At 40.1% G+C, this 60,948-nt stretch overlaps 3 protein-coding genes across 5 annotated transcripts; all 3 read right to left on the bottom strand.

The window, feature by feature from the left end:
* Positions 1-477: 477 nt before the first annotated feature.
* Positions 478-25,385, bottom strand: mxd1 (MAX dimerization protein 1). Its single transcript, XM_077562045.1, has 6 exons — positions 24,586-25,385; positions 23,870-23,969; positions 12,865-12,894; positions 10,158-10,272; positions 9,762-9,921; positions 478-6,128 (listed from the first exon to the last, which is right to left on the bottom strand). Exons 1-6 carry the CDS (start codon positions 24,650-24,652, stop codon positions 5,932-5,934), a joined length of 669 nt encoding a protein of 222 aa, XP_077418171.1. The 5' UTR covers positions 24,653-25,385; the 3' UTR covers positions 478-5,931.
* Positions 25,386-26,176: 791 nt separating this feature from the next.
* snrnp27 (small nuclear ribonucleoprotein 27 (U4/U6.U5)) lies at positions 26,177-33,221 on the bottom strand. Its single transcript, XM_077560178.1, has 6 exons — positions 33,022-33,221; positions 31,538-31,658; positions 28,679-28,782; positions 27,272-27,351; positions 26,857-26,921; positions 26,177-26,497 (listed from the first exon to the last, which is right to left on the bottom strand). The coding sequence occupies exons 1-6, from the start codon at positions 33,056-33,058 to the stop codon at positions 26,443-26,445; spliced, it is 462 nt and encodes a 153-aa protein (XP_077416304.1). The 5' UTR covers positions 33,059-33,221; the 3' UTR covers positions 26,177-26,442.
* A 523-nt stretch (positions 33,222-33,744) lies between these two features.
* On the bottom strand, positions 33,745-49,764 carry add2 (adducin 2 (beta)). 3 transcript variants are annotated; one of them, XM_077561914.1, is made up of 16 exons: positions 49,406-49,764; positions 46,695-46,885; positions 46,202-46,343; positions 44,766-44,917; positions 44,579-44,659; positions 44,108-44,257; positions 43,192-43,335; positions 42,867-42,965; positions 42,617-42,793; positions 41,019-41,276; positions 39,707-39,823; positions 39,551-39,637; positions 38,934-39,060; positions 37,001-37,078; positions 35,007-35,040; positions 34,724-34,839 (listed from the first exon to the last, which is right to left on the bottom strand). In XM_077561914.1, coding segments are annotated over exons 2-16 (1,794 nt in total). In that variant the 5' UTR covers positions 46,842-46,885; positions 49,406-49,764; the 3' UTR covers positions 34,724-34,838. The 3 variants fall into 3 exon arrangements, with proteins under 3 accessions (XP_077418038.1, XP_077418039.1, XP_077418040.1); XM_077561912.1 differs by lacking the exon at positions 35,007-35,040 and having other exon boundaries at positions 33,745-34,839; XM_077561913.1 differs by lacking the exons at positions 35,007-35,040; positions 37,001-37,078 and having other exon boundaries at positions 33,745-34,839.
* Between the last annotated feature and the right edge of the window lie 11,184 nt (positions 49,765-60,948).

The following is a 60,948-nucleotide window of genomic DNA, read 5'->3' as shown; positions in this document are numbered from 1 at the left end:
TTTATTAAATATTGCACACAAGTAATACTGTACACTTAAAAAAAATGAAAACTATTACTAAAATTAACTAAAACTAATTAAAAAAAAAAAAAAACTAAGAGAACCACGCTGAAAACGAATTGAACCTAACTAAATTTAAAATAATAAAAGTCAAAATGAAATAAAAAGTAACTAAAATGAAAATTCCAAAACTATAAGAACCCTGCTTGCATCTCACTCAACATTTGCATCGCTCCAGAAGGCAAAAAGCATCCTTTCAACACGCCCATCCCCCATCTTCCTTTTCCCTGGCTTTGTGTGTAGTAGTCAGATGGCCGTGATCATATAAACCTTGGATCTGGCTAGTAGATGATTCTGAAAACACTGGTTAGAACCAACCTGCTGTGTCTTTCATGTGTTGTGCGTTGGCATTATTTCCAAGCCCTAAGAAATTATGAAATGATTTTGTGTCATGAGAAAATAAAGACAACATGGAGGTGGTAGGTAGATAACCAAGGGTTTCAAAGTTATTTATTACTTTCACTGGCAAATATAAATTGCTGCCACACATTTGAAGTTCTTTCAGATGTCCGATTCCTAAAAATTAAGTGCACGAAATGTCCACCATTAGGTTGATTTTGAACATACAGAAGAAAGGAGCCGCCTTAGAAGAAAGGCAGCATCAGGTGACAATGATATTCATGGCGCAATGATGATGTTGAGTGTGTTGTGTTAATGCATGACAGCACGCCTCAAAACTATTCACCTTACATTTCAACAGATCATATTCAAACATGTAGTACATTTTTTGTTGGGTTTTTACATTTTAGGTCAGTTTAAGGCAATACTAGCCACAAAGTATGCACAAATCAAAAAAACGTACAAACATGAACACAAGATCCATCAGTGCTGAAAGTTGTAGCTTAACAACTGGTTGTTCTTAGAGACGCAACGTTTGCCTCTTGGCAGACGTTGACAGCACCAGGGTCCGAAACTCTCCATCCACCACATATCTGCCTGGCCTGAACAACAGGCGCCAGTTCAGCACGTGCTGGTGTGTGGGGGTCAGGCTCACACGTGCAGATTGCGGGAGACAAGGCCATGGATGGAGAAACGGAGAAATTAAATGCTAAGGTTGACACGTGTGTTTTTTTTTCAAGCGGACAATTTTCCTTTTTGCATTATACAACAAAACACGAAGGTTATTTATTTGGGGGTTGCTTTTATTATTATTATTATTATTTAAACGGCCGTTACCCTATCCCCGAGATGATTCTCTCTGAAGACAGTGACGATATAATAACACACTTGGCCAGTTGATTACTTTCATCTCAATAAAACGTATGCAGTTCCACTACAGTGCTGTAGTGAAGACCTGAATGTGGGCTCCAGTTTTGAGTTTAATAGTAACTCCTACAAATTAAGAGAGAAAATATTGGGATAAAATATAAAGCTTTGCGATGACCTTTTCAAATCTGGATTTTGAGGGCTTTTTGTCTAGACTAGGGATGAGTACCGATACCAGGTGTTATTTCGAGGTGTCGATACTCGCAATGGCGGCCGATAGATACCAGTAGTAGCCACAGTTGGCCAAGAACAGAAAATTGGTACTAAGGATTCCGACTTTAATCTCAAAATTCTGTCTTTTAAGTGAGAATTCAGACTTTGTGACGTAGAGCTATGAATTGTGGGAGGAAGTCGGAAAGTCCAGATTCTGAGAATAAAGTCAGAATTCTGACTTTATTCTCAGAATTCTCACTTTAAAGCAACACTAAGGAACTTTCAGTTTACATTGATTATGGCGGCGCCATTGTTATGTCTTAAGTTAGGCCACATTTCCTGAGGACAAGCGCATTGCGTCATTTTTTAGCTCACGCCAGCAAGTGAAATCCGGGCCAATGTTGATCCTTGACTGCCCTTTTCATTGGATAGTTTCCCTTTTCCTTTTTTGTCTCCTCAGACTAAACTTTTCAGTTTGAGCAGCCTCTGCCAGGAAAGCAGTAATCGTGCGTCGCCATTCAAGTTGACTTCCATCTTTGTAACGAATAATGGGGTAAGGGGGAAGTGACGTATGCCATAAAACAGTCAACACATTTGTATTTTTTTGTGTGGTAGTGTTCCTACCATCTTCCTCAAAGTTGCTTAGTGTCAGTAAAAAATGATATAGACCCCTTCAGGCCATGGCAAAGGTACCATTCAACTAGTTTTAAGTCCATGTTTCATTAGAAAAGCTATGAAAATATTTTTTATTAAGGTTAAAAAGTTCCTTAGTGCTACTTTAATCTCAGAATCCTGACTTCCACAATTCATAGCTCTATGTCAGAATTCTGACTTTAAAGCCAGAATTGAGATTAAAGTCAGAATTCTCACTTTAAAGTCAGAATTCTGCACACAAAAAAAAGTGAGAATCCTGCCCAAAATTGTTTCTCTCTTCACTGGCTCTAATCCTCTTCCGTATTAAAATGATCTGCCATTAATATTATTATTATTGGTTGGGGTAAAGTACTAGTAGTATCGGTATTTAACTAATCAAGAGTTGAGTACTCATAGTAATGAACATCCCTAGTGGTGACTTTATCGAGATGCACACAATCAATTGTCCAGGTTTGAGACGCACAAACTACATGCACGCGTCAATGAATACCCACTTGAACACATCCCTTCACATCCTTTTCATAAAATCGCTACACGGTTTCTCAACGAGGGTTAAGTTCACAAAAAAGCTGCATTCCACACTCAGAAAACTAAAATCAATTTTTTGTGATTTTGTTATTTTTGTATATATAGATTCATTTTTGTGGACCATCTTCATGCTTGCACTGAGATCTAGGTGAGGTGGCTGTTGGGGAAAGGGGGGGGGGGGCATTGGCACCAAGCGGACTGACCCGCTGGCTGCAGGATGGTGGACATCTACATTCAAAACAAACTGCAATCCTCTCCCAACGCGTCTTCCTGACCAAACAAGGAGAATGAAATATCACAGGATTTTTTCTGTTGCTCCTTGAGGGAGGCCACACTACTTCTATTGCCACAACCTTTTCTGTTTTATAATTTTTCAATTCACTTTTTTTTTTTTTGCCTTGAAGAACGCGAAGCACCATCAACCACGGGGTAATCTAAGAGATCTTTGCCAAACTTCTCAACAGACACAAAGCCTTGAGGCACAAGAGACGTTTCTAAATATTCTATGGATCGATCGACTAGGCTGACTGTGCAAACAAACTACACATGAGAAACTTCACGAGAAGAACAAAGGTTAAGTTGAACTAATTAAATATATATTTATATTCATCTCTAGTTTGATCAGATCTAATAAATACTTCTGATAGACTTCTGTAAACTATTTACATTACAGTAAATGTACATTTTTTTTTCAAAAACAATAAATAGCTGTCAAGGCAAGACAAAAGAGAGGGTCTTTCAGGCATTAGCACAGAATTGAGTCTTCTGTTGGTTGGTACTCACAGCAAAACGTAAAACTGACATTCTGTTTTAGGGTGACTTTCCTTTTGGTAAGTTGATGGGAGGAACAGTTACTAACAAAAGGAAAAGAAAATGCTCTCAACCTTCACTTGCCTATCTCTCTACATAGTGGAATGTTCTTCAGCCTCTCGACTGTTCTCAGTAGGTAGACTTTCCCATTCCAAGTAACACTCGGTCAGGAAGAAGTAGATAATAGTGCACCAGCACCTGCCAACACATTCCGCAAACAGGCCAGGTGGCTGGTCGTTGAAACTGACAGGCAACTACTGTCATTGCCAGGTTCAGACAAACATATGCCGCTTTTCCATGAGCCCGAAACAGTACCACTCTGCACGCCCTCTACTGCTTTCCCATTGCAACAGGCACGAGGCGTTTTTTTGTTTTGGTTTTGCGTTACACATCAACATTGAAGCATATTTACAATTTCATATTAACGTTTACCCCCAGTGCTTTACAGGCCTGCCTGTTTTTTTTGTCACATCCGAAGACAGGGCGGGAAATTCAAACCCGAATCCAATCTGAAAGTATTGGCCAGAGGCTTAGAGGAGTGTCCATTGTGAACAGCTAAGGTGTTAATCTGCCAATTAGAAGATATTTGAGTCATAGATTGGCAAGTAAAAAGGCTATTGTAAAGATATTTTTGGGCAAATTGCTCCATAGAATATCTTTATGTGTTGAGAATGAATTACTCTCTTTGAGGATGCATGTTAATGGCTGAACAACCATGCCATTTTTGGGATCTCTTGAAAAGTAAAAAATTTACCATGGATGAAACGGCGCAAAAATGACTTTGAAATTGACTGGCAATTTTTTTTTACTTTTACCCATCAAAAATTTAGTACATATGAAATTGTAAATATGGTTTAGCGCTGTTGTCAAACACTAATGTTTAGTTTATAAACTGTAATGTTATGACTTTGCAGACAGTCGGCGGACGGTTCCGCCTTGCTCGTCTAAAACTTGAAATGGGCATGTGCAGTGGAGCTCTTTGCTGCATCGCTGTCAGCCAATCATGTCACGGCTCTGCTTGGCCCCAAATGGCTGCCGTTTTAAGGCTTTATAAACCAATCAAACGTCAGCCATTAAGACCGACGCCGACTTGCTTGTCTCATTTCCTTAATTGTCGGCACGTCGCACCGGAAAAATAAATATACACCGCAACGAACCGATCATGACAACCTTCTGGACAATACCCCTTAGGGCCGCCCCCTCATTTGAATAACATTTCATGACGCATTTATTGCTGACAGCGTCTGCGGCATAAAATAAATAAATATGAGAGCAGAGCCTTATTATTTATTGATTGATATTGAAATCTATTTATGTATTCATTTCCACATTTATTTAAATTTTTGGAGTCTTACTTTTGATTTTTGTATTTTTTTTACTTTAATATATATATATATATAAATAATATATGTAAGAGTAAAATTTAAAAAATACAAAAATCAAAAGTAAGACAATTAATTTTTTAATAAATATAAAATGTGTGTGTGTGTTTTTATTTTCACTTTTATTTATTTATTATATCTGTTTTTATTTTCACTTTTATTTATTTATTATATTTTGGCATTTTTGGTCATCCATACCAGACGCTCTAACAACAGCTTGTACATTACAATGGTACTTTCTACACCAATCAGAAAACTCACTTTCGACGTCAGATTGGTGTATAGAGGCCTTAAGAACCACCTCTGAGATGCTACTGACAAGCTGTTCCATGGTAACTGCTCGGGGCCAAGCAAGGCTGTCTCGGTCTAATGGAAAAGCGGCTATAATAGACATACATACACACGTACGCACACATGAAAAACACCACAATCGTCAGAGAGTGGCAGAAAACATCGACCCCAAACCCTCCAGTGTTCAGGTGTGCGCTAAAAATGTCAGGGTGAAGATGCCTCGCTAGTGAAGCTCATATTGCTGTTACGTTCCCTTCAAAACATTTTTAAACATCTTACAGATGACTTTGGAAATACGTGTGGTAAGGGGAGTTCTATTTTCAAGCCATGTCTGGAAAAAGTTGACATGTTTATGTTTACAAAAAACAGATGACTAACTGTGGTGAGCTGGGCGAAACAAAGGGCCGCTTGTTGGGCACACCTTATGGAGCACCGTCTTTGAAAAGCAATGATGGAGTGCGTGCGTGTCTGTGAAATCTCATAAGTGCTTCCCATACCTCTTCAGACATAAAAAAAAGAGGCAGTGGAATATTTTAAAGTAACATTCTCTGGTTGAAAGTTGCATTTGTGATGGACGGAGGAGGGACAAGTAGGGGAGGACCCAACTCGTTTGATTGGTGCAGAGTTGGCAACGCGTCACGAGCGTCAGGTGACGGGTTTTCCGAGGCGCTCTGCAGAGGCCTGGCTGGATGAGTGGCCTCGCAGTTGGGTTAGAAGGTAGGGGCGGGGGTGTTGAGATGGGTATACGAGCGGGGATTCGAGGAGGCGGGATGAGGACCTGTGACGTTTATAGGCCGCAGGCCGGCTGCTTGGCCCTCTCCTGAGTGTCCTGCAGGCGCCGCAGGCTGGCACTGGCATAGCCCTCATCACTGCAGCTGCTGCGCAGGCTGCCCCGCTCGTCCCCTGAGTCACTCACGCTGCTGGTGCTCCACTCCAGATCACCCAGCAGGTAGTCCGTTCCCTCCACGTCCACATCCAGGTCCTCTGTGGGCAACAGGGAACAAAAAGCAGTCAGACCAATGACCGCTAAGAAACTCACAAATAATCTGTCAACAATTCCCCCCCACCTACACTTTTTTATGCATAAAAGTTAAAAACGTCATTTTAAGTTTATTATCTATGTGATTTGTCGACAGTTTGCTGATAAAAGGCTTGCAACAAAACAAGCACATCCGATGTTTTTGTCACCCGTTCATTTTCAAGTATCTGCTGCGCACTTTGTGCTCGCTGCACACCCACACAATTCATGGCTGAATGGGGACAATGCATCTGCGGCTTACGCAAAGCTAAAACTTTGCATCACCTGCCAACGTGGGGGAAGTTAAAGAATGAATGGCTTCAGTTTTGGGGGAGAAATTCCAAAATATTTCAAACCAGAATTGTGCTGTGGTCGGGCACATTTTCCTGGGAGATTAATTTGTAAACGTAAGCTTTCACACATGCTAAAAATACATTTTTGGGTTTGAAGTAGGGATATTCGAAACCGATATCAAAACGAGTTCTCAACCGACCGATACCAAATACAGATACCACTGGATTATTATTTTTTTTTTTACATGACATTTCCCCATTAAAAAAAACAATGACAGGTCATTTTAAATAAACATCTACATATCCCGATATAGCAAATTCCTTAACTCTTTGACTGCCAAAAACGTTAAATAACGTTTAGTAAAATCCTATGGAGGAGTGCCAAAGACGTTAAAAGACGTTTGTTTCAAAACAGAGGTGAAACTAACCATTTTCTATTGTGGATTACTGAAAAACGGAATAAGGTAGAAACAAACTTTCTTTTTCTGATGAAAGATGAGAGTCCAATCTTTTTTTGGTAGTATGTGTGTTTCCATAGTCCAAACATAATTTTCTATGGACCTTGAAAGATCAGTCAAAATGCTTAAAATCGGCTGGCACCCACGGCATCCCTTTTCTGAAAACGTCTGGCAGTCAAAGAGTTAAAACTGCATGAAAATAAGACAGGGCATCGGCCTGACACAGATACCCCATCGATGCCTGACACAGATACCCCATCCCTACTTTGAGGTGAACAAGACACAACTCACCACCACAAAGTCATACAAATACAAAACTAATTATACATCAGTGGCGGCTGCTGGCCATTCAAATGAAGGGAAGCTCTTTTTTTTCTTTTTCGCCTCAGACAGATCATCCAATCATCACGCAGTAGCCGGATGTCTAGGCCGGCCCACTTTCCAATTAACCCCCAGAGACGCTGAGCATCCTATGGGAGGGGAAAAGCCCAGCATTTATCCAATGACCGTCCAGTTTTGCGCAGTGGAACAATGCACTCTACGAAGCAGCGTCTGTAAATAAATAATTAAAAGTGGCATGGAACTGCAGGAATGAACTAGAAGGAAGTTGTGTCCATTTTTTGTTATTAGTAGCAGGTTTTGAACTAAAGATGAAGATATTCTAGCGCATAAATTGTACACACAGCAGTGCATATTTCCTCACCTTATTTTTTCAGGGGGAGGGGCATTTAGGGGCAGCTGAGCTTCCCTTGCAGCCTTACAGAAATCTCCACTGGTATACATATACGTATACAGTGGATCCACTGCAAATATCCATGTGTAATTGACGCTCAATACAATAACATTGAAGAAGAAAAAACAAAAAAACTGAAATTCTTCAATATACAGGGATATACCTCCAATGTTGTTCTAAAAACAACAACAATTTGACTAATTGGGAAAAAAATTTGGAAAAAAATTTGGGAAAAAAATCCACAAATATGTGAGCTTACAGTTGTAAAGCCACAAGTATGCGGCGGTCCCCTGTATTGTGTTTTACAACAATATTTAACTATATTCATAATTTACTATACAATGTGTGCCAAAAGGTGGAATAGCAAAGCTTGTATTCATTATTACCCAAATGCATGCTAGTGTATGTACTGTACTGCAGTGGTCCTCCTCCATCCAACCTGTTTTCCATGTCTCAACACAGGTGGAGATCGCTATCAGGCTTCTGCAGAGCTTGCTGATTAGCTGATGATATGAATCACCGGTGTTGGCTGTGGGAGTGATGGAAAACAAGCTGGATACTGGTCTCCGAGGACCAGGGTTGAGGACCACTGCTGTACTGGTTACATTCAAGTGAGTGGCAACAAGCAAGCCTCAATATATCAGGGTACTGAATCCATTGGAATGGGGTACGCACGAATGCTATTTTTAGACCGCAAGGTCACGTGACTTCAGCAGCTTAACGGGAAGGAGGTCAAAAATGAAGAAAAATGAATGAAAGCCGGCTCGTTGATGACCTATGCTTTTTTTTCTTTTTTTTTTAACCTCTGGATCAGGTTGGCTCTTTTCCCCGTCTTTCAGCCCTCTACACTCAAGCCATCTCTTCAATTGAACATTAGTATGTTCTTCGACATCTATACCAGTGAATTTGGCACCAGGGAAATTATTCTCGGACAGAATTAGTAGATTTAGCCTTTAGACTGTTTACATGCCTCTAGCATGACTGGCCGGCTGAACGAGTCATACGCAGGCAAAAACATAAGCACGTGTTGAATGGAACACATCAATAAAGTGCCAGCCCGCGTTACTGATAATGGAATATGACAGGCAACATGATCGTTATGATCAAGTTCAACTCATTTTTTACAAGAAGAACTTTGATAAACATTAAGCATACATCAATTTATTCACTGCATGTATGGGTAATATACAGGAACTGTCACAAGAGTAAACGTAATAGAAAGTAACTGAGATGTAATTGTTGTTAATTAGTTTACATTTAGGAAGATGGCACTTTGAAAAATATATTAGTAATTTACGAGTGGAGTATTTTATTAGGCAGATGCATAAAACAGCATTTTAAAGGAATGATAGTTACTAATTTGGTCTGTAACATGTCGGAACAGTACAGATGCAAAAATGTTGCTCGCTGCTGCATTTACAAAATAAAAGTAGATTTTTGCTGATGTGTAAATTACAAGATTTTGCTCATTTATTTACAACATATTCAAACCATTAATGAAGTAACAAAATAATTGCAAATTACTTTGACAATTGACTAATTGTTGAGTAATCAAATAATCGTTGCACCACTACACCAAATCGAACCGACTCGAATAGTAATCCTACTGAATCAAACATCGAATCGTAATCCTACTTAATTGAACCGAACCGTTTCATGAAACGTTTTCTTTGTTAAAGATAAATCGGTCCTTCAGCAAGCCAAGGATTTTCCAAACCGTAAATACCGATCGCCACTTACTTCCTCCTTTTGTCCCCGACTCTCTCACACTCTCTCTCTCTCACACCCACTCACTCTTTCTTTCTCCGTAGGAATTGTAATCCCTCGAAATAATCCCCATTTTTAATAAATGCACATGTAATCTGATTACACAGAATTCGGTAAAAAAAATAAAATAATAATAATTGTAATCTGATTACGTAACGGCGGCACATGTATTCCGTTACTCCCACAAGCCTGCTTAAAATGTACAAGAGTTTGCAAACTAAGACCCTGATACAGGTATTGGCACTTGTGACATCAAAATAAGTAGAGGTAACCATCCAAGCAAGCATTTTACACCCTTTGCAGAAAATAAAGAAAGAAATCAATAAAGAAAGGAATTGCATGACTGACCTTGGTCAGAGTCGGACTTGTCAGAGGACACGGTGGAGCCAGTGCTGTCCATGCGGATTCTCTCCACACCGAGCTGCTCCAGACGCCTTCTCAGATGTCTCTGCTCTCTCTGTAACTGTTCTACGGTGTGCTGGGCTCTTCTGTCACTCTCCTCCAACTTCTGCAGAGTGAAAAAGAGGAAATAAGAAAATAGTATCAATGCAACAAGCAGTACTGTATGATATGGTTTGGTACAGTGTACTTCAGGCTTCACATATCAGAACTATACTATGCTAAACTGGACTGTGATAGACTGGAATAATTATATATTTATATAATGATGCCACTTTATGATCCATAAAACACTTGAAGAGCATAATAGCAAGGTTTAGATGAGCCAAACATGACCACGCCCACCTTGATGTGATCTTTGGCCTTCATCAGCAGGCTCAGGGTTGTGTGCCTGTTGGCATCTGGACCCAAAGGAACCAACGATTTCAGTCGCTCTAAACACAGTCGTAGATGTGCCCGTCTGAAAGCAAAAGGGGAAAAAATTGATGATGAAAATGATCAGATTTTGCATGTTAAGAAACTAGCAATAACTATTTCTGCAACTAATGTTTTAGGCTACATTGTAGGCCTATTCGTAAAAATAGTGAATCACTGCTTCTCTAATTCTGATGGAAACCCCATCAGAAAACTTTTTGAACAATTAATTAGAGCAAAGATCTGCCCCATACTTTGGTGCAAACGGCAAATTTATGCTAACTAGACCTTTTTCAAAGTGGTTGATTGGCTATTAACATTTCTAACCCATACTAATCTATCATCAGCGATACAATATGTGCAGAAGTCAAATGATTAATCTCCCTATCTGTCCTATGACATCTTTTCCAAACATTTTCATCTATCACTTCATTCTCCATCGCTCGCAACTGACAGTTCTGGTGGTTGCTAAGGTCTGGAGGGTATTTGAGACCGACTGACCCGGCTGTTATGCAACACACACCTCCGTCTGCAGCCTCACAAAAGTGTGTGCGTGCCAGTGTGCATGTGTGAGCCTGTGTGGGCGGGCGGCAGTGTGTGTACGTCAGACTTCTTCAAAGAGTTTACTGTGCAAATGCTTTTTCTGCATCTCAAGGCCGGATGAGTTGCTAATTTAACGTCTGCGGCAGGCGAGCTTCACTGCCGGAATCTACTTGACTACCAGATTATAATGTTACTGAACATACAGTACGCACTTTGATTGCGGATTCAAGTCAAATATCTCAACCTCAACATGAAGCGCAATATGAGCATAGTCTGATCAGGGCTGAAGTGTTTAACATAATAATCTAAGATTAAGAAAGTACATGCAAAGTAGTAGATAATACAGTATATGACCCCAGCAGCATTTTTCACACCAAAGTTCAAGGGTCATTACATAACACGCAAATGCTCGAGCCTGCCCTGTGATATAACATGATGAGGTCAATGTGTGTTAACAATGCTGTCCAGACATTGTGTCTAAGTTACTGACAAAAAAAAGATAGAGGAGTGGCCAACTCAACTCAACTCAGGTTATTCTAGTTAAGTGCCAAAAGGGCATTGGGTCAATAGGTGAGTATACCATATAAACATATAGACAAGAGCGATAGATCTATGACGTAGCATCTCAGCGAAAACAGAACTATTCCTTGCAAATTGATTTCTCTTTCATTAGCCCCAGACTGGCTACAAACTACAACTAGGTCCGCGTGGTGCACTCAGCACGCCAGTAAATAAATCATCCTTCTATCTTCACTCTTGCCCCTCTCTCATTCTCGTTTTTTGTTTTTAAGATACGTTATCAGGATAGGCATGATTACTGTTTAGTCAATTCATTGATCATTGAGAAATCTAACCATAGACACAGACACGAAAACCTGATCTCAGCTTTTCTCTATCATGTCAAGTTTTTTAAATTGTAGAATTCTCGTTTTCTTAGAAAAATAAATAAATAAATAAATGTGTGTGCATGTAAATACAACACTAAGATGGAATCGTTACAAGCTTTGAAAAAAATACATCATAAAAGGAAATACAATTTACAATGGTATGATCATGGTTGCAAGGTTATGAAAAAATCTATCAATAATCCTCTTAATTCCTACTATGCTAGCTTTCTGTTTGCAGATATTGATAGTACTGGCCTATTGGGAGCTACACAACCGTCTCAATTGTGACAGTACAAACAAATTGCCGGGTAGCTGAAGACGAGACCAATTGTAAGCAGCTCTTCTTATTACAGTCTTATTACAGGTAATCAGTGGAATTCTGTTTACCTGCAGGGTTAGCTGTGGAGAAAAAAAAACTTGACGTGCTAGAAAAAGACAGACTGCAATTTTGGAAGCAGCATGTCAATTTTATATAAAAACAAAAAATTATATCAACATTTTTTTTATTTTTATTTTTTAAATTGTTTCCTAGTGTTATTGATCAATTGTGTCTTCATACATTTGAGGGAACAACTTGGCTGCAACCAGCACTGGAGTTGTTAGTCAAAGAACGAAGAACTTGATGACAGATAAGATTACAGTGTGCATTCAAATGATACAATATATGAACTTTCATTACTGCTAATATTTATGCAGTTACTCTGAATATGACTGGATTGATTGTTAAGCAATAAGAATATGTCGAAAAATGTATTCATTCCATTGTGAAGCGTGTTTGAGTGTCTAGAAAAGCGCTATATAAATCTGATGCATTATTATTATTGTTGTTATTGGTAAAAATGACATTTGGCACAGTTTAAAAAAAAGTTTGGAGATTGTCAAAGAAAAAAGGGAGGATGTCGAAAAAATAGGTGGCACTATTACAAAAAAAGTTTATATACTTTAGCATTTTCTAGATATGCAAAAACACAAATGAATTATTTGTATAAAAAAAAAAAGGACTAAGCACAATTTCTCTTCATAACATTAGATGACCCCTTTTGTCCTTTTGGTTTTCTGTATGTGACCCTCAAACAAAAAAGTTTGGACCACCTTGTATTAAACAGAAATGGGAGAAGAAATGGGAACTTCTTGATTGAGGAACAGCACATTGTTTGTGTACATTACGGAATACACAAGGCTTTTGAACTAAATTGATGTTTACATACCTGTTTTTCTCCATTTCATTGTGTGTAGACCTGTGGAAATAAAGGAAAACATGAGCAACCAAGCAACAGGGTAACCCCCTTTGTGTGTATTTACTGCAGTGGAACTGCATACTGAGGGAGTGTGAGAAAAGAAAGTGAGTGAAAAAAAGACTGTGTGGGAGGTTGTGGTAGTCAGAGGGTGCTGATGTGAGTTTCAAGAAAATGCACAAAAGGAAGACTATTCTGCAAAAGCTGCTGTTCATTCTGTGGAGGAAACGTGTGTTTTTAAAAGCCGTGCTTGAACATGTAAGGAGGTGAGCAAATGGTAAACATAGATACAGTAACCATTTAGCAGGACTATGCTCCTTTGTATTTCCTGATAATGCGAGAGTGGGACGGTAGTCGGAAGAAAAGGTGCCAAGATGAAATGAGAAAAGATGAAATTCCATCCTTATTGGAGGTTATAAAATTGATTATATTCAAATTAACTGATATGCATAAGGGGTCATATTTTTTTTTATATTAGTGATGATTTGCTTGACCTATGCAAAAGAGTGTGGTGGTGTCTGAGGGAAAAAGATATCCTTGCATTCTCGATTCACACTACTACCTCAAGCAGACCCCCTGATCCCTTGACCCAATGTCCAAAATTAGCCTCTGGTCATCCCAGGGGACTCCAACTTGCATGAGCATATGTATACACAAAATGTTTTTGCCACCTTTAATATTTACACTCAGTTTAGTCTAAGGGAGGCCTTTACTACCGCCACCTGAGAGTGGAATTTATTTTTCGTTGCGTGCATGCATGCGGCACTGGGGGTATCATCTTTACGTGCGCTTAACTGCACTGGCCACCTACAGAGGGCAGACAGCCGCTTGTGACATAACAGTGCTGGCAATAGAACCATAGCACTCATTCAGACTTGATTTCAGTCTCTGACCCATCCCTCCATTCTACTAACTCTGCTCTGGCGTCTCTTGGCAAATAGACATATACAATTGTATTTGTTTGTCTTTTCCAAAATACACTTCAGTGAATAATTAACTTGTGAAGTCCATCATGAAATGTTACCAGTTAATTTACAAACTAAATTTATAAAAAGGGAAAGTGAGTACAAATTAAGAGGAACAGACATTTTTTCCAAACCTAAATATAGAACAAAACAAAAAGAACGATGTATTTCAACTCAAGGTGTCAGTTTGTGGAACAATCTGGACTGTAAAACAAAATCTTCTCAGTCTATTTGTATTTTTTTAAAGCATAAAAGCACAATTACTGCAAAAAATATACATAGCACAAGGACACACAGTTGAATTATTTTGAATTATCTTGTAACACTGAAAGCGTCTTGACCGCTCGTCATTAAATTTGTGTTGTTTTTGATCAGGGACAGACAAAACAAGTTTTACTTCTTTCTGTCCCCTTTCATTCTTTTGCTTTACTTTGAATTCGAATATTGCTTTTTTATTGTCTTTTTTTATTTTAAAAATGAATGAAATTAAATTGACTGATTGAAAGTCCAACTCAAAAGTGTGCACAAATTAAAAAAAATAATACACACGTGGACAAAATTATTGGTAGTCCTCTAATTGAAAGAAAAAACAACAATGATCACTGAAATATCTTGAAAATGATGAATGCAATAAATACAAATTTAGTGAAAACCAGATATTGCTTCCAAACTGTGGTTCAACAAAAATAATTTGGAAAAAAACAACCCAATGGCCTAGACAAAAATGATTAAATGATGACCGCGCTGTATGGTTACCAGTTAATATACAAACTAAATTTATAAAAAGGGAAAGTAAGTACAAATTAAGAGGAACAGACATTTTTTCCCCAAACCTAAATATAGAACAAAACAAAAAGAACTATGTATCTCGTTTATGATGTGTACCACACTAAACATGGACGACATGAAGCGAATGAGAGTTGTCTCTGGAGATTAGAAAGAAAATTATGGAAAAGAATGTTAAAGGTGAAGCCTGTAGGCTTGTCCAAGCACCTTGACAATCTTGTGACTATCCTAATTCTGGAGTTTAAGGTCCAAGGTGTGGCCAACCTCCCTAAAAGTGAACTCCAAGGTCAAAGTACATCAGTGTCAGACGGCACCTTGTGTTGTTCAAGTGAAGAGAACTTCATGAGAGCGGACCGAGCAGCACAACATTGTTGAAAAGGCAATCATAAAAAAGCGAGACCGGAATTTGCCACAAAGCTTCTGGGAGAGACAAAACTGGAACTTTTTGGCAAGGCACATCAACAGACTGTTAATGAAATGAATCATACCTATAAGCGTCACAACTGTGAAACCTGGAGGAAGCTGACCAGAGATCTTCAATTAAAATTCAGAGTGGTCTGGTTGCAATTGATTTCTTAGGGCAAAGTTCCAAACCTCACAATTTCGACGAATGGTGTTATTTTAAACACACATGTAAACTCTTAAAACAGTTCACATATAAAAACCAAAAACGCCAATAACTCCCACTAATCAAGCACATAACATTTCGACAGCTGCACAACTCACACATTCATTTATGACCGAAACCTTACGTGTACGGCGGTGCACCAACATTCATGGCAATAAGGGCAAACATTCATTTGCTCGTTGGTAGCTTATCAGATGCATAGTGGCGCCGTACTTGATTCTTGGCTCGACTATTTTCTGAGTTCTGTCATGAAAGTTCCCGCTTCCCACCTTCTTGCAACATATGAGAAACAATCTTTGGGCCAGCTTCCGGAACAATAGAAAAGCAGTTGTCCTTCCATTCATTATTGAACAAATACTTTTCTGAGTCAACTTCCTCGCAAATCTCTTCCAGTAAAGCAACGGTATGATTGGCTCATTCTGGCCTGATGATCACAACATGATCTAGTATGACGCTCTAACAAGGAAAAATGAAATATGTGACTGGGTGACTACTATTTGCCAAAAACTTGTGTATTTAATGGTCAATAAAATAGTTCATAGCATTTTACCAGCTAAATCGTCAAGATTTTTGGCCTTCCAAGTTCCAACTCTAAATTGGGGAAATATAGATATAGTAAATAAAGCTGGAAAAATAATCAGTCAGCACATTTGAAAGGAAAATAGTCAAATAAGTTTTTAAGAATGATGCACTGTGTTGCTTGTATTCTTTGTACTTACATCTTTTGTGACACAAGCTTTCTAATTTATTGATTACAGCCCACCTGCCCCCTTTTGGATTGACCTACAACAATGAGATGTGTGCTGACTGTGTACCAAACTGAAGGGTAGATTGAGGATATCTTTAACATCCCTTACACATGTTCTAAGGTATTGATAGTCAACATAAAGTGCTTCATTTGACCAAGGAGGTTACAGCAATTCTTAAAAACTTTGTTCCCAGTACAGAAGCTTGTCTATGCGCCTAGATCTCTTTCAGATCCTGCATCGTACTTCAACCATGTTTGTGCCATTCTCTAGTCCACCAGGGTCAAAGTCCGGTCCTCGAGGGCCTGAGTCCTGCATGTTTTGGAGGTTTCTCTTCTCCAACACACCTGATTCAATGATCAGGATCATTATCAGGCTCCCGCAGAGCTTGCTGATGATCTTAAATCAGCTGTGCAGGACTCAGGCCCTCGAGGACCGGACATTGACACCACTGCTCTAGTCAGTGCTTTAGTCATCACTGGGGTCACCAAGCACAGGTAACCTAACCCTGAGTTTCTTTATGCACAAGGCAGGCAGGCCTCAAACAGCCTATTGCCCAACAACTGCAGTTAAAACACCATCGGGTAAAAGCCTAATCAGCATTGTGAACTTCATAGGCCACATTACTTTGAGCCACTGAGTCAATAGGAACAGAACCTCTTTGTGGTTCACAGACAAATTCAAAAATAGTGGCGAACCTACTGGCATGGTTTTAGCTCTTTGTCAGTGATGTATATTGTGCTTTTTTTTAAAAATATATATCGTGACCTTTTTTTATGATCCATTTCTTATTTATACTTATTATAGTATACTTAATAATTTATTATTACTATTATTATTATTATTATTATTGTAAAACCCACCATAATATTGTGATAGCAAATCGTATGGCTCGTTAGGTTCATTTCGTGATATTGTATTGTATATGTGGGGTTTTTTCAAAGGCGGAAAATACATAAATTAGCATTTCAGTGCAATAGCCTGACAGCCAAGATGATAGAAAATGAGATGAACTTCTCAGGATGGCTAGCATGCAAAGGCAAACGCATCTACCTGCTCACCAAGGATGTTCAGTTTGCATTAGTGCGATGCAGTTTCATAGTGAGTGTATGCACAATGTACATGTGGGAGGTGGGGGAGGAATCTCTCCCTCTCCATCTATGTAATAAAGGAGCTGATGCTCTCCCTGCCAATAGTGGGAACCTAGGAGGGAGGACACAAGAGAGGTGGGGGAGGTTACGGAGAGAGAAAGTGAGAGAGAGCGAGAAGGAGAGAGGAGGAAAGAAAAATAGGAGAGACATGACGAAGGAGGGGAAAGGCACGACAACTGACACATACACACACGCCCATCCCCCACCACTCACACATCAACTCCTTGGAAAAACAAAAGGCAATGGAGGAGCCTCTACTCACACTGATAAACTGTTTATGATGAACTCACACTTTTTCACTTGCTCTGCTCCACTTTTGGTGCAGCAAATATAAATATTGTTGCCTTTGCCCTCAAGAAATTAGAATATCATGTCCAGGTTTAAAAAATATATATAAAAGTCAAATTCAATGATCAATAACAAGCGCATCTCAAATACTCACTAGTGGTAGATGCTGTGAAGATTAGAAGATTCCATGACTGGAAACTACAACAAACTTATAAAACATCATCCCACATCTTTAACGTGCATTTCGACCATGTACGGTTTTCTCCTTAATGGTTCATTCAGTGAATGGAAGACAATTTAGCAACAGCCACATTTCTCGACAGCCACTAGCAACACAGTTAAATGCCCACAAAATAATAGTACTAAAATGACAGCAATTTCTTCAAAGAAAATGGAAAAGATTTAATGGCGATTAGAATGCATGTAGGTCATGTGACATTTCGGTTATCAAATTTCGATCTTCCTTTTCAATGTGAACCCATTGACTGCACACTAGTGTTAATTTTATCCGCCATTTTAAAATTTAGTCTCAGTTTTAGTCCAGTTTCAATCATGCTGGTTAGTTTTTATCATAGTTAGTCAACCTCAATTCCAACAAAACACAATTTTATTCGTCTAGTTTTAGTCAACAAAAACTGTTAATGTTTTAGTCTAGTTTTAGTCAGGACAATCATTTAACGCCTGCCTTTTTTTGTTGTCAGCAAATTATGTAGAACATTTCAGATCTAAAAAGATTTCACATAAAATTTCCTCTCATTTTTTTGATGAAAAACAACTTGACACAAAATTACAGTATATCAACAAGTGGCTACTATGGCACCATACTAAGAGATAGTAAGTTAGCCAACATTAGTTAGCGGTTGAATTAACATTACTATTGGAACGTTATAGCCGTTGGATTAATGTTACGTTATGACTATAATTTACTTTTTTTTAAACCTTTCACCGCCAGTCTGTCCCATGTGTGTGCATGTAGGTGCAGGTTTGAAAGGGGGGGGGGTCATATGACAGTGTCACAGTGACAGATTAGAAGAGACAAAGTTCTACAAAATCATAACATTTTCATCTTGTTTTTGTTCATATACTAAAATGCCCATAGATTTTAGTCCAGTTTTCATTCATCCTGACTTCCGGGAAGAGGCGGGACTACACCATGGACCGGTCTCTCGTTAATCACAAGATACACAGAGATGTTCACACTCACAACCAGCATGTCCAATTTAAAATTCACCTGGAAAAAACATACACAACCACGTGGAGAATTGCACGCAAACGCCACACAGATCTCCACCATATCGCCCATTCTAACTATAGCAGTAGTCAAAGACAGCAAACACAAATCTTGTGATTATTTAATGCAGGCTTTAGGCCAGAAGGTATATGCTCTTCTGTTGGTGAGGAACTTTTTGTGTTGTTCTATTCTCTGCTAGAAATGTGCATACTGTTCATACAATTTTGAAGCTGCCTTTGTCAAAAAACATGTCGTTATAGTATATCAACCAACATCGAGTGCTAGTGAACATTACTTTCTGTTATAACTACAACCACCACAAGTAAAATTTGTGCCATGTTTCAAAACAATATGCTGCCAAACATTTATCAACATTTATCTTGCTAAACAGTAGCCCAAGATGAGGGCAAACTTTTATTACAAATTACTCTATTGCCCACAGGAGATTTCAGAGAATTATGCTGCACCAATAGTGCTAAAACTGTAGACACCCTCAATAATTTGCCCAACAGCCCCTCAACAAGGATTGTCACATGAAATGTTTTGAGCAAAAAAGCTTTACTTCAGTATTGACACAAAAAATGCACACACCTTGAATTAAGAGCTCTAAAGTTATTGTAGCTTGTTGTGACTGGAAATGTGTCTCCGCCATTGCCATAGTAACGCACGAGTCACCTACTTTAATAGTCTACTGTACAATCATGAAACCTCATCGTCATTTTATAACAGACAACCTACTGAGATCAAATATAAGAGCTGTTGTAAAGCTCATACTTTTACAAAGACAATTCTCACTTTGATTTCGGCTGTCAAAAGGTACTAATTTCACATTACAGTACGTTTCAAGTTCTCACTTGAGGTTGCAGTTCGCACTGGTGTAGCACTAATGCAGCTACATTAGTGCATTGAAATCTACTTGGGTGGATGGACTCCAGGCGTGTATTTAGGGTTGCAGGTGAGCTGGAGACAATTTAGCTGACTTTGGGCAATAAATGGGATACTGGCAGCTAATCAGAGGTGATGAAAAACCAAATACAGCACGTAAACATAAAGAATGGTGTCCCCAAATGCATAATAACCAGCATTAGATTATGTAAGAGCTAATTACTGACATTAAATCAATTTCATAGTTAAAACTACACTGTGATAAAATCCCAAATCAATTATTGTTCTGACAGCTTTTGTTTTTGCTCTGACAGCTTTTTTGTGGGAACACCACCACAGAAGGGCACCAACAATGTGCAACATAGAGAAAGTATGTTGACAAAGGTTTATTTCCTAGCAGTTCAGTACAATATTGACTACAGAATTCAACATTAAGCCTTTTAGGGTAGTGGCCCGACAGGCCACATGATCCACGTGGTGGTGGCCCTGACACAACTGGCATTGGCCCTAGTGGTATAACTTTCAACGATTATTTCATATTTAGGGCACACTGTATTATTTAAGCCTTTAAGAAGATATTGTATTAAATGCTTGATTATATAAGCATTTAAAGAGACAGTAGCCTGGTTTACATGGAGCCATGTATTCCGATGCTCCATATAAACACCTCAATCAGAATAAAAAGGCTGAATCCGAATGGAATTTCAGTCGGAATCACAGGGGTGGTATATTCCTTTCTTCAATCTGAACCAGCGTCATGTATACGCTTCATTCGGAATAGCGAGGCTGCGTCCGGCATGTGCATGCCCTGTCTTGACGAAAATGCATCATGACGTCATCGTTTCCACCCACTAAAATGGCCACGTCTCTCCAAAGCTTGTCTGCGAGGGGAGAACTTGTTTTTAAGTACTTGAATCTAGTTTTTATCAAGATGTTGCTTCAATAAAAGTGTTAACACTATCACAACTACTGTGCTAACTGACGAATAAACTCCATCTTGATAAATCACGTGATCGATGTTCGTGCGTTCCGCGGCTGCCCCAGGGCTGATCTAATTAAATGGGGGTGCATATAAACGGCAGATCGGAATGGATCACGGCACATGTAAACAGGTGACCAGAGATCTTCATTCGGAATGATTTCAATCGGAATCACTAAAAAGTCTCCATGTAAACCCAGCTGGTGTGCAGAATTTAGTACCATGTAGTGGTGAACTACAACGACCTAAGTCTAAAGCGTGTGCATTTTGAACCATGTGCACTATGTAAGAAAGACCAAACTTCGAGCAGCCTGCCTGGCCAGCGACGGCGAGTGAGCGAGCAAGCAAACAGTAGCTAGTGGGAGTGGTGAGCAAGAGTGGCTAGCAAGAACCAGATGGCGCGGGTAACAAGAACGGCTAGCGCGAGAAGCTAGCGAGAGCAAAGCACAGGGAGAAAACTGGCAGGAGCCCCAATCATGGGTCTCAGACACGTCCACCTGCAGGACACAACTGTGGAAGGTAAGCGGTGGTCGACACTTTGGGGCTGACACTAGCTGCAAGCACAAGAGGCTAACTACATTCATGAAGTTGTTCTATTTCAAGTACCCTGTAAGACCTATGCAATATAATTAGCGATTACTAGATGTACGACAATTTAAAAAAAAACATGCATCTTGATATGACAGAATACATTTTTGCATATTATTGAACTGAATATTGAATTTTTAAAATGAATGAATTATTATTTCACCACTAGACGGCACTAAATTCTACACACTTCCCTTTAAGAAATATTACTACTGTGCAGTTATATATTTTTTGCATTTTATGTTTTTTTTGCAGTAAAAATATTTTAAAAGCAAAAAAGTGTAGCATTTATAGTATTTTTTTTATTACATTTTTACTGTCACGTAGTGGCTCCCGGGTCACTGTTAATGTATAACTCACTGATATACAGAAGTGAAGCAAGGACAATTTGACGAAGTAATAAAAAACAAAATGTACACTGCAACATGTACTGGAACCTCTCTCCTGTCATCTATAGTCAAAACTTTTAACATTGCATGCATAAACTGTCAAAGGATGACTCAAGTTTGTGTTTATATCGTATTAATTTATTTTTTATACATCTTTTACTGTTGCAACTGTAAACATTGCATGGGCAGTTATTAACGGTTTATTTATGGTGACAGTTTTGCGTCTTAACATATTACAAAAATAACTCCTGGTATAAAATGGAGAATGAAGATGCACAGCAGTTTTTTTCCAGATAAAAAAATACTACCCAATAAATGATCAGTGCTGAACAAGAAAACTAAAGTGATCCCACAAACTGCGGGGTGCAGTTGCAACACAAATCCCTCCTGATTGGATTGATTTATGGAATCCAGACCACACGCAATGACTGTGCAGTACAATACGTTCAAGCAGTCATGTTGATTGAGTTGCCAGGACTGCCTGTCGCTGATATGTCTCCAGCAGTCACCTTGACTGACCCACTTTGCCTTAACAAGTGGTCATTGGCCATCAGCTTGACACTTATTTGCAGCTGTCACTGTGTGATTCCAACAAGTACAATAAAAACCTTCCTTAAAATGTTTCTAGCAGAAGCCTGAACATTTTCACTGTTTGCAATTTTGAATCATGATGCTGCTACCACCATGCTTTACTGTAGGTATGGTGTTCTTTTCATGATGAGCAGAGTTATGATTGAGCCAAACATACCTTTTGGAATTAAGATAAAAAAGTTCAACTTTATACACGAGAGGGTGACGTGGGCTTCGTAACTAGTTTTGGAATTTGATTTGAGCATTCATTGCTGACGCAGATTCACGGGAGTTATGAAATAAATGACGGCAATTGACGACGGCGCGGGAGGACTTCGAATCAGTGTAACCAGTAAACAGTGGAAAATAGTTAAGAAATATGTTTGGAGACAAGGAGGATGTTGAAAATTTCGACGGCTTTGTAACGGAATGGATGACGAATAATTACCACTCAATCCCCCGAGGTTATTACAACTGTGCTCCAGTGTTGAAGGTAAATATACCCGCAGATGTGACAGTTGTTAGTTGATTTAAAAAAATACATATTGAAGGTTTATAATAATAAACTTAGGTTTGTGTGAATGCTAGAGGTGTAAGCTCAGAAATGTTTTTGTAATTATGTTTCTATCTGCTTCAGGAGCTGAGATAATTATTTAGTGGGCATTGACAACATTGTTGAATTTCCAGGAAAACTTCAGGGGTGATTCTAAAGTCACCCATAGGTTTTAGAGTCATGATTTGCCAGGCGCTTTAGGCCTTACTGGGTTAAAGTGAGTTTGAATGTGATTGGTTAATTCGTACCACAACCATATCCCAGTTATAAGAAGGTGTTTACAGTTGTGCAACCACATCATCTCAGTTGCTTAATTTTATTTCCCCTCTCCAAAATATATATAAAAAAAACATTTATTAAGATGTACAAGGGGCAGGGGTGTGTAGATTTTTTATATCAACTATTCACAGTGGACCCCCACATATTACTGGTTCGGTACCCGCAGATTTATCTATTTGCAGATCTCCCCCAATATTCGTTATTTTTTTTGTTTTTGTTTTTTTGTTTGTTTGTTTTTTTTTCTGGGGGGGGGGGGGGGTCCTGGAGAGGAGCAATTATCTTATTTTTTTATTTGTATTTTTTTTAATGAAAAACACATATTGGAACTTTTTCAGTGTTTTCGGAATAACATTTTGGGTTAACATACATATATATATATATATATTAAAACATACCAAATAAATACATTTTAATGGCTGTCAATTATATGCTAATATTACCCATTAACAGTGGGCACCACTGTATTGTTTTGAGATGTAATATCACCATTCACAACTAGATGATTCAGTATTATAATTATTTTTTAATTGTTCAAACCTTTTGTTGTTGAAGGCTGGATCTTTCATAAATGCATTGAGCATGACATATATTAAGATTCTGTGATGTACATTGTTTCAATAAAAAAAACAGACAATTGTATTTTGTTTATATTTAAAATGGCATTTTTGTAATACAGCTGGTTAGGAAGTGCACGGTCTTGTGTGGCTCCATAGTAGCGCTATTTTTATTTTTTTAAATGCACCCCATCATTTAAGTTGTCAGTGTTTGAGTCACTGCAGTAAAGTGACAGAGAGATACCACAATATGATGATGATGATATGTGGTAACTGAAAAATAATTGGGTGTGTAATTAATTCACTGAGCTGAGGCATTATGACAGGATGATTTTTGTACAATTAAAAAAATATATACATAAAACCCAGAGGTGATTAGTATTTACCTGCTACTTATGTTTTTCTTGCTTTTGCTCTTCCTTTTCAAACTTTCCCTCTCTCGACTGCTGATAAAGGGTGGCATGGAGGCATAGCCATGCTCAGCTTCTGCAAGCACATAAACAAAATAACCATTTGGTCAAACAGTGTCCAAAAGCCAAATCAAGAAATAGAAGAGCTCATTATCTTTGTTGCCCTTTTAATTGTACATATTTGAAGATTAGGTAAAAACACAAAGTATTCCAAGCACTATCTTTATACTGCATTTTCTCCCATAGCCTGGACAATGATGTCATCTTGAACTGGAATAAACCCCACTAGCAAACCACAACAGCAGGAAAGGAGGGGCTGTCATAAAAACAATGTCTCTTGCCACATCGTATATAATTTTTCACTATTAAAATAAAAATGAAAAACGTGTGCAATGCAATCGAAGAGGGCCTTAAAGCATCTCTCTTAAGCTTACAGTAATTGCATATACATGCATGAAATTAATATGAACATATTTCGAGGGTGAATGATACATTCTACAATGCTTAGCAAAATACACGAAGAAATTAAATGCACGGGCTCTTCATGTAAAATCAATTAACGCAGAGATGTATGGATCGCCGTTGTTTTAACATGATAGGTGCACAAACAAGCCACATAAAGGGGGAGGGGTGTCGCTGCATATTCCCAGTGCATACAATCCATAACAAACAAGAATAAAATTATACTTTACCTCGTTCCCTGCGATCAAGATACTCGGCTGCTTCGATCAGCATCTGCACCATTCCGATAGCCGTCATGTTCAAAAACAATAATCACTGATATTTAACAAATAAATAAAAATAATAATCCTATGGGGGATCCCGTGGCTGTACACAACCCGCTTAGTCCACACAGTAGCCTTTTAATTTCAAGGCAAGTGTTTGTCTCTCCGAGTATCAACGGGTTGTAGAAAACTTAAAAAGTGCCACAAGACAAAGCAAGACACACTTGTTTTCTCCCCCTGATGCTGTTCCGACAATGTCAGCTGATGTGGTTCAGGTAGAGACTAGCTTTTAGCTGTTCTGGCTAACACTTTCAGTAGCAATGGATGCTTGACTCTAAATTGAAGACAACGATCAGCCAAATGTTAACCAAGTCGTTCGCTTTCCAAACAGATTCACGTATCACTTGAAAATTATTTGAGCAGGGTTCAGGAAAACGAGATCGAGGAAGCAAGAGCCAGTGACAATTTGGAAAATTAACGATTAAAGTTAGTCACTAGTTCCTCTATATGAGCGAGTCTGTCCCAAGTCCAAAAGCACAAAGTACTGGCCTCGTTAAGTCAGTTACAGGGAATAAAAACGAGCAAGGTATTTTTAAAAGTTCACCAGCCGATGTCATCCAACACTTCAGGTTAAAAGCTAGTTGTTGTGCTAGTTCGTCACAACAGTGATCATGCGCCACACGTTTTGCTAAAATGTAGAAAGCCACTAACATCGGAGTGCCTAACTCTACCTCTGAATACTGTCTTGTCTTCCAGTGACTTGTGTATACAGGATTTGGATGACAGCTAATTATTGTATACCATGGAATATATTTGCGTATGCTTAGATGTGATTGGTTATTGGCGATGGTAACTCGGGAGTCCTATTGGCCGTTGAATCTGTCAGTCATTAGAATGGCACGGCGTCCAATGAAACTGATGTTGTTGGTCAGCCATTTTGGTTCACATTACACGCCGACATGTTCTTGCGTGGAGCCACAATGGAGGTTTTGTTTAGCTGGAATACCCTTCGCCGTGCCGATTGGTTGAATTATAATAAACCCGCCAATCATTGTTCACAATCTTAAATCGTAACGCTCCATTCTGACAATGTCCCGCCTCCGTCACATGCTGTACTGCGGTGTAGGATTATGATTGGTTCTTGTAGTGTTTGTCTTGTGTTGTGGTCGGGGATTTGTTAAATGTACATGCCGTCTTTTAATTTGCTCAATCAGCGCAGGCGCATTTCTTGAGTGTCTGACAAGACAAAAATGATGTGAAGCAGTCTTCTTGGTCCTCATGCATAAAACATTTAATCTTAGTGTTCTGAAACTAGTCTATGACTGCAAAATAACAACAATAATAAAACAGCATAACTACCTTCATGAATGTGTTGAACGTTTTGGTAATAAATGACTAACAGAAAAACACAGTGGTTTGTACATTTCTAATATAAAATCAGTTAATCGATCATTTGCTACCCTGACTCAGTACTGTAGAAATATTGTCTAATAGTTGACATACCACTGCATCCAAATGTTTGTTAAAAAAAGGAAAGTAACAACAAACACTGCTTGCATTGACTTTAAAGACTTTTTATTCAATTGTTTTACATAACTACACTTAAAAGTAACTGTAGAACAGCATGAGGCTTCATGTACCTCATGTTCACCAAAATGTGGTGTAATAAAATCACAGAGACGAATATTTATGTCTCCCATTAATCAAAAATGTATATAGAGATGTCCGACATCCCACACGACACAGGTTACAAAAATGAAAGCAAATGGCACAAAACGTCCTAACAAATGCATGTTTCAAGAGAAAAGCAGCAAAAGAGTTTCTTCATGCGATGAAGTCCAGTGGTCTGTTGAATCCACCCTTTCTGTTCATATATTGCCTAGAAAAAAAATATAAAAGAAAAAAACATTACATCACTGTTACCCTCGCAACACTTGCAGATGACATCATCACACACCAATAGGGGAGCTAGAATCTCTGCATGGAAACACCTGCAGAGGTGATTGGCTCTATTGACAATAGCAGTAATAATGCTTGCTGTGAGGGGATTTAAAACTTGACATTTTAATCCAGCAATCTGACTAACAACAGATGACTAACATGACACCCGGGTGACAAGGCAATAAGACATGACAGGACGGCACAACTAGCTCCGCTCAAAGAGTAATATTCCTCTTTTATAATTTCCACTTCTGGGGAACAATAAATGATACCTTCTCTTAAAACATTTTGTCATACCTGTATTTTCTTTTCATGGTTGTATTGATAGCATAAGCATTGGTAGCTCCGTCACTTTTCTTCCCCTGGTTGAAAACAGAACATGTCTTTCAAACATTCCCCAAATCATTTAATCTGAATTTCGCAGAAAATAATAGTAATCAAAATAACAGGAAAACGTTAAGTCTCAAACATATTGGTCATATTTTAATATGGCAAAAATGTTGTTTCATAATGGCGTTTCAAATACATGCACTTTTAATAAGCGCTGCCAGTGGGAACTTGGTGAGAAGTATAAACAAAATTGGCAGTTACATTTTTCTGTTTTCTCTTCCTTCTTAATGAAAATATATTCCTGCAGTTTTTATTCATTTGTTGAATTTCATTTAAACCCATGATTTGCCCCTCCTGGTGGTTGCACATCATACACACTCACCTTAGTAGAGTCAAATGTTGAAAATCCCATTAGTTTCATCATCTCAATTTCTTCTTCAGTTTTGCCTTGCATGTCCTCAGCTGTTAAAATAATAATAATAATAATTGATGCATATAAGTTGAGGACAAAATGTCACCCTAACCTCACAGTAAAAGAAAATGCCCGTGGCAACACAATCTATTGAAAATTCAATACACAAATTCATCCTTCCAGGCTGATAAAAACGTATTTTTAAACAAAATATGTTAACTATTTGATCAACAATCACAATGAATATATTGAAACGTGCTATTTGTGTGTGTGCCGGGCGTGCGTTCATTGAGAACACACAATGAGAAAAGAGTAGAAGAAGCTTTCTTCTTATGATTGAGGTCTCAATATAATTTGTTTTTCGCAGATTGGGAAAAATATGTTATATAATGTTTTCCTTTCATTTTCACAACAATTTTTTTTTCCCTGAGATGTGATGGTGAAACATTAAAAGTGAAAGTTTATGTGCATTTTAAGATGTAATTTACGCATTATGCAACTGTCATCCAAATTTTCGATCGTCGCAAAAGTATTTCACAAAGCTCGGCCGTTCATGAAAAGTAGTAAGTCGCTTTGATGACGGAAGCAAATGTACTTAGCTGGGACGTGTTAAGCCGAGAGGCTGAAGGTGGATTTCAGCTCTTTTCCCACCTTCTGTTGGCTCGATAAATACTGGTAGCCACCTGGCCGAAGAAGAAGTAAAATGCGCCCAAGTGTCTACAGCCTTGAATGTCTTGTGGTGTTTTTTTTGTTTGTTTTTTTAAATCAGATTTTTTTTCTTTTGACCCTATTTTCTATTGATATTGATCATGTGTCAATCACAATATATAATGATAGTGATTTACCGTGCAGCCCTATGAGTGTTTTTTACAGTTTTTTTTTTTTGATTACATAGGAGTTAGAGCTTGTGTTAAAATAATACTTAAAACATTACACAGGTAATAAAGATTTCATGTTTGCTTTAAGTCAATGGTCACCAACCACTGGTCAGCAGCCCCCACTTGGTACCGGGCCTCACAGATGTATATATGAATAATAAAAATAAATAAATAAATAAAATCCCTTGTAGCGGAGCACATAGGCCCCAAATGGACGTAATCACTCGGGCAGGAATCTTAGTCAGCACCCTATTATGTCCCAAAATGGACGTCACCACCTGGTCAGGAATTTTTGTCAGCACCTCACCCCCGTCGACAGAACAGATGGTTGCTAGTCTGCAAAATTTAAGTTGGACAATGAACCAGTCCGTGGTGGAAAAATGGTGGAGGACCACTGGTTTGAGTCACAATTGAATTCACTTTATGTTATATTAATATTAACATGGGAAATTTTGTTTTGAAGTCAGACTTCAACTTATGCACAATGTATCTTTTCTACCTGATATTTGAATGGGTTTGGATGACTTCTCTTTACGCTCATCTTCACGTCTGTCTTTATGCCTCATGGGGGAAAGAGAGGAGGAGCGATGGCGTCGAGGAGACCTGCAGAGGGAAACATAAACAGCTGCAGGACAAGTTATCACAACTACTGAGTGCGGAAATCGCTGCAAATTATGAATGAAAAATTATGGACTGTTAATGAACCCCCAATTATGCCGTATAACTGCAATAGGGGAAAATCGAAGCTGTAGAATGACCACATATTATTATTATTTTTTTTAAAAAGTATAGTAGTGGAGTGCCCTCTCCGGGTCGGGGATGAGAGTATCCAAGTATCTTGGGGTCTTGTTCACGGGTGAGGGTAGGTTGGAGCGGGAGATCAACAGGCGGATCGGTGCAGCGTCTGCAGTGATGCAGACTGTATCGGTCCGTTGTGGTAAAGAAGGAGCTGAGTCGAAAGGCAAAGCTCTCGATTTACCGGTCGATCTACGTTCCTTCCCTCACCTATGGTCACGAGCTGTGGGTCGTGACCGAATGAACAAGATCCCGGATACAAGCGGCCAAAATGAGTTTCCTCCGCAGGGTATCCGGGCTCTCCCTTAGAGATAGGGTGAGAAGCTCGGTCATCCGGGAGGGATTCAGTGTCGAGCCGCTACTCCTCCACTTTGAGAGGAACCAGTTGAGGTGGCTCGGGCATCTGGTTCGGATGCCTCCTGGACGCCTCCCTGGGGAGGTGTTCCGGGCATGTCCCACCGGCGGGAGGCCCCGGGGACGACCCAGGACACGCTGGAGAGACTACGTCTCTCGGCTGGCCTGGGAACGCTTTGGGATCCCGTCGGAGGAGCTGGCTGAAGTGGCTGGGGAGAGGGAAGTCTGGGCTTCCCTGCTAAAGCTGCTGCCCCTGCGACCCGACCCCGGATAAGGGGTAGATGATGGATGGATGTATGGATGTATGGATGGATAGTATGATTGTAAAAAACAGCCCATCACGAGTACTGATACCATAAAATAAGGCCAAGTATTGGTACTCGACCATCCTTAAGGAACATAAAACAAAAGAGAATTGGACATTGTATATTTAACATCAAAATGTTCAAACAAACCATATAATTTCATCTAATGAAAGTTGGCGAGCTTAAAAGGGAAGCCAACCCAAAAATGTTCTTTACAGTAATAGGTTCCATGCAGCCCCACTAGTCTAGTATTGAGATCAATATTGTGTTTGTGGAATATAAATTAAGAAGCAAAATCTACCCATTCTTCAGCCATTTTGCCATTTGCTGTTGACAGAAAATGACATCACAGTTGCTCAGTGCTCAGGCAACGACCAATCACAGCTCAGCTTGCGAACGTCACAGGTGAGCGGTGTCTACGCATTATTGGACATCATTTTTTTTTTCTTCTGGAGAGCTCAGTATTGTTCATTCAGTAATTTTACCAATTTGACATGTCATCATCATTGCTCTCCTTTTTTTTAATATATATATATATATATATATATATATATATATATATATATATATATATATATATATTTTGTATGTGGGTGAATATGTGTATGTGCGTGTGTGCATTCATTAGATCACCTAAAACCTATAAAAAATATAAAAAATCCCATACCGCTTCCCTAAACCGAACACTTCCAGCCAGAGTCGTGAGGCCGTCAGGAAACCCGAGAAAGGACCAAAGAAAAGAAAGGAAAGTGAAATCCAGCACCGACCAGACACCACCCACCAGGCCACCAACCAGAGTCCTTCACCAACCTCAGAGACATCTAAATTACAACAAATCAGGGAGACCTCAAGAGACCAAAGGAGAGACTGAGGAAAGGAAGGAAGGACAGACGAAGCGGAGTGAGATCCACAGACACCAGCCTCCACTGATTCAATGACCTGAGGAAGATTGTGTCTGAGTTTCGATAGATGCTGGTGTGGTGGATCTGGCGTGCATGAAAATCTCCACCAAAGAGGGGAGCCGTCGACCCCCGCCAGGTCAGAGCAAGCGCAACACCTCAGGGCCCCCCAGGCCGCGGCTGCGCCAAAGGACGACCCCCGGGCCCCGCAGGGGCCACCGGCCGGAGAGCAAACCCAAGAGCAGGAGCGCCCCCCACCCCAACGCGGCCCGAGCCCCCAACCCAACGCAGCAGGACGGGGCACTGCAGGCCCGCCAGGAACCCCACCGGCCCACAGCCCCCACGCCCCCCATCCACCCCAACCCAGCCCCAGCCGCCCCCAGGCCCCCAAACCCTCAGACACCCTCCCACCCCAGCACCCCGCCCCCCAGCCACCCCCACCCCCAGCCACCCCACCACTACCCCCCCTCCCCCCAACCCCACCGGCCCACAGCCCCCACGCCCCCCCATCCACCCCAACCCAGCTCCAACCTGTTTAAGCAATTATGTGACGCGTAACGAGGTAGCGTTCATGGATTTCCCTAAAAAATGCAGTCAATTCTGAAGAAGCAAACTTAACATCACTCAAAACGTAGAAAGGTTTCATATGGCTTGCTTTGGTTTGCCACTGCCACGCGCCCGCGCTTTCTAACAGAAGGGAAGAGTGGACATTTGACTGCACACAGTTTGGTCTTTACAGGCTGCAAGTACAAGCTGCGTGTGATCGAGTTTGTGGCAATGAAAGACATTGATTGACAATAGGCCAATCACACTTTTCCATGGAAATTGGCTGATCATAATCGGTGGCTGGCTCTGTGGCAACAATGACTATTACTAGAATATTAGAGCAGTTGGGGAGTGAAATATAAACAGCTATATAGCGGTCATCGTACATTCTTTCAAGTCTATTCTATTCAACACAAAATGTATGGAACTCTACAATAGCATTTAACCATATTCCCTCACCTTGAACGTCTCCTGTGTGGAGATCGGGAACGACTTCTTCTCCTTTCCCTGTCACGATCTCGTGACCGATCCCGTCTCCTTCGATCGCGTTCTCGTGAAGTTGAGCGTGAGCGTCTCCTCTCTGTAATACGATCGAGTCAACATAAGGATGCAGGAGTTGGACCCAAAATAATACCACTGCAATATATAGTATGTGAAGAGACCTACTTCTATGTGGATTTGAAGGGCTCATTCTGATAATGAATTAATTCATTAATTAACTATCCATAATTTCGTGATGGTGTTGTGTTAATGTTAAAAGTCGATAGTTGCGTGATGATGAATCAAGATGGCCACCTTGAGCCGCGACACCTACCACCCACTGCGTGGGTCAAATTCAAAATACAAGTAACAAGGCAATTGCATCAACATCAATGCATCAGTTGGAAGGTTTTTATTTTGAAGTTTGCCTCCGCAGCACATCTTGTGGACTATGTACGACCCGATCCGTGGCGCTTGATTCATACGCATCACGGCTCAAAGACATTTAAGCATGTACTTCCACCGTGCAACTGGATTATTTTTTTTTTTACCAGCACAGGCTGTTTGTTGCAGTGTCGAACCCTGACTCAAAACCAATGTGTTTTTTTACAACTCCGTCAGATGGATGTTTTTGTTGTTTATTGAAAAATAAAGTTCAATCTTTTATTTTTTTAACAATTTTTGTAAAAGACTGTTTGATCTTCAAACCTTTATGTAAAATGTGTTTAAGAAAACAGTTTATCTAATACTAAAATTACTTTAGAAATTTCTTATATACTGTATTTTACAACATATCGGAGCACTTTTAAACATGTCTGAGAATCAAGTTCTAAACTAAAAAAAATTATTATTCTGTGACAAAAAATATATTTAGAACGTGGTACCTGACTTTTCTATGCAAATAGATGCAAATCCCCAAAATGGCATGTACATTTTTTTAAGATTAAAAAACAGTTTTGTTTTTTTTAAATAATCATCATCATAAGTACAGCGGTATTTGAACCAAGCGCTCAAGCCCCGTACACATTCATCAGCGCAGAATTTGTTTGTACTTGTGTTGTCACGCGATTCACGGCAAAAATAACGCTTTGTGGCGAGTTGCGGGTCACGGCAAAATAATCACTGCGGGGAAAAAACAAGCCTATTTTTGACAAAGCAATGAGTAGAAAGTACAGATGTTTTTAAATGGACTACAATTAAATAGACGTCCGAAAGAAATACATACTCAAGTTTCATTTCGGCCGACCCGAAAATGTACAGTGAAATTGGATTTTTACGTTACTTCTCACAACTGCCAGAATCCAAAGAAGCCAACGTAGGAAAGCGCGTTTGGTAGACAAACAATATATCCATTTCGAGGACGCGGACTGAGCACAGTATAATATAGCAATTTATAGTTCTAGAAGTCCTTCTTTAATCTGCCCATACAAACAAGGCCTAAAATCGTGACGTGAGGGTCTTACCACGCTTTGGAGGTGTTCGACTCCTGCTCCTTCCCATTTTCACCGGTCAAATACTTAGAAAAGTAAAAGAAAAAGCACGCAGAACGAAGAGTTACTCGAAATTTCAGTTGAATCGTTTACCGTTCGCCACCATTACTAAGAAGGTTCCGGTCTGTCTAATAACAACTTCCGTTTGTCTTTTTTCCCTACTGCGCCTCCTGTCGTGTCGGATGTGAAGTTTGTTGCGTGACAGACAATGTGACAGCATGGCAGGCCTTTCGAGCACTTAAATAAAATAGAAATCCAGTTTAAAGTCCATTTGCTAAGTACTATGTTTACTAGTAGGACAACTTTAAGAAACGAGCAGCAGGACATCATGTTACTAGTGACGCAATACTATGAACAGGTTGACGAATATGTTCTATAGTAACATTTTTAAAATTCACTCATTAGCCCGGTGAGCTTAGTCATTCTGCTTTTGTAGAATTGTCTTGCTAGGAGGACAAAGAACATACTAAATTAACCTTAAGCTAAATATCAAGGATATGGAATAAATTCTTAAATGACTTTCTATATAAAGTATTTTGCTCCAAATGTTACCATTTTGCTTGCATCGTACATAAAAACATTGTGATTGACATGGTTGGAGCATGTTTGAGTATAAAGAAGCTGTACAACATTGATGTATAATGACTGTTATTAACGAGTCATAATAATTAAGGATAGACAGACAGTGTCCATAACTTGAGTTAATTTGAAATAAAACTTTAATGACAGGTATATGGTAGACTTGCAACATTCACGTACACATTCTAATATAAAATAATCCAAATCATGAGCAAACATTGCATCAGCATTTGATGTGCACCAACTGACTTTAAACAGAAAGCATATTTGACTGTTTGGAGGTATTTGCATACACATACACAGGAATATGGGGAAAGTGGGATGTTTTAGTGCCTTCAGTGTATTATTCACGAGTCTTTAAGCTGCAATTACAAGCACATTTTTAGCCACCTTTGTTTTCTTGCAAGACAGTATAATTTTCGCTCAGCATTCATCTTCTTTGTTGTATTCCTGCTATAATAACACCTATAGTCTGATAGATTTACAATAAACAGCTTTCAGAGCACAATTGGTAGCTATCAGTATACATTTCTACATGTAATGCACGTGTGCTCACATATACACCGGCAATATCAATGTGATGTTTATAACTGAACAATTACAAGATGCTAATCAAGTGATTTTCTAGCAATATTAAGGGACCAATTCCGAGTAGTGAATACAAATGATATATGCAATATGCAAAATGAGTTGTGACTAAAATACGTGAGAAATACAAAGCATATGTGATGAGTTGTAGTTGTGGTGATGGTGGGTTGGAGCCGGCCAAGTTCTTTTTTTCTCTTTTAATTCAAAGAGTGAAAGAGTGACCAGAGTCAATGAATCTGTCCTAACCAATTTTGAAGATGGCTTTGTAATTGTGTTTGAAAAGACCTGCAGTGAACGTGACCCGTCTGTTACTGCATTGTACACAAAGAAATATTTCACAGCAAGATTTCATCAAGGTATGGCGTTAATCAACTCAAGTTTCTACTTTTTCCTTCTGCTTCTTGCTCTTTTTCAGGAATGATGGCGGCTTGAACTTCTTTTTCTTCTTGGATGGGGACTTGGATGGTGAACCCTCGGGTGTGCCACCCTGTGGTTTGCCAGGCAGAGCAGCAGGGGTGGAGGTGTCGTTGGTTGAAAGCGCCTTCATCCCTTTCTCGAGTTCTTCCGCCTGCTTCTCCTCTTCACCTCCGTTCTGTATGACTGCGGAGTCCGCCTTTGCGTCTCCTGCTCCGACGATTGTCATAAAATGAAAACACAAGAGTAACATTTTAGCAGCCAGATACAAATCTTGAGTGTTGTTGAAGCAGCAAAGCCAAATGGCATTCATATACATCTTATCAGTGCAGATGGGCATGCGCTCTTTGTGAGATGTGTGCGCTTTCTGTACTTACTAGTGAGACAAGACCAAAGCACCAGAGGTGTGCCCTATGAATCATTTGCAAAGTAACACAGAAAAGGACAGACAGACACAGAGGGACACAGGTACAGGAGACACAGTGGGTACAGGGACAGATGAATATGTATCAACACTGATGACTTGGGTAGAAAACATTTTGACCTGAGATACATGTAAACCATTCACTGGCTTCAGATGCTACGCAAGCTTCTTTACGACTAGCCAAAATGTCCTCTTAGAGCAAACAGACAACAGCTAGAACTTGACCCCCGGTGTTACTCCCCTTTGACTGTGGAAAATATATGGGACAACCACAACAATTGTCACAGCTACGATCTGTCAAGGAAAATACTTGCAATTAAAAATGTTCACAGGAACCATCTAAAAATACGGAAATTGCTTATTTTGAATGCATGTAGTCTGACTTTGACAGTATGCTCTGCTGAGGATAGACATCGTTTTGGGGCCAGGCAGTAGCTGCCCCCATTAGTATCATATATTATTGAGGGGGAGGTAGGAAATGTCATGCCTGTGGCCAGTATCACTTCACAAGGTCACCAGTATTTGAGAATCAATTATTTATTAGTTGTACAATAACAGTGTGATGTTACATTTAGAATAACGGGAATCAAATTCTTCACTGTATGTATCTACACTCTAAAAACAGTTGGGTCAAAAGTAACGCAATTATGGATCAAAAACAGAATGATCCACTTACAATTTGACCCAACTTTCTGGGTTGTTTTATACAAAATGACCTATTTTTTTTACCCAAAGTTGGGTCAAATTTACCCAAATAGAGGATCTAACCCAACTTTAAGGGTCATTATATACAAAAGGACTACATTTTTGTCACCCATTTTTGATCCAAGTAGAAGATATGACCCAAATTTCTGGGTTGTTTTATTTAAAAATAAATAAATAAAAATCAAATTATTTACCGGTACCCAAAGTTGGGTCAAATTGACCCCAGTAGATGATCTAATTTCTGAGTTGTTTTATAGAAAATGACCCAATTTCTGACCCAAAGGTGGGTTAAAGTGACCCAAATAGACATTCTGACCCAACTTTCTGGGTTGTGTTATGCAATATAACCCAATTTTGACCCAGAATTTTGTCGAATTGATCCAAGTAGAACATATGATCCAACCTTCTGAAAAAAAAGACCCAATCTCTCTCTCTCACACACACACACACACACACACACACACACACACACACACACACGCAATTTTAGATCCAAAGATGGGTCAAATTGGCACAAGTAGAGGATCTAACCTAACTTTCTGGGTTGTTTTATAGAAAAAGACCCAATTTTTGACCCAAAGAGGATCTGTCCATTTTGACCCATAATAGGATTATTTTTGACCCAACTGAGTACAGCCAATTTAATCTATATTGTGCAAGTGTGCATACGCTTAAGTTACTGTATACTTTTCGATATTCTTAGTTGTAGGCAGAGGTGAAAGTGGTCCGGAACGGTCCGGAACTATGTTCCGGTAAATGATTCTGGATCGGAACAATCTAGAACGGTGCTTTGGTCACGAAAATATGACGGCTACGCAACTGTAAAAAAAAAAAAAAAAAACACACGTTAAATAACCTGCCAGGCTGCCACACACGCATCTATTAACGTCAGATTATTATTATTTTTTTCTGGAGTCAGATTTATAACACAAGTGTTAACAAGTCTAATAGTGCTTCTGACACACTCACACACACAAATGTGTCAGTCAGTGGGTTCCGGCAATAAACTCTAACCACTTTCACCCCTGGTTGTAGGTAATTAGATCAAACTCTACAGCGGTGGTTGGTGACTACTATGAGGAGTAACATGGCCATCAGTGACAATTTGAAGCATGAGAGGGTAAAAGCAGTAAAGCAGAGTCTATCACAATTGTTTATTGAAGACTGCAGCAGGCAGGTGGGTTAGATAGCCACTATGCATTTCATGCAGGGCAGGCAGGGAGTGCACCTCCAATGCCTCACCTGAAAGGGTGGGATGATTGGGCAGAGGGCCCTTTGTGGGGGAGGTAGTTGTGGAATTGTCATTTGTCACCTCCTCCCCTACTTACACAAAGCAAAGAGTTACACACTAGCAGACTGAGATAATTGCTCAGCTGTGCAGAAACTGTAGCTGAGAGGCAAAGAAAAGCATTAAGGTTGTGGCAGACATCCATTATCATTGTTGTGTACGGTAGGGATGGGCAAATATTGATATTAAGGGTTAGGGTTAGGGTTAGGGTTAGGTAATCTAACAAACATGATTTGGGAGGTGCATGGATCCATTTCAACTAGTATTTTAGATGGATTATTTCAATTACTATGTGCTGTTACACCACCATACAGGGCAATGTATTGTGATAATCCATGTTACGTGACAAGGAAACTTGTCAAATGTAGGAATCTGACACAGCCAGCACAGAAGGAGCCGGGAAACTGGCCAAAACCAAAGTGACGTGTGCTGTTAGTAACACCATTTGATAAAGATGCTGAACCATGCCGAATGTGTGCCAAAACACTTTTACACAAGCAATTTGTTCAAAAACCTGAACACCACTCATCACAGCCGCAGTGATCTTGAAAAGACAAGTTGCACCAAAAGTCTAGTCCTCTGCACCACCCACTGTCTGGCAAAAGTCCTTGTTAGAAAACTATCCAAAAAACACGGCACTGTCCTTTGCCTGTGTCATAATAAAGGTAGTTCCTGTGTTTGATTGTGTCTGTCAAACCAAAAGCATTTATTTGCAGTAATGTGTTGTATGTATGTACCCCACTAGACTAAACATCACATTCTGATTAATATTGTGTTTGTGGAATATTAATTAAGCAGCAATATCTACCCTTTTTTTTTCGCGATCTCAGGCGGCGGCCATTTTGCCATTTGCTGTCGACTGAAAATCGCAGTAGCTCGGGATGAAGATAAAAACCAATCACGGCTCAGCTTCAGAAAACTGGTATGCTGTGATTGGTCGTTGCCTGAGCCCAGAGCAACTATGATGTCATTTTCAGTCGACAGCAAGTGGCGAAATAGCCTTCGCCTGAGATGAATAAAAACCAAAAACTTGTACATAAATAGACTAACTTACTCGCCGTTGGGAGAAGTGAAGCCACTGGTGGCTCTCTTGCGTTGCCACTCACAAAGTGCCTAACTTGAATACATGATTTCTCTGATTTCGCGTTCACATTTTTTTTCTGCCTCTTGGCGAAAATGCCCCCAAACAAAGGCACACCAAGAAGTCTGGGAGAAGCTCTACATGTATATTTAATTCGCTAAGAAAAAAAACTTAGTTTTCTCTTACAAGGTATATCTCCAGGTGCTACTCCAAGATTTGTTTGCATCATGTCAGAATCATCAACAATCAAGTGAAAGTAAAGCCCATGAGCAAAGAATTTGCTACAAAATTGGTATGAAACCAAAAAGTGAGGTATCGCCCATCCCTAGTGTACAGACGATGATTACTTGAATTGAATTGTAGCGTAGTAGATGATTAATTGTTGTATATAAAGAACACTTTACAGAAGATATGGCATGCAACAAAGACACTTTTAAACACAAAACAGATGTTTGAGACCAAACAAAGAAAGATGAGCTTTAATTTAAGTACTGTTCAGTGCATGTACATCAAAGTCATTTCTATGTTAGTTCTTCTTCATTTTAGTTCATGAGTTCATCATTAAAATAGTTATAAGCATATGTACTGCACACGGTAACATTCTGTCTAATATATTTAATTATAGGCTAATCTTGTATTTTGGGTTCATATTTTTCTATCAGACTCCAGTCATGAAACCTCACCGCACAGAGTTCAACAACTAAAATGCTGCAATGTTTGCAAATATGACTTATCGGAGAACAAATGTCTCTCTTGAAATGAGAAAGCATACATACTTCGGTGAAGTCTGGCTGAATGAAACCTACCATTGGTCCCAATGTCTTGTTTCTTCTGTACTTCCATGCGGTAGTCCTCTAGCTCCTGGTCTGTCAGCTGATTAAAGGGGTTGGGAGTTTCAGGCTCTGGTGGGACTTGAGGTGGGCTGACTGGTGACTGAGTGAAAGGACAAAAACAAAATCACAGCTCCAAATTGTCTAGAGGGGTTGTAAACAGCTAAGATACATTTGTGTTATAAATATAATAGCAGTTCAAAATGACTAACCAGATCAATCACTGCTTTTGGAGGAAATTACCAGTATATTGTAACAATAACATGGCAAATAATGGACCAGAAGGTGAGTCATATGTATGCATGGCAGTCCAAGTATTATGACACATATAACTGTTTCTCTTCTTATGGTATTGGAAGCATTTTTTTTTTTGCACACCAGGAATCACAGATCAATTTGGATGCTTCAAACTACTTAAAGAAATCATGTTGCCTTATTATGAAGACAAAATGTCCTTGAAATGGGTTAGCTCAGCAGCCACAAACAGCAGTAAACAAGCAGCTTAAATAAAGACGCTGCTATTGATTTGGAATGTTCTTAACCTTTAGTCAAATTATTATTTAGGACACAACTGTATGTATAATGAATTTTACCGGAGGACTATCATCCGTTACCACACTGGCGAGGACCTGAGACTGTGGCCCCGCTGTCTTCATGTCTTGACGATTCTGCTGTCGGATCTGAGGTGGAAAGATAAATCAAAACAAGTATACGGCACTTGGACACCCGTTTTCACAGTTACAAGGTACCTTGTTTCGTGTCTCGATCACTTCTCGGGGGTTTGTAAAAAGAGGCACGAACTGGTTTGGGCTTTCTATCTTGATTGCTGTGCCAGCAGCTTGTGTCATTTCTTCTGTCTTCATCCACTGAGGGTAGAAGATAACAGTTAGTTTACATCATGTTTCTGTCTACTCATTGCTGTTCTATGAGGTGAGGGTTTCCAAAGTGGTTCCAGCTTCCCTTGAATGTGTTCATTTGTTCTACCACTAGAGGACAGACTTCGCACTGCAGCAAACTCAAAAATGGAGTCGAGGCAGCCTTCTCTGCATTGCAGAGCTTCAGCGAGTGGATGTAGGAGGTAAACAATGTGGGGGAACTAGCTCCACCCAACGGCATGAGAAAGCCATCCGATTTTCTTTTTCCATCACTTCATCCATCCATTTTAAACACCACTTAGTCATCCATGTCCGTTTGTGTGGAAACTGCAATGTATCCCAGCTGACCAAAAGAAAAAGGCAGGTCGGATCCACCCTGGGCTGATCACATCAATTATCACTCATTGATAATAAAGCCAGCTTGAGCTGGATGAATGAAAGTCCACTATATAACCCTTTATAGTAACAATCATTGCAATTCATCCATTTTCCTGTTATCAGAAAACAAACATAGCCCAGGGCCCAGAGCACAATCACTATAACAACAATAAATAAAATACATTCAATATTTTTTTGAAATACTTTTTACTTAGACTTATAGAAACTATTATATTAAATATTAGCTGGCTTTGGGTGAGAGGTAATAAAAACGCCAGTTGCCAGTCAACCACTGATCTGTATATACATTACAATTGAATACTGTAGATGATAGGCCAATAGTTTTGAAGTCGCCATATTGCTCCTCCCAAAAAACGTTTCTCAGCATACGATCCTATACATTTACAGTATTGAGATTGGAGAGAACATTTGAGACAGTACTTAGAGTAGAAACAGCATGATTTATGAGTGCTTTAAATTTGTTAAACATAAGACTTTTGTAAATGATATGCTTTCTGATGTTTACAGGAGGAAACTTGTATAATTTTTATTATATAATTATACCTGTAATTCAACAAAAGATGGCTCTGTCAAATGTAATATTAGGATCTATGAAACTGAGCGATAAAAGAAAAAGGGGGTCTTCAAAGCAGCAAGATTTTTGTCACAGCTGACCAACAACTTGACACGCCAGATATCCAGTCAATTAAAAAAGCCTTATTGACATTGTTTATGTCCAGCACAAGACTGGTTCTAACTTATGTGATCGGGCAGTTGAGTGCATTCCCCAAACTAATCACATTCTTACAGTGGTTCGCTGGTGTCCAGGACTGGCTTCCTCCTGGCTGACTTTCTGGTAGATGTTGGGAGTGTTGAGCCATCGAGTTCTCTCCTGTTGCTGGCGATGGGTGAAAGGGTGCTGCTGCTTGAGACCCAAAGGAATTCCGTCATCATCGAACTGGTGAAAGGCTGTGGTGGTTGCAGGAATCTCAATATCCTTCCGTGTTTGTGACCGTGATCTTTCCAGAAGCAACGGGAAACGGTAGGCATAACCTGTACGGTAACCCTGGAAGACACCAGGTGGTAAAGCTTTATATTTCATGCATCAAGCTCAGGATCACAGCTAAATATTGAAGATTACTGCTAGTTAAGAAAGTGTTTGTCTTCAACCAATTTGATACATTTAAAGAGAAACACATTTTTGTGAAGCTTTTTTTGTATACACTCAAGATGTGGAAGAGCAATTTATATTCTGTAAATGATGATAATTTTTTAAGATGTCCCGTAATTTTGGACTAATAACAAATTTGGATATCTGTAATTAGCATTTCAGATATCCATAATGGCATTTTGGATTTCCAGAACTTCAATTCAGATATCTGTAATTAGCATTTCGGATATCCGTAACGGTTTTGGATATCCGGAATGGATGATTTCCGATATCTGGTACCTGCATTTCGGATATCCGTAGCTTCATTTTGGATATCTGTTATTATCATTTCAGATATACATAATGGCCCGTGACTGCTTTTCAGATATCTGTAATTTCCGTAACTGCATTTTGGATAGCCCCGTAACTTCCTTTTGTATTGATTAGCATTTCAGATATCTGTATTTCGGATATCTGTAATTCCATTTTAGATATCTGTAACTGTTTTTCAAATACCTATAACTTCATTTTGGATATCTGTTTTGGATATCCATAATTATCATTTAGGATATCCGGAACTTTTTCGGATACCTTTAATTTATTTATCTGTAACTGCATTTCGGATATTTGTAATTAGCATTTGTTTCAGATATCTGAAATTAGCATTTATCCGTTTTGGCTGTCTTTGCATTTGGGATATCCGTAACTTCATTTTGGAAATGTGTAATTAGAATTTCAGATATCCACCACCCCCATTTTAGATATCTGTATTTCGGATATCTATAATTCCATTTCAGATATCGGTAACTGTCAGATAACCCATAAATTAAGCAGCATTTCAAATGATCTATTTCCGCTTTTCAGATATCCGTAATTAGCATTTCGGATATCCGAAAGAGCATTTTTCACATATCCAAAACTCTTGAATGTGTCTGGTGAATGACGAGAGCACCGCGTGGGGGAGGGTGACTCTCGCATGTTGTTTCTTTTGGAACGCTACAAGTCTTAATTTGTATTATGATGTCTTTTTCAAGGCCAATCTGCAGATTTTTTTTATACCCCACCTCTCCCTAGTCTTCAATTCGGGATGCTTTTCGATTATCATTTATTTCAGATATACGTAATTGGCATTTCAGATATCCATTGTCATGATGTCTCCACACAAAATGGGGTTGGCTCAGTGGGCCTTACTAAAAACTGCATTTATTTTACTGCAAAGGAAACAATGCAAGTAGATTTTTTTTTAACTGACTCACCAAATTATCTAGAGTTCTCATGAGGGCTTCAAACTCATGTTCTCCAATGCGGCTCTTCTGCATTGGGCCAAATGTAGAGCCAGCCCAGCCCACAGTGCCAGCATGATTGGGTTTATGGGTGGTCCGGTCAAGCAAAATCAGGTTCTGTTCACCGCCGGCACTGCACAATGCTGACACCTGCCATACATAAAGTCAATAATCAGATGAAATAATTGGAAAATGCTCTCACGCAGTGTTTGTGTGCGTGTACCTGAATTTGACAGGCAGCCTGAATGTGGTAGATTGCGTAGAAGGCCTCCTCCACAGACTCCCCCAGGGCCACTATGCCGTGATTTCTAAGCACCAGTACCTTCACATAATTGAAATCCACAATAGAATTGGAATAAGCCGTTGACAAATTAGATGTCCATCCACATGCAATCAGAGGACATTCTTAAAAGCTCTCATCTTGGAGCAGTGCTAGAGTCACTACCGTAATTAGGTATTCATTCTTTGCACCCATGAGGAAAGCACAATAGTGCTGATGAATAAACCACTATATTGTAAGGGTGGTGAGTCTTTTGTAGTTAGCTAACCTTACAAGTGGGCCCAAGGCTCTTCTGAAGCTCTACACGGTCTTCCTCTGCCTCCATCACTCCATTGTACTCATAATAGGCCACATCCCCAACCAGCAGGGCTTCGTGGGACAATGGCAGCAGGCCACATTTCATAGCAGAGACCTAATGACAGACATTGTTGCTGAAAGCTCATGAAGAAATAAGTACATTATATCAATGTTAAACTATATATAGGCTCAGACATTTTTGAGGGAAAGTGCTCAAGCAAAAAAATAATGATAATAAGGTCACCCGTCACACCATCTATGCACTCCTATTCAAATAGTAGGTTTTCGTGATACGCAAAAATGAGAACAAGATAAATATTTTTTTTAATACAAAATCGAATCATTTTTCAACTATTCATTAACCTAAAGTAGAACCTGTACAACTCAATTGTTTTAATAATACATTTCAGAGATGGGGAGTGCAAATAAACATCTGATATAGCATGGTTGCATAAGTACACACACCCTCTTATAGATGGGGATTCAGTGTGACGTGGCTGTGTTCAGAAAAGTAATGTCACACCCAAACTCATGTTAAATGAGAGCCAGCACACACCTACCACCATTTAAAGTCTGCAGAAAGCTTCTGAACAGCCGAGGGACCTCATTGTTGTTAACCACAAGGATGATACAAAATAAATTCCAAAGCAGGGTAAAAGGCATGAGAGATGAAGAGATGAAGAGATAGATAGATAGATAGATAGATAGATAGATAGATAGATAGATAGATAGATAGATAGATAGATAGATAGATAGATAGATAGATAGATAGATAGATAGATTTCCTATTTTATTAAATCTAATATTGGACTAAATGTCACCATGAGTAATTGATGTTTTATTTAAATTTAATACAGGACGTCAATAATAATCTCAGGATGACTTACTGCTGCTGTGGCTGGTGTGTGGAGGTGAAATAGGCAGCGGGCATCCGGTCTGGCTGAATAGATAGCTGAGTGCAGGCTAAACTTCTCCGTGTCTACACCAAGGTTTACGCTGCCCTTCTCCACCATTTCACCCAAGATATTCACCTTTACCTGAAAATCACATCACCCATATGTGCTTACACAGGTGACAACACCAACTCAACATATTATCAGACAGTGTTGCTTTCCTGGATAATCAGAAAAGAAAGTTTCATTATAATAATAATAATCATGATGAGGGATGGGTTGAAATGTAATCAAATGAAATGCTTGTAGTAGCCATCTACCATTAATAATAATTGTAAAAAAGTAACAAAAATATTCTTGTACAGTGTCCATTTTTAATTTCAGAGTATTTAAATGACTGCTTTGTAAAGATTGTATTCTCTGAAGCATGGTTCTTGGAGTACTACTCCTACTACTACTACTAACCAGGCTTGATCCAGTAACCTCGCTGTAGGCCAAGCCGTCTGGTAGCACCAAGAAGTGTTCTTGTTCTTTGCTCACACGCAGCTGTCAAAGAAGATAAGACACATCATAAATGCCAATATCCTGAAGTTGAAGTCATAGCAAACCACTGCATTCAGCAATGTTTCAACAAAAGTAAAAGCAAACAAACAGTGAGGCAGGTGTGACTGATTTGGGCCCAGCCGTAGAGATCAAAAAGACGATGGACGCTGGCAAGCTTGCAGCGCATCAGTCGCTCCCCTTTCACCATGCTGCCAGGATCACAGCCTTGGAGGTCATTAATGGGGGTTACCATCATCATGTCTGCAAGGTGGACAAACACATTTACAAATCTAGACAATGAGACACTGTCGGACACAAAGAAATATTGTGACTTTAGGTCTTTTGTCCTGGAAATCTTCACAAATGTCAGTAAAATACTTTTCTGCTATACCACGGACTGGCACATTGATAAACACATGTTGGTTAATACCTGGAGAAATGTGAGCACTAAATAAATAAACAAACACAAATCCTCAAATCAAAAGAAAAACAAAGTGGCACTTGATGCTTGTTTGTTTTTCTGTCCAAATGTCATTTAGCAAGCAAACAAGCTACAAAGTGATTAATGAAGAATGTCTACAATGAAACACAATTGTGAAAAGTTGGAGTATGTGTGTGGAAAAGGAATTTGACTCCGTACACAACTACCTTCCAGCATTCTTATGTATGTTACACCAATTGAAAAGCTGCTGGCATCTCCTTTTTTTTTTTTTTTTTTTTAAATCCAGGCTGTAATGATGAGTCAATAAAACACAAGTGCCACAGACATCATTCTGATTTGATCATAATTTGCTTTCTTGTATGAATGGGTTAGACCAGGGGTGAGAAGAAGCCCCCGAGGACCACATGAGTACCCCGTGGGCCTGTTCTAAAAAGTGGCTGTTTGCAAATGTAACACTGGTAGATAGATAACATATTTAGTGTCTTCACATGAATTATACTTTTTTTATAACAATATATAATGGTAACATTAATAAAAATTAATTTGTGCATATTTATTTCAGAAGTGCGTATCAAACTGAAAGCCCTTTGTCTTTATCAGTACCCAAGAAGTTGCTCTCATTTTAAGAAATGTTAGTGAGCGCTGGACTAGACAGATTTTAACCATTTTCTGGATTTTCTTATATGTCACACAAAGACAAATAAACCGCTTCATAATACATTTGGAGTGATAATTTTAGATTAACAAAGCAAGCTATCCTGATGCAATATGTTTGGTGAGTCACTATGTCAGCTAGGTTATGATAGCCATGGGAAAGGGCGAGGCAGAGTGCACAATTTCTGCTGTGCAGTAGCTCTGGCAATATCATCTTTCACATTGTCAAAGCTATATCTTACTTGTTACTTCCTTTAATCAAACAATCATTTAGAGTGAGTATTGAGTGCCTGCTATTAAATGATTCCAAATCAATCCAGGCCTATTAAATATTTGCTTTGGCTGTTGATGGTAGGTATTAGGACACAGTTACGATTGATCCGGGACAACAACCATTTGGGAAATTCTAGAATTAGCATTTACACGCCATCATATTTTTTTTTACATACTAGATGGGGAGACGGATAGGGTTGCAGGTGAGCCATGCATGGCCATGTAGTCAGCCAACTGCCTGAGCGCCCAAAGGTTTGATGAGCTGCCACCCTTCTTCATCTGCTCCTGGATAAGTGCATCCAGCTCCTCCTTGAATGACTGATCAATACAAAAAAAAAAAAAAAACATGTTCACAGGAATGAATGCAATCTTCTAGACATAAAAAAACCACACTAATAACATAAGATTGATCTGCATTTTACTTTATGGTAAATTTCAGAATGGTGTGCCAGTAGTTGCCATTCTACATGCACAAACACAAACTACAGTGCTCACTGAAATATAATAATATAATATATAGTGCAGCATCAGCATGAAATTGATACTTGAGATGAAATTGATTTTCTGACAGAGTTATGACCTCATCATTTTATCCCTCAGTTGACAAGCCTAGAAGTGTTCACGTTATATTTTATTAAGCTGGACGTATGCAGAGCAGACTGCTCTCACCGGACTCTGAAGAAGACTGGAGATGTGTTTCTTAAGATGCGTTCCAGAGCCAGGAGTTGAATGCTGTGGAGATTGGAGGCTTTCCGGGACCCCATTACTGGGGCTCCGCTGCACTGGGGTTTCCATTGGGGTCGGAGACTTGCTCATCTCCCACAGTTGCTGTCTCACAACCACGGCTCGGTCAAGGACAACTACCGAACATATAATCAGAATGAAAAGACATTCACATTGAACATACGAGATGGTAGGGAGTTTTCAAGTTGCGGTCTATCCTAGCTGACGAGGGTGAGTGATCACCAGTCAATCTCAGGGCTGACATTGAGACAACTGTTGACACTCACATTCAAACCGACAGGCAATTTCGCGTGTTCCGTTGATCGAACATACTGTACATGGTTTTGAAATGTGGGAGGAAGCATCTCCACACAGATAAGCAATAACTCATCTCACACAAAAACAAAGTGTTTACATTTGATCCCATTTACATTGGACTTTGTGAGCTAATTGTTTTCTTTTTGTTGAGGATTATTATTCTGTTAGTAATTTATTTAGAAAGAAAAAATCAAAAGAAACCTACCCATCCAAAAGGAGACCGTATATCACTAGCAGAAGAAAACATTGATCACAGTTGGTAGGCCTATGAGATCACATGTAGACAGTTACAGCACCATCACAACTATTAACTATAAATAAAACAGCAACTCAGCTTAGTAATGGTAAAAAATAAATAAATAAATAAATAAATAAAAAAGTTAGAAGTTACCATAACGATCGTTCAAAAAGAACCGGGGTCTCTTCCCAACTGTGTTTTCACACACAGTGCTGCAGGGCGCTGATAAGGTCCCAAAACACCCCACACCCACCCTGACTACTTGCATAGCATACTGGTATACACAATACGAATATACTGTGTATCCATACAAAACTGTCTATTAAAACTTACCTGACACATAATTGGGTGAGAGGAGCCTGACATGGATTTACTAACAACATGCAGTTACAGGACAAATGGACTATCAAATTTCCCAGAAAGCCATTATGGTGCTTAGTTTGACACGTACATGTATGTTTCGACTGTACTATAAATGTGTCTACCCACAATGGTTTTGGGAGCACCAAGATCCATTGCAATAATTACCTTAAGTACTTCTATATTGATTTTCCTTGGCTCCACTTTCATTAGGCTAGAGCCAGAATGGACCTAAACACTGTATTGTGATTCTCACAATGTACTTAAAATAAAATTAAATCAATAATCATCATAGCAGGGAAACAAAGTAAGAATATTTTTTAACCTTACTGCCTATAAAACATCATTAGATCTGCATTGATGATTGTGTTTAAAGTCATATAGACCCCTTGATCAGTCTGCATTTAAAAAAAATATATATAAAATTGCTGTTGACCTCACTCTAAAAACTGTTGGGTCAAAAGTAACCCATTTGTGGATCAAAAATGGACCGATCCACTTTATGTGTCAATTTGACCCAACTTTCTGGGTTGTTTTATACAAAATAACCAACATTTTTGACCCAAGTAAAGGATCCGAGTAATTGTTTTACACTAAAAGACCCATTTCTTGACTTAAAGTTGGGTCAAACAGACCCAAGTAGAGAATCGGCCCATTTTTGACTCATAGTTGGGTTATTTTTTGACCTAACTGTTTTAGAGTTCAATGCGAACCCTGAGCAGCAATAGTTTACCCCCACAACCCTAATGAGGACGAGGTGCATAAAAATAGCTACAGTGCTATACATTATACACAATGGGTCCTACTTTCATGCCCAGGACAAGCCTAGTGCAAAGTGCAATCGTACTGTGCGCATGGGTGGCGTTTTATTTCTTTTGGTATTTTTTGTAGACAGGTGCTGTAAGAAAGGATCATTGTTGTTGTGAGAGTGATGAAATCCACCAAAATCACGTTACACCACCTGCGCCACAATTTAGACCTGGTTTAACCTGGTCTAAAGTCTGAACTCACCTTAGTCAAGGTAGTAAATTGATAATTGCAGGAAGTGAATAAAACACACGCCAGCATGGAGATAATGTGCAAACTCCCCACAGAAAGTAATGCCGGATGTACTGTGGTTATACTGCACATGCAGTCCTAGCTGTTGGTTCAATAGTCACGTGAACGCAGCTCGTATCAACAACACATTTGTGGGAGTGAACAAGATCTACAACACACACTCATACTCAAACATTCCCTTGTGGCCGCAAGTTGCATGGCTGCCTAGCAACACTCACACGCAACGCAGCATCAGCACCAGCACAGCCAATGATGAGCTAATGGACGCCTGCAATATCGCTCGATGTGGAGGCCGACAGCCACCACACAGTGACTGCTCACGCGGCTGCTCCCTTGTGTTGTCAGGAAAATTAATGCTCGGCATTTGTCAAACGCGCGACAATTTAATAAAAAAAAACAAGCAGGGGCATGTAAATAGTAGGCTAAGTCGAAATGCGATTGCAAGGATATCGACTTCGGGCCCGACACCAATAGAATATTTATTTGATGTGAACAGCAAAATAGCGCACAATGCACAAAGGAGGATGCTTTTCGAGCATTTCTCAACGTGATCGACCTTCTATCAGCATCGAAACGCACACGCCGCTTCACGCACGGACAAGGGTGTGCTGCATGCAGTACAACGCCCAACAACACTGAGATGTTGCACGCAATAAACATGATTAGAAGGTAACGAACTGACCTCAGCGCCTCCCCAGGACGGATCCGCCGTGCAGGCTGCAGAACACCAAGTGACGAATGCCGCCGTCAAAGCAGACAGATGTGGTCGGCTGCAAATGTGCTGGCGGCAGCTACGTTTCTTTGTCAGAGTATTTGATGGCAAGTCAGTGGACCATGGTGCTTTTCATTGCCGACTGCGTCGTGGACCAGCCCACTGCCACGCCTGTTCCGTGGGACTCGGTTACACAGCAACAGACAATTTCAGAGTAACATGCACAGATTATGCCTGTGAAGCCTATTTGGATTTTCAGCGCCGTGTATAAAAAGGTTGCGCTTTAACAAATTTAAAGGCCCGATTAAGTAGGAACACGTCAGTCAGACGCCACCTTCTGTTGGGAGTGGGGATGAATCATCTTCATGTTACATATAGGTGGCGGTGCTATGCAAAGTTTAGTTGATTTAAAATTGTAATTTACAATAAACACCACTGTATATAAAAATGCATTAGTATAGCCACAGGTTTTCTGTTTTATCTCAAGATTGATGCATGTCTTTGTAACGGATGTACATCAAATTTGAAAGTTATCTCAAATTTAATTGTGAAATTGTGATCGTTCCTTTATGGACTTCTGTTTCACAAAAGTGATTTTTTTGTTGTTCTTGTATCTTTCAATATTTATTGAAAATGTAGCCTTACAGAACAAGTTTTGTGAGGGAACAGAGGGGGCTGAAAAAGTACAGAATACATATAAAACAGAACAGTAGCGGAAAAATTTGATTGCTACTATATTGGTAAATGGACTGCTTTTAATATAGCACTTTAACTACACCATATGGTGCCCAAAGCACTTCACAGTTCCTCACATTCACGCACCAATGGCCGACTGCTGCCACATCCATTGGGAGCAAATCAGGGTTCAGTATGGTGAGGATTAAACGCACAACCTCACGGATGGGAGACAACCACTCTACCACTGAGCTATGCCGCCCCATGTAATGTTACAGAGGTTAATTGGCATTTATTGACCAATTTGACGTCAAACAGATTAACTAGATATTAAAGAAATCCACCAATAATTATTGGCAATAATCAACCAATTTGACATCATACAGATAAACCAGATAATAAAGAAATCCGCCGATAATAATAGACATGCCACATTGGTCCATCTGTTGTGGTTGTGGCTCAAGGTGTGCCCAACTCCTCAAACCCTCCACTCTCCTACGGTAGTGTCGCCTATTTGTGACATCATATTGTGCGACAGTTCAACTAACAGTTCAAGTTCATCCTGCCAAGGCAACCTAAGCTTGAGGGAAACAAATTTTAGGGTTGTATTTTGTTTCCAGACTTGTGTTAAATAAACACATAGTGGATCAGATAGAGGCTAGTTTTCCGTTTTTCAATTTCTAATTCTTAAAATGAGAACTGGGAGACAGCAACAGTGCTCCTAGCAGACGGAGGACGGATGGCCTTTCAACGCGTGAACATTTTGGTCTGCCCTGTGTTTGTCTTAAAAATAAATACACGTGGCCGCCGATCACCCAAGAGCACAGTCAACAATTAGAATTGAACATTGACAAATAAAAATCATGATAAATGCATACATACAGCAACATTAACATGTAAAAATCACATATTTGTGGATCTCAAAAACACTCAGATATAGTTGTCAATAATTTTGAAAAATCTCTTCCCATAGCATTGAACATGATGTCCCATAAAAAAACCAGAGTAGATTTATTTACTTTGTTTTTCATATTATAATTATTTTCACACATATCTTCAGTTGCCTCTTTGGACCCATGAGGTGGGATCCGAGTTACACAATCTACATCTGTCTGCTCTCGTCAGCCATCCACCCCCTCCCCGAATAGTCTGTTTGCCAATTGGTGGTTCACCAAACAAGACTATAATTTTCAAATCGAGGTAAGAGCATTTTCTTTGACACGTTAATAAGTTATATGATGGTAGACTATGCCTCATGAAGCATTGCAGCACTGTGGGCAAACTGCATTGTTAGTGTGTTGGACCTGTGTCAGTTGCTCAATATGGACCCCTGCTGGATCTTAAACTAATTTGATATCATGGGTGCCAACTGTTACTTACGGATTATCTGTATATAGTAACACAAATAATTACATGCCAACTCGTTGCACCGGTAAGAGCGATTTCTCTGGTCCATCGTCGAGGCATAAGATCGATGCTACTTTCGCCACAACTATCTAGCTAGCACCAAGCTTCACTGGCTATTTAGTGTGGCTAACAAATAATTATCACATCCACGGCAGCGAATATATGCTGCACATAAGTAATGACAAGTAATGTTATCATGAAGGGATGACAAGGAAAGACGGAAATTACGTTTTTTGGATGATCATTTCCACTTTTCACAGATTTCTGGCTGGAACTAAGTTAAGTGGAGGACATTGATCCAACTTGGGACACCAAAATGCACATATTTCCAGGTTACACATGGTGGATGTGTCAGAAGCCTGGATGGGAGAATCTGCATTCCTTGAAAGTGTGTAAGCTGGGCGCGCAAAAAGCGTCAACGGGAGAATATGGCCCTATACGAGCAGGATACCAACAAATTGCATGCTTCAAAGGTTTTTAGGTCATACCAGCATGACAATTGTCAAATCACTAACGTGCACACTCATGACGCGTCAACATTAAAATCAAGCCAAAACATAATTTTAACCATTTCTTACCAAAATTGAGAACTGGTCCTGATGGTACTGAGAGGATAAGCACTTTTTTCTATTGCATATTTCATACTAATGTATAAACTATAGCGTCAGTGGAAATGTTTTAGTCCACTTTTCAAAAGACAGAAAATGTTGAATCATTACAGTACCCATTTGTGATAAAAAATAAAATAAAATAAGACACTCAGAAGTTTTTATTTTATTTTTTTTTAAAGTTTATTTTACATTTACATGGTTCAAATAACTTAAACTGTGTGGGCAAACGACAGAACTGAAGCACTTCCAAAAACTTAAACAATTGAGTAAGCAGGTTAAAATAAATAAATTGAATAAAGCTTAAATTAACTTTTCTCCATTTAACTTGCACATAGTACATCAAGTACAAAACATTAAGACTCACTCTCAAGTCAAATCAATTCATGTTTTACATTGTAAACATTGCCAAGGACATGTTTGGTTAAATAAACTGTTTTCTATAGCAAATAGCAATTACAACAAACTAATACTACTTTCAAAAGTAAAACAAGAAATAAAAAAGGCACCTTCTCGCATCTTCTTTCTTCATAGTAACAAGTCCTGAAAAGAGGATGGGGGGAAACATAATTTGACAATATTTCCAACAAAACACACTATATATATATATATATATATATATATATATATATATATATATATATATTAGTGTTGCTTAAGTTTGAAGCCTTTGCAAATATATTTTGGAATGTAGTTTGAATAATTGTGAGTTTTGAGTGCAACTGTATAATGTCATAAGTGATGAAGACAGCCCACTACAATATTGCTGAATAAAATTGTAGTGAAATACTTTACCACGAGAGGGCACTGTAATACAGCATGAATCCATTTTTTCCCCATCAGCACATTTTGGGCTGAACAATTAAGTTAAAGTACTATTAAAACACGACATTAATAAGAATGATTAACAGTGCTTTAATCTTGTTTCTTAAATGCAGTCTGTTATTTTGGTAAGCATTGAACTCATTAGCCGAATATATGATGCTCCACAGCGTTGACGCATGAGTACTTTGGCAAGTGGAATAAGCTGCCAACAGAAGTAAGGTCGGCCTCAAAATTGAATCATATTTAAACCCAGGATAAAAATAAACAAATATTTTAAGATGGGTCCTGACTCTTGTTGGTACCTATGCACCAAACAACAGCTCAGAGTTCCACCCTTCCTTGGAGCTGGAGAGCGCTCCCTCCTCTAGGGACTCTCTCATTGTGTTAGGTGACTTTAATGCTCAGGTGGGCAATGACCGTGAGATCTGGAAGACCCCCAAACCCACTGATCAGAACCAGGGCGGCATTCTATTACTAGAGTTTTGTGCTCATCACGAATTGTCTATAGCAAACATGTTCAAACATTAGCATGTCCGTATGTGCGCTTGGCACCAGGACAGGCACCCTAGGCCGTAGTTCGATTATGTTTTGGACACAAAGAGATGTGTGTTGCTTTAAACTGATCACCATCTGGTGGTGTGTTGGCGCCAAAGGTGGGGGAATATGCGAGTCCGACCTGGTAGACCCAAATGTATTGTGAGGGTTTGCTCAGAATGTCTGGCAGAATCCTCTGTCAGAAAGAGTTGAGACACTCCTCGCTCAGCCTTTCTAACAGGGTCTTTTCAGGGGTGCTGGAGAGGAAGGACCATCTGGAAGTCCAATCTCAGATTCACGAGGAACAGTGCGTTTTTTGTCCTGGCCGGGAAACAGTGGACCAGCTGGACACCCTAGGCAGGGTGCATGAATGTTCGCCCAAACAGTCTACATGTGTTTCGTGGACTTGGAGGTGTTCGACGTGTCTCTGGGGGGGTTGCTTTGGGAGTATGGGGTTCTGATTCCAAACCCCCTGAATTGGACTGTTAGGTCCCTGTAGCACGCATGTCAGAGTTGCCCATGGTACGCCCCCAACAAAATCAAACATCGCTCACGTAACTTCACAGATGACAGTTTACAATCCTGAGTGTGAAGATGACGTCTTACAGCCCTTGATGCGCTGTGGTGCCAACATGAGCAATACATATATTTTTTAAACAATTATCCCAGACAGACCTATACCAGGATGTACCATATCAGCGTTTGCAGGAACATACCACATCTAAGCTCATTAGAACGATGAAGTATGGCAAATTGCTGTGTGAAGCTGCCTCAATCACAATCACTTCACCTTCAATCAACAAATGCAACAACGAACTGGTTGATAGTTTGACTGTATAGTGTGTGACTGAGCACAATCAAATGCTTTGTCTCTGCCTTTTGCAATTGTCAAATCTTAAAACACATCTGATTGCATGCAGTTGAAGAGGTTCCTTCTTGAATATCACTAAAGGTTACCAACCATTTTCCAGCTGAATTCCAGTGATTTTTTGATTTATAAAGACAAAGAAAAAAATCATCATGACAACTTAATAAAAGGAATGCAGAATGTTAGACTGTTTGTTCCGTTTACCACAGATTTTCACTTCCACCTAAATTTGCCAATGATTAAATCGACAATGTCTCATTACTCACATTAACTACCAATTTATTAGTTCCCTTGTGTGAATGGGGGAAAGTGCGGAGTTTAAAATATTTCGCCCAAAACTCACAAATGAGGGACAAATTCACTAAAGGATTGCTTTGCGCTAATCGGTAAAAATTGAGCAAACATAAGCATCTAATTTGAAAAGGACGTGCAGATAGTGAAATGCCTCATGCTTCTGTTCTAATAGCTACATGCAATTTGGGTGAAGTAACATCTTTAGAACGCGGGTGTAAAATGGCATTTCTCTGTGGAAGGCTGATCATGGCAGCAGCGATTGTAGCATGGAGAAAGTATCGTCCTGCAAGGCAGGCTAATGAGCAGATATTTAAAAGGAAAAGCCACTGTAATTCTTGCCTGGAGTTCTGACAAAATGGGTTCACACACCAAGACAAAATGCTTAACGTAAAAAAGCTTAAAGTGTAAGATGCATGAAACAAAATCACTCTAAAGGCATTTTTACGAAAGAGTACAAGCGGACGTCCTCACTGTTGACTCTAGAGCAATCTTACATTTTATTCCGCCATCAGATTGCAAATAGTTTGGTGTTTTCTTTTTTCTGAATGGCTTTAAAATATATATATAAAATAATAGTAATAATAATAATAATAATAATAATAAGTAGCTAGGGCTGTTCCAGGTCTCCATCTTTTTCGCATAAAACCGCATCGCTGGGGAGCCAAAACAGGCTCATGCCATCCTCTCGTCGGGTTGGACAAAAACCGGCAATGTAACAGGACGGCATTATGCAAACTCGGGAGGAAGACAAAAAACACATGAACAGCCAGCCAGCAGGGACGCTGACGTCATGTCCGATTTGGGCGCTGCGAGCGCGCCACGGGGCAGATTTTGCAGAAGTAATTTATTTATTTATTTATTTTTAATCATGAAATATTCTTAATATATTTCAATTCAATGAGCCGTTCCTTTTGTTGTGTACATTACATTGTTCAAGAAAACATATTAAAATTTGTCCGAGAGTGTCTCTTAATGTTGACTTTAATGTCAGGAAACTATGACCAATCATCACCAAAAATCATACGTACATCTCCACGTATGCCCACATCAACCTCAAAACATTAAAATGACATTCACAAACTAGGTGTACAGTTTCTTTTATATTTTCCCCTTGTTATATTTTCTAGCCTTTGAGGTATTTGACAAGCCAATCATATAAATAATACACTGAAAGTATGATACAGGCTATTACTAGTGTGGCAGCCGTGGCTTAGGGTGTAGAGACGGTCGTTCAGTAACCAGGTCGGCTGTTCGACCCCCGCTCTTCCCAAGTCATGTGTCGTGTCCTTCACACACATTGCCTCCACTGATATTCACAACGGTGGATGGAAGGTGTGAATGTTTGGTGGTGGTCGGAAGGACTGGCAGCCACACTTGCGTCCCCAGGGCAGCTGTGGCTACTTAAGTAGCTTACCGCCACCACAGTGTGTAAATGTCTGAGTGCATGAGTAATCCATCCCATTGTAAAGCGTCTGAGTGTCTAGAAAAGAGCTAATTATGATTTATCATTATTATTTATTTTCAATTATAAATCTTGATAAAAAGAACCCAGAACATATAGACCGCGCCATACGCCATACTTAATCGGATGACTAGAAGGAATAGAACTTTTGGATCATGTTAATACTAGTAAACATTTTAATAAACGTATTTGAACATTGGCACAATATCAAGTTTATCATAGGGAAAATTATGAAAACTTAACATTTTTTTTTTTAGTTACATACATTCATGAAAACAAATATACTGTGGGTGCGCAGTGAGTTGGGTGGCAGCCAAAGGCGGGGGCCTTGGCGGTCTGACCCCCGGCTACTGAAGCTAGCTCTGGGGACATGGAATGTCACCTCTCTGACAGGGAAGGAACTCGAACTGGTGTGCGAGGCTGAGAAGTTCCGACTAGATATAGTCGGACTCACCTCCACACACGGCTTGGGTTCTGGTACCAATCCTCTCGAGAGGGGCTGGACCCTCTTCCACTCTGGAGTTGCCCACGGTGAGAGGCGCAGAGCAGGTGTGGGCATACTCATTGCCCCCCAGCTAGCCGCCTGTACGTTGGGGTTTACCCCGGTGAATGAGAGGGTAGCCTCCCTCCGCCTTCGGGTGGGGGGACGGGTCATGACTGTTGTTTGTGCTTATGCACCAAACAGCAGCTCAGAGTACCCACCCTTTCTGGAGTCCTTGGAGGGTGTGCTGGAGAGCGCACCCCCTGGAGACTCCCTCGTTCTACTGGGGGACTTCAACGCTCACGTGGGTAATGACAGTGAGACCTGGAGGGGCGTGATTGGGAGGAATGGCCCCCCCGATCGAAACCCAAGTGGTGTTTTGTTACTGGACTTCTGTGCTCGCCACGGACTGTCCATAACGAACACCATGTTCAAGCACAAGAGTGTCCATATGTGCACCTGGCACCAGGACACCCTAGGCCGTAGTTCGATGATCGACTTTGTAGTCGTGTCATCGGACTTGCGGCCGTATGTGTTGGACACTCGGGTTAAGAGAGGGGCGGAGCTGTCAACTGATCACCACCTGGTGGTGTGTTGGCTCCGATGGCGGGGTAAGATGCCGGTCCGACCAGGCAGGCCCAAACGTACTGTGAGGGTCTGCTGGGAACGTCTGGCAGAATCCCCTGTCAGAAAGAGTTTCAACGCCCATCTCCGGCAGAGCTTCTCCATTGTCCCGGGGGAGGCGGGGGACATTGAGTCCGAGTGGACCATGTTCCGCGCTTCAATTGTTGAGGCGGCCGATCGGAGCTGTGGCCGTAAGGTGGTTGGTGCCTGTCGTGGCGGCAATCCTCGAACCCGCTGGTGGACACCAGCGGTAAGGGATGCCGTCAAGCTGAAGAAGGAGTCCTATCGGGCCTTTTTGGCCTGTGGGACTCCGGAGGCTGCTGACGGGTACCGGCTGGCCAAGCGGAATGCGGCTTTGGCGGTCGCTGAGGCAAAAACTCGGGCATGGGAGGAGTTCGGTGAGGCCATGGAAAACGACTTCCGGACGGCTTCGAGGAAATTCTGGTCCACCATCCGGCGTCTCAGGAGAGGAAAGCAGTGCACCGTTAACACTGTGTATAGTGGAGACGGAGTGCTGTTGACCTCGACTCGGGACGTCGTGAACCGGTGGGGAGAGTACTTCGAAGACCTCCTCAATTCCACCAACACGCCTTCCTTTGAGGAAGCAGGGTCTGGGGACTCTGAAGTGGGCTCCCCTATCTCTGGGGTCGAAGTCGCCGAGGTGGTTGGAAAGCTTCTCGGTGGCAGGGCCTCGGGGGTGGATGAGATCCGCCCGGAGTTCCTGAAGGCTCTGGATGTTGTGGGGCTGTCGTGGTTGACACGTCTCTGCAGCATCGCGTGGACATCGGGGACGGTGCCTCTGGATTGGCAGACCGGGGTGGTGGTTCCCCTTTTTAAGAAGGGGGACCGGAGGGTGTGTTCCAACTTTAGAGGGATCACACTCCTCAGCCTCCCAGGTAAGGTCTATTCAGGGGTGCTGGAGAGGAGGGTCCGTCGGGAGGTCGAATCTCGGATCCAGGAGGAGCAGTGTGGTTTTCGTCCCGGCCGTGGAACAGTGGACCAGCTCTACACCCTCAGCAGGATCCTCGAGGGTGCGTGGGAATTCGCCCAACCAGTCCACATGTGCTTTGTGGACTTGGAGAAGGCGTTTGACCGTGTACCTCGGGGAGTTCTGTGGGGGGTGCTTCGGGAGTATGGGTTACCGAGCCCCCTGATACGGGCCATTCGGTCCCTGTACGACCGATGTCAGAGTTTGGTCCGCATTGCCGGCAGTAAGTCGAATTTGTTTCCGGTGAGGGTTGGACTCCGCCAAGGTTGCCCTTTGTCACCGATTCTGTTCATAACTTTTATGGACAGAATTTCTAGGCGTAGCCGAGGCGTTGAGGGGGTCCGGTTTGGTGGCCTCAGCATTGCATCTCTGCTTTTTGCAGATGATGTGGTGCTGTTGGCTTCTTCAAGCCGTGACCTCCAGCTCTCGCTGGAGCGGTTCGCAGCCGAGTGTGAAGCGGTTGGGATGAGGATCAGCACCTCCAAATCCGAGACCATGGTCCTCAGTCGGAAAAGGGTGGAGTGCCCTCTCCGGGTCGGGGAGGAGGTCCTGCCCCAAGTGGAGGAGTTCAAGTATCTTGGGGTCTTGTTCACGAGTGAGGGTAGGTTAGAGCGGGAGATCGACAGGCGGATCGGTGCAGCGTCTGCAGTGATGCGGACGCTGTATCGGTCCGTTGTGGTGAAGAAGGAGCTGAGCCGAAAGGCGAAGCTCTCGATTTACCGGTCGATCTACGTTCCTACCCTCACCTATGGTCACGAGCTGTGGGTCGTGACCGAAAGAACAAGATCCCGGATACAAGCGGCCGAAATGAGTTTCCTCCGCAGGGTAGCCGGGCTCTCCCTTAGAGATAGGGTGAGAAGCTCGGTCATCCGAGAGGGACTCAGCGTCGAGTCGCTGCTCCTCCACGTTGAGAGGAACCAGTTGAGGTGGCTCGGGCATCTGGTTCGGATGCCTCCTGGACGCCTCCCTGGGGAGGTGTTCCGGGCATGTCCTACCGGCAGGAGGCCCCGGGGACGACCCAGGACACGCTGGAGAGACTATGTCTCTCGGCTGTCCTGGGAACGCCTTGGGGTCCCGTCGGATGAGCTGGCTGAAGTGGCTGGGGAGAGGGAAGTCTGGGCTTCCCTGCTAAAGCTGCTGCCCCCGCGACCCGACCCCGGATAAGCGGAAGAAGACGGACGGACGGACGGACAAATATACTGTGTCTGAAACGTGGATGCAATTTATCTTGGATGCATTTCATGATACCGGATAACCGTAAAATCAATATGGGTTTAGAGGAAAACGTCATAGAACTCGTAGAAGCAATATCTACTAACAAAGATAATAATAAATAAAAAAAATACTGTTGGGATTTTTATAGATCTAAAAAAAAAAATAAATAAAACATTTGATACCATAGATTATTCTATATTAATGAATAAATTAGAGAGATATGGCATAACAGGTGTATCATATAAATGGATGAAAAGTTATTTGGACAATAGATATCAGTACTTACAGTTAAACAATATACAATCAAAACACTTGAAGATCACTCATGGAGTTCCCCAAGGATCTGTGCTAGGCCCGAAACAATTTATATTGTATATAAAAGATATCTAAAAGTGTCTTATTTGCTGATGACAACTCTCTACTGTTCAGGAGAGAACCTGAAGCAGCGTCTCACTACTGTGGAGAATTAATTAAATTAAAAAACTGGTTTGACTTAAATAAATTATCATTAAACAAAACCAAGTTAATAGTTTTTGGCACTAGACAAATCACTCATCAAGTCAAAATTATGGTAAACTCAGTTGAAATTGAAAGTTTATGGAAATACATTTCTTGGAGTAGTTATTGACGATAAATTATGTTGGAAGTCACACATAGAAAATATCAAAAGGAAAATGTCAAAAATCATAGGGATACTCTCTAAAACAAAGGATGTCCTGAATAAGAAATCATTATACACATATTGTTTATTATTATTACCATATCTGACTTATTGTGTGGAAATCTGGGGAAACTCATATAAAACAAATATCAAATGAAACTGCAAAAAAGAGCCATAAGAATTATTAATCGATCAAAATAAGCAGAACCAACACATTCACTATTTATTAAATATAATGACTGAGTTTAAAATAGCACAAATAATGTATAAAGCATACAACAATCTACTCTGCCACAGTACTCAGAAGCTATTTGAAATTAGAGAGAGTCCTTATGACATAAGGGTCTAAGAGTCTACAAAAAAATAAAAAATATCAATCAAAACAAGAACAAATATTAAGCAAAGGTGTGTTTCTGTAAGAGGTGTCAATTTGTGGAATAATTTTGGTACTGACCTAAAAAGATGCAAGTCACTTGCTGAGTTAAAAAAAAATTTAAAAGCAAAGTTCAACAAAATTATTTAAATCAGACATGAGTTTTGAGGATGAATTATTGTACATGTCAAAGAGCAGTTGTATACACGAACAGGTTGATACATTTTCTTTCATTGAATATATATATTATATAAAATATATTAACCTATTATTGTATCTATAGAAATAAGTCAAAACATAGGGGGTAGGATTAGAGAAGTTTTTAACTTCTTCCTACTCCCTTTTGAACATGTAAACTCTTCTTTCTTCATATTCTTGTTTTTTCTTTTTTACTTCAACTTATTTTATACTTGTAATGTGTTTTTCTATGTTTATATGTTCAATAAACCAACTGCATTAGATGTTATTGTATTTCAAGGTCAACAGTAGAAGTGAACA

This window comes from Vanacampus margaritifer, chromosome 3 (genome assembly GCF_051991255.1).
Source record: "Vanacampus margaritifer isolate UIUO_Vmar chromosome 3, RoL_Vmar_1.0, whole genome shotgun sequence".
Classification (NCBI taxonomy): domain Eukaryota; kingdom Metazoa; phylum Chordata; class Actinopteri; order Syngnathiformes; family Syngnathidae; genus Vanacampus; species Vanacampus margaritifer.
Note: the sequence above shows the minus strand (reverse complement) of the source record. Positions and strands in the feature narration are given on the sequence as shown.

Coding starts and splice junctions, on each gene's coding strand:
- mxd1 (XM_077562045.1), bottom strand. CDS start 24,652: ATGACGGCTATCGGAATGGTGCAGATGCTGATCGAAGCAGCCGAGTAT. Junction 12,895..23,869: donor AAGAAAAACATAAGTAGCAG/GTAAATACTAAT, acceptor TTATTTCCACAG/GTCTACACACAATGAAATGG. Junction 6,129..9,761: donor CAAGTCCGACTCTGACCAAG/GTCAGTCATGCA, acceptor TGTTGCCCACAG/AGGACCTGGATGTGGACGTG.
- snrnp27 (XM_077560178.1), bottom strand. CDS start 33,058: ATGGGAAGGAGCAGGAGTCGAACACCTCCAAAGCGTG. Junction 31,659..33,021: donor TCGAACACCTCCAAAGCGTG/GTAAGACCCTCA, acceptor ATCGTATTACAG/AGAGGAGACGCTCACGCTCA. Junction 27,352..28,678: donor CAAACCCATTCAAATATCAG/GTAGAAAAGATA, acceptor TTATTTTAACAG/CTGAGGACATGCAAGGCAAA.
- add2 (XM_077561912.1), bottom strand. CDS start 46,841: ATGAGCAAGTCTCCGACCCCAATGGAAACCCCAGTGCAGCGGAGCCCC. Junction 44,258..44,578: donor AGGTTACTGGATCAAGCCTG/GTTAGTAGTAGT, acceptor TGTGATTTTCAG/GTAAAGGTGAATATCTTGGG. Junction 37,079..38,933: donor ACAAGACATTGGGACCAATG/GTAGGTTTCATT, acceptor TTGTGTAAGTAG/GGGAGGAGGTGACAAATGAC.